This window comes from Mauremys reevesii, linkage group 24, assembly GCF_016161935.1.
Source record: "Mauremys reevesii isolate NIE-2019 linkage group 24, ASM1616193v1, whole genome shotgun sequence".
Lineage (NCBI taxonomy): Eukaryota > Metazoa > Chordata > Testudines > Geoemydidae > Mauremys > Mauremys reevesii.
Genome location: NC_052646.1, coordinates 20,890,140 through 20,956,323, shown reverse-complemented (window position 1 = coordinate 20,956,323; position 66,184 = coordinate 20,890,140). Strand labels below are relative to the sequence as shown.

At 63.4% G+C, this 66,184-nt stretch overlaps 5 protein-coding genes and 1 pseudogene across 12 annotated transcripts; 2 read left to right on the top strand and 4 right to left on the bottom strand.

The window, feature by feature from the left end:
- Window positions 1-1,148: 1,148 nt before the first annotated feature.
- On the bottom strand, window positions 1,149-12,962 carry LOC120390644 (annotated as a pseudogene).
- A 2,024-nt stretch (window positions 12,963-14,986) lies between these two features.
- Window positions 14,987-18,631, top strand: LOC120390263 (replication initiator 1-like). The gene is made up of 4 exons (XM_039512775.1): window positions 14,987-15,114; window positions 15,831-15,927; window positions 16,747-16,845; window positions 17,163-18,631. The coding sequence occupies exons 2-4, from the start codon at window positions 15,846-15,848 to the stop codon at window positions 17,741-17,743; spliced, it is 762 nt and encodes a 253-aa protein (XP_039368709.1). The 5' UTR covers window positions 14,987-15,114; window positions 15,831-15,845; the 3' UTR covers window positions 17,744-18,631.
- Window positions 18,632-19,839: 1,208 nt separating this feature from the next.
- ZNF576 (zinc finger protein 576) lies at window positions 19,840-24,051 on the bottom strand. Of its 6 annotated transcripts, XM_039512778.1 has the most exons (4): window positions 23,552-23,690; window positions 23,218-23,224; window positions 22,519-22,739; window positions 19,840-22,195 (listed from the first exon to the last, which is right to left on the bottom strand). In XM_039512778.1, exons 3-4 carry the CDS (start codon window positions 22,727-22,729, stop codon window positions 21,678-21,680), a joined length of 729 nt encoding a protein of 242 aa, XP_039368712.1. In that variant the 5' UTR covers window positions 22,730-22,739; window positions 23,218-23,224; window positions 23,552-23,690; the 3' UTR covers window positions 19,840-21,677. The 6 variants fall into 6 exon arrangements, with proteins under 6 accessions (XP_039368712.1, XP_039368717.1, XP_039368713.1 ...); XM_039512783.1 differs by lacking the exons at window positions 23,218-23,224; window positions 23,552-23,690 and adding an exon at window positions 23,904-24,051 and having other exon boundaries at window positions 22,519-22,736; XM_039512779.1 differs by lacking the exons at window positions 23,218-23,224; window positions 23,552-23,690 and adding an exon at window positions 23,712-23,845 and having other exon boundaries at window positions 22,519-22,738.
- A 1,129-nt stretch (window positions 24,052-25,180) lies between these two features.
- Window positions 25,181-33,679, bottom strand: LOC120390261 (interferon-inducible GTPase 5-like). Of its 2 annotated transcripts, none has more exons than XM_039512772.1 (3): window positions 33,546-33,679; window positions 26,977-27,679; window positions 25,181-26,453 (listed from the first exon to the last, which is right to left on the bottom strand). In XM_039512772.1, the coding sequence occupies exons 2-3, from the start codon at window positions 27,669-27,671 to the stop codon at window positions 25,304-25,306; spliced, it is 1,845 nt and encodes a 614-aa protein (XP_039368706.1). In that variant the 5' UTR covers window positions 27,672-27,679; window positions 33,546-33,679; the 3' UTR covers window positions 25,181-25,303. The 2 variants fall into 2 exon arrangements, with proteins under 2 accessions (XP_039368706.1, XP_039368705.1); XM_039512771.1 differs by lacking the exon at window positions 33,546-33,679 and adding an exon at window positions 28,034-28,169.
- LOC120390262 (interferon-inducible GTPase 5-like) lies at window positions 26,025-32,544 on the top strand. 2 transcript variants are annotated; one of them, XM_039512774.1, is made up of 3 exons: window positions 26,025-26,136; window positions 29,657-30,286; window positions 30,831-32,544. In XM_039512774.1, exons 2-3 carry the CDS (start codon window positions 29,664-29,666, stop codon window positions 32,032-32,034), a joined length of 1,827 nt encoding a protein of 608 aa, XP_039368708.1. In that variant the 5' UTR covers window positions 26,025-26,136; window positions 29,657-29,663; the 3' UTR covers window positions 32,035-32,544. The 2 variants fall into 2 exon arrangements, with proteins under 2 accessions (XP_039368708.1, XP_039368707.1); XM_039512773.1 differs by lacking the exon at window positions 26,025-26,136 and adding an exon at window positions 28,130-28,172.
- Window positions 33,680-46,637: 12,958 nt separating the features above from the next.
- LOC120390115 (phospholipase A2 inhibitor and Ly6/PLAUR domain-containing protein-like) lies at window positions 46,638-50,770 on the bottom strand. Its single transcript, XM_039512427.1, has 5 exons — window positions 50,722-50,770; window positions 48,962-49,078; window positions 48,459-48,611; window positions 47,198-47,341; window positions 46,638-46,911 (listed from the first exon to the last, which is right to left on the bottom strand). Exons 1-5 carry the CDS (start codon window positions 50,768-50,770, stop codon window positions 46,760-46,762), a joined length of 615 nt encoding a protein of 204 aa, XP_039368361.1. The 3' UTR covers window positions 46,638-46,759.
- Between the last annotated feature and the right edge of the window lie 15,414 nt (window positions 50,771-66,184).

Sequence of the window (66,184 nt, the reverse complement as noted above, 5' to 3'; positions counted from 1 at the left end):
GAACAGCTGGTGTCCCAAGCGCTCGGCCCCAGAGGCCCACACGAAGGGAGCGTTTATCCCACATCCCCCCCAGCAACAAATGGCTCCAACCTCAAATGTTACTGCCGGGCTGACCCATAGCTGGCACGATCAGCAAAACAGGTTATAGTGTGGTCATTAGGGTTCAGAGTTAACAGACTGTCACTAGAAATGGGGCAGTTCACACCACTCACAGGGCTTTTAGCTCAGGCTCTCTGCACACGGAGGCAGAAAACGCTGCCCAGCAGAGGTCACATCTGGAAGTTTGCTTTGCAGCCACAAGGGCTGGTGGAGCAGGGCTGGATTCTCACTGGCGCGAGGGCTCCTTTACACAGCTCAGGAGGTACAGAGGCTCCGTGTTCTCCTTTCACCCACTTCCAGGCCAAACAGGGCCCCGGGGTTGGTGAGAATCCGGCCCTGAGCTTCTACAAAACCTTCCCAACGTGACCTGAATCCACCTGGTTTGCTGCCTGTGTCTGCTGAGAGCCTGACCCCAGTGTGAGTTGTGTCTTTCATAGCAATGGCGTGTTACCCCTGGGACCTAATGATGCTTCGTTATCTGGGTCACTGACGATCATTTCAGCAGGAACACCCGACCCAGGTGCTTCTTCCCTGTCATTGTGGGAAATGGGGCAGGTCTCGGAGCCTTGAAGGGAGCAGGCGAAACACCACCTGGCCAGCTGGCGACAGCAAGATCACGCCACCCCGCAGGGCCCTGACCAGGTCGGGATTCCACACAGCGAGGGGCTTGGCTCCGTGTCCATTTCCTGACGCCCCTGCCGGTGCCAGCCAATCCCGCTGCTTAAACTGTCCTCCAGCATCTGCGCTGCCAGGACCTCCCTGAGTATTTCACTAATGATCCAGTGAGAACTCTCTGCCCTGACGGGCCCTATCCTGGCTCCCAGCCCCCCTGCTCTAACCACTAGCCCCCACTCCCCTCCCAGAGCTGGGGAGAGAACCCAGGAGTGCTGGCTCCCAGCCGCCCCCCGCAACCACTAGCCAATCTCACAACACTGACCCTTCCTTGACAGCCCAAATTCAGGGCAGCCGGCGCCTGTCCTGCATGTTTCGTAGTTTCAGGGGTCGATTCATGTCACCAGAGAGCAGCAAAAACATGCAGACACGTGAGCGAGGTTCGTGAGGAGGTTTATTTAATCGCAGAGTTTAAAGCCGTCCGGCTGCAAGGCAGAGAGGCATCCTGCTCCCAAGCCAGCTCCCATCCCTCGGCCCGGGGCTGGGGAGGTACCCAGGGCAGAAGGCTGCCTCAGCTCCAGGTGCGGTTGTCTGGTGGCCACCTCACGTGGGTCCTGCCCCACAGATCAGGCAAAGAGCCCCATCCATCCTGGTATCCCTCTCCAACAAGTCCCCTGCATCTTGAGGTAGCACGTGTCTCAGAGTGACCCTCCCTGCAGGGCCCTGTGGGGTGAGATATTCCTCCCTGACCCGGCCAGCGGGGGGGTTGGGAGCCCCTGGCGTTGCAGTCAGAACCACTCAATGCTTTGCTGGACGCTCCTAAGCTGCTCGCCGGCGGAGCGTCCTGTGGCGGGGGGTTCCGCGGGTGAACAGGGCGCTGGGGTGCAGGGGTGAGCGGGACGCTGGGGGCCCCTCAGAACATCCGCCGGACGAGGCTGCTGACCACTCCGGCGGCCTTGCCAGCGAAGCCAGGTAGCACGAAGGGGGCCACGTCGGCCAGAACGTCCAGTGCCGATTGGATCCACGACGGCTTCTGGATCTCCTCGCTCTCCTGCTGCAGGCGCCGGATCTCGCTCTCCAAGCGTCTGGCATCCTCCTGGAACCCCTCCCTCAGCAGGGCCTCCTGCTCCTGGGGGGCACGACAGTGTGAGGGGGATCCCCATCCCCGCCCCATGGGACAGTCTCTGCCCCATGGGCGGCGATACCAGTCAGCTCTGTGTCCTTGGGGAACCAGGGCGCTGTATCCAGCCTGTCTGACTCATGAAGGACCCCCCCCCCCAGCCTCTGCTTGAACCAAAACCCACCGGAGAAAGGCCTTGCAGAGAGCAGTGAAGGGGGGGGGGGGGACGGGACACCTAGACCCTGGGGACAAGGGGACGGGATTAAGGGACCTCCCCAGCCTGATCTGCATCGAAGATGGGACAAGGAGGCATCTCCCTTAGCTACACCCTGGAGAACAGAGACTCCTAGGCAGGAACCGCACTGAACTCTGGGAGCAGAGAGGCAGGGAAGCAGTGCATGATGGGGGATCTCTGTGCCAGACGTCAATGAACCCGCCTGCACCCCCCAGCCCAGCAGTTATCAGACCAGGTCTAGTTATAAATCCTTTATTGGGATCCAAACTAGTGAGGCTGCTTAATTGCACTGTGAGCTCCCTGGCAGGCACATGGCCCATGGCCAGGAATGAGCAGCTGCCACCTCCAGCCTAAAGAACACCCTGGAGTCATCATTGTACTCATCAAAAAATGGATTGGTCTCCCCTGCACCAGTGTATTTTCCCTACAAAAAACTCCTACCCACTCTCCAGGGAGGCTGTGATGCCTGGACCCAAACTCTGCATCAGTTCCACTGGGATTTCATCTTCTGCGGGGGCTCGGCCTGGCTCCCGCACTCAGGACCCTGCGCTACCACCAGCACCTGGGAACCCCGAGCGGCTCGAGCTTCAGGGGGCGGTGAGACCCCAGCGCTCTCTCGCTCTGTTTTCCTTTCTACCTCAGTGTAACCTTCTAACCCGGATTTGTCTGACCACGTAGAGTTTTTGATATACGACTTTTGTAACCTTTAATACTCTGGTCGTTAGGCTGGTTGAGGCTCCGTGTGCAGTTATCGCTGTTATTCAATCCATACCTGCTCTGGTCATGCTGGTGCTTCCCTCTCGCTCTGAACTTTACCCTTTGGGGTTTTTAGCTCCCCCCAGTCACTCTGCAGCAACGCGGCTCTGACCTGCTAACGCTCCCTGCAGCGCCCAGAGCCCTGGGGGGGTCGCTCAGCAAGGGGGTTACGGCCAGTGCAATCGTGACGCGAAAGTGGGGCCAGGGACGTGCTGAACCTGGGGCACACGAGGGTGGCTTGACCCAGACTACTGAGTCCCGGGGCATAGAAGGGGTCAGCTTGGGAGTGCGGATTGACCTGGTCCGCTCAGGCTGTGTGCGTGTGTGTGTGTGTGTGTGTGTCTGTGTGTGTGTGCGTGTGTGTGTGCGCGTGTGCATGTGTGTGCGCGTGCGTGTGTGTGCGTGTGTGTGCGTGCGTCTGTGTGTCTGTGTGTGTGCGTGTGCATGTGTGTGTGCGCATGTGTGCGTGTGTGCGTGTGTGTGCGCGTGTGCGTGTGTGTGCGCGTGTGTGTGTGCGCGTGCGTGTCTATGTGTGTGCGCGTGTGTGTGTGCGTGTGCGTGTGTGTGTGCGCGTGTGTGTGTGCGTGTGTGCGTGTGCTTTTTCATCCGGTTGTGGGGCTGGAGGAAGGCAGCCAGAGGAGTAACTCTAATCAATGGGGGTATCCCAAAGTAACGGGGAAATCTGCTAACGGGGGTGGGGTGGGGGAGGGGGGCTGTGCCCATCCTGTCCCCCCAGTGCCAAGCACCCGCGGCCCCCCCCAGTACCTTGAGTTTCTGATCCATCATCTTGCCCTGCTCCTCCAGCAGCTTCTTCCTCTCGTCCTCCAGCTGCTCCTTCAGCTGCCGCAGGTTCTCCTGGAAGCTGCGTTCCTGGTCCTCCAGCTTCTGCTGCAGCTCAGCCTCCTTCTGCTGCACGACCTGCTGCTCCCGCTCAGCCGCCTCGGCCCGGGCTCGCTGGGCTGGCACGGGGAGAGAGCTGGGTCAGCACGGGGAGTGACTCTGCCTGCCAGGCTGCAGCCCAGGCACCCTCTCCCCTGCCCCAGCGATGCGACGTCCCCCCGGTGGTACCTGCCATCTCCTTCTCCTTCTCCGTCAGGGCCTCGTCCGTCTGCAGGATGGACTGGGCCACGGCCTCCTTGGCCTGGAGGAACTCCTGCAGCACCTCCTCGGCCTGGGGGTGGAGAGTGGGAGCCATCGGGTCAGGGGGGTTTGTCACGCGGGGCCGGATCCGGGTCGGGATTCAGGATCACAGCACCGGAGGGGAACTGGCTGGCTAGGCAGGCGGGGGCGGGGAGACAGGATCTTTCCCCTCTAGGGGTTGCTGCCCGTGATCCAGTCCCAGGGCAGGGGACTGGCTGGCTCGGGGGGGGGTGGAATGGGGGCCTGGGGCCTTTCCCCTCCAGGGGGCGCCAGCCCCAGACTCAGCATTCGGTTCCCACTCGACACCCTCGGCGCCGGCTCCGGATGAGCTGGGGGCTGAACCCGGTTTGTAACAGGACAAACGGCCTCATCGCCCAGGCACTAACCGCCCCCCCCCAGCAGCCCCAGCAGCGCGGCCGAGGGTGGAGGGGCCGCGGGAACCTGGCCCCACAGAGCAGGCTGGCAGCGGGCAGGGCTGTGTGGGGGTGGGGGGGTAGACGCCTTCTGGTGCTGCCCCTGATGCTGCAGAACGAGGACACGCACAGACAGCCAGAGCCGGGCTCCAGCCCTCTCCTACCTTCACCCCCTTCCCCGGCACCTGCCAGTATCTCTCCACCACATGCCGCTGGTCGTCCAGGAAGCGCTGGTAGCCCCCGGGCACCGAATAGACCCCCTGGCCGATCCGCTCCTCCAGCTCGTTCGACAGCTCCAGCAGGGCGGCCCAGCAGCGTTCCGAGGACGCCAGCTCATTGCGCTGGCAGAGCTCCTGCTTCCGCTCCTCCAGGCGGCGCTGCCAGGTTGGGCACAGACAGGGCAGGCGTGAGCCGGGAGGGGGTTACAGACGGGGCGGGCGTGAGCCGGGGGGGGTGCAGACGGGGCGGGCGTGGGCCGGGGGGGGTGCAGATGGGGCGGGCGTGGGCCGGGGTGGGGGGTTACAGACAGGGCAGACAATGAGCCAGGAGAGGGCCCAAATGGGGCAGGGATGTGACCCCATCCACATGCACCCGGGGCTGGAGATTGGGCTGGGTCCCCTTGGCCTGGCATCTCGGGTCTCCAGCTAAGCAGGGACCAGGCTTGGGACGTACCCAGGGAAGGGGATCAGGCGAGCCCCCCCTCCCCCATCCCGCAGGGGGGCAGCTGTCCCATAACCCCGGGGCCGCACGAGGGGCCGTACCATGAGCTCCCCTTGGAAGCGGCGCTCGTCGTCCTTGAAGGCGCGCGCCATGAACGCCCGCAGCGCCTCCCGCTCGCACTGGGCGTGCAGCTCCAGCAGCTCCTGCACGCTCTCCGTGGGCAGCGCCCGCCGCCCCAGCTGCTCCTCGTAGGCAGCCACGGCCTCCCACCCGCCGTTCTCCATCTGCGCCAGGCCAGGGCCAGCACCGCGCTCTCCATGCAGGGCACCGCACCGCTGCGGATGGCGTCCACGTAGGTCACCGCCAGGTTCCCCAGCACTGCCGGAGGGGCAGGGTCAGCGCCCGGGGGGCCCGGCGCGGCCGGAGGGGCAGGGTCAGCGCCAGGGGGCCCAGCGTGGCCGGAGGGGCAGGGTCAGCGCCAGGTTCCCCAGAGCGGCCGGAGGGGCAGGGTCAGCGCCAGGGGGCCCAGCGCGGCCGGAGGGGCAGGGTCAGCGCCAGGGGGCCCAGCGCGGCCGGAGGGGCAGGGTCAGCGCCGGGGGGCCCGGCACGGCCGGAGGGGCAGGGTCAGCGCCCGGGGGGTCCAGCATGGCCGGAGGGGCAGGGTCAGCGCCGGGGTGGCCAAAGGGGAGCAGGAGTAGGGTCCTGACCCAGCCCCTCCCACACTGCCCACGACTCCACCTGCTCCCTGCACGACAGACATGGAGCCTGGGATGTGCCCCCCCCCCGCCCCGGACGCAGCCTAATCCCCCCTCTCCATGAGCCGTTGGTGCCTCGTTTCTCGTGGGATGCGCCCGGCTGCACCCCCAGGCGCGGGGCCCTGCAGAGAAATGGCTCAGGGCCCTACCGAATTCACAGCCCGTTATGGGCAATTTCCCAGCCACAGGATTTGAAAATTGGCAAATTGCCCCTTTTCAGATGATTAAATCTGGAATTTCATTGTAACCGGGGGGTCCTGACCCAAACCAGGCCAGTGCGGGGCTCAGGGCTGGACTCTGGAGGCAGCAGCCGCAGGGGGTTCCTGGAGGTGGACGTGGGTCTGATCTCCCCCTCCTCCCCCCCGCCAGCAGCTGTGCAGATGCACAAGTCCTGTCCCCCTGCCCAGCCGGGCTCGGGGCCCCTTTGCTGGGTGCTCCTGGGCACAAGGGGACGGCAGATTTCACGGGGAAGGGCAGATTTCACCGTCTGGGACACATTTTTCACGGTTGGGCAATTGGTAGGGCCCTACCATTGGCCCCTTGGGACCCAGGCATCCCTCCCCGGGGAAACACACCCACCCTGCTCCCCATCTCCCCTGGGATCCACTGACCAGATCTGCTCTGTTGGGCTCCCCCAACCTGGCCCGTTTCTGCGGCTTTGTTCCACCCCTCGACAATTTTCCAGCGGCCCTTCTAACCGCGCACCCCAGAGCTGGGCGCAGGCTGCAGCGCTGGCCACAGGGGACCCCTCCCAGCTCGGTTCACCCGCCCAGCACCCCACGAGCCCCGTTTGCCCCAGTGTCCCCCGGCCCAAGGGCTCCCGACACTCACTGGCCCCGGTCACCACGTGGCCGCCTGGGATGGTCTTGGGCTTCGACGTCTCCCAGACGTGGTGGCAGAACCGGGCCACCTGCTCCCGGAACTCGGGCTCCAGCTCGGCCTCCCGCAGCTCCTCCAGCTGGGGCAGGTCCCTCCTGCCGGCCGGCTGGACGAAGACGAAGCATTTCCGGGCCGGGAAGAACTGGCGGATGCACTCGCGGGGCAGGTTGTAGAGCTGGGCTCGCTGGCTGCTGCCTGGGGAGGAGACGGGAGCTGGGCAGCAGCCCTGTGCCGACATGCGGCTGCTTCTGGGGGGCAGCACGGCGGCTGTTGGACAGATTCCCCTGGGGGAAGAGACCCCGATATCCACAGGGGATTGAGGGGAGCCAGGGAACTGTCCAAGCTGGAACGTGTCCGGGACAGCAAACACCCCAACTCCCAGGGACCAGTAACCCCCGCGAGGTGTCAATGGCTGGGGTCTGTGTCTCGAGCAAAAGTCACCCCCTCTGCAAGCACAGCGCCCCCTAGTGCCACCCAGGGGTCAGCCCTGACAGCCAGGGGAGAGCCCCACCCCCAGCAGCACAGCGCCCCCTAGTGCCACCCTGGGGCCAGCCCTGACAGCCAGGGGAGAGCCCTCCCTCCCCCCCAGCAGCACAGCACCCCCTAGTGCCACCCTGGGGCCAGCCCTGACAGTGAGGGGAGAGCCCTCCGCCCCAGCAGCACAGCGTCCCCTAGTGCCACCCTGGGGCCAGCCCTGACAGCCAGGGGAGAGTCCCCCACCCACACCCCCTGCATCCCAGTGCCCCTTAGAGCTGCACCGGGCCGGCACCGCTCCCCTACCTGGCTTTAGTTTCAGGGCGTTCTCCAGGTACTCGTCCTCGGTGATCTCCCGCCCGTCCAGCTCCAGCTGCAGCGTGAAATCCCGCACGGCCCACACGAAGGCCGGGAAGAACCGCACGAACTCGGCCGAATCCTCCCCCTCCTGCTGGCCGCCCTCGCCTGCCGCCTTCACCTTGATGCGCTCCGTCAGCTCCGTCACGTAGCTGGGGGCCGGCTAAGGAACCGGAGATGTGGTGCCCCCTGCAAGGGGGGTCCTGATCCCTCAGAGCCCCCCCACCCACCTGCAACGGGGGCTCAGAAGGGACCAGGGGAAGGGAAGGATATTCCATTACAACCCTCAGAAGCAGGGATCGAACCCACCACTCCCAGGGTCCAGAGCAGCCCCCTGCAGCACTGGAGCTGAAGCTGTGACTCTGCCAGCTGGTGGCAGTAGTGGGTTGTTACCCACCATGCAGAGCGGCCACTAGAGGGGGCCATGCTGCACACCCTGCGCCGGGGGTCACAATTTTGCTGGGGGTGATGAATTTGGATGGAACCGTGGGACCCTTCTCCGGGGAGATGGGGCCCCCCAAGCCCCCAGACTCGGCCCCCAGCTCCCATGCAAGGATACTGCAGCTGGTCCATGGCCTGCTGGTTGATGGTGCCCAGGCTGTTACAGACCAGGGTGCTGCTGAGCAGCACGGCCAGCGCGAAGATCCACGTGTCGTTCTTCCCGTCACCCTGGAACGACACCCACGGTCACCATCCTGAGTGCGTCCCAGCCGCAGAGCTCACAGAGCACGGCGGGATCGCCAGCCCCATGGCACAGATGGGGAAACTGAGGCATGGGGGAGGGATGGCCAGTAGAACAGCCCCCAGCTCTCCAGAGTCCCAGTCCAGGCCACAATGAATTCCCACTCTTGGAGCCAGCAGAGTCACTATTTGGGGCTGGCGTATTCCCCTCCCCTCCCCTTTTAAATCTCCAGCTCCCGGAGGCCCGGGATGGGACGGAAGCTCCCATTGCCCTTATTTTACTGAAGTAAGTTTCTAACCCACGTGGCTCCATTTAAACTTTGGGAAGGCGACAACCTCCCGCCCGCCCCTGCCTCATGGGGTCCAGCTGCTCTCAGGCATTTTTCTGGTCTCAACATTTTTTTTTGATCCCTGGTGGCTGGCGATGCCGGCTCTTCCCTCCACCTACAGCTGAGCGATGCCAACATATGGGCAAGGCTGCCTGCGGGATCCTTCTCAAAGGATCCATCTTATCGGCCGTGTCTGAGCCCCTCTCCAGAGTGAATGTATTTATCGTCACCCCCCCCTCTGGCAGGCGGGGTGGGGAAACTGAGTCCAAGCTCACACCGGGGGTCTGTGGAGCAGAGATTTGAAGCTGGGTCCCCCAATTCCCAGGCCTGCCTTCCACCACTAGAGTGGGGCACGAAATTGTCACCGAAGAACATTGAATTGTTGATCCCAAAATCACTGGTGAAACAGGGTCGGTTAAGGTGAATTTCCCGACTTGAAAAATTATTAGGGAAAAAGTTTCAGAATTGCGGAAACAGCCCAACTGGCCGTTTGTCTGACCGGAAACTTGCTGTTTTTCAAGGCAAAGCGACGTCTCGTTGCCAAGGATTTTGTAAATTTAAACCCAGTTAAGAAAGAAAATAAAAAGGCGGAAAATCCAAATGAAATAGTTGAAAACGACCCACGTTTTTTGCGTGACCCGGACCCAGGGCACGTTTCTGATTTTCAGGCCCTGGCACTTTCCCCCCATTTTGACTTTTCATCATGATTTGGGATGGGAAACGTTTTCGATATCTCAACAGGTCTCCCCGGGCAGAACAAACGTTTCCAGCCACACCCCTGAGCCTCCCTTCCCAGCCCCACCACCGCATCCCCAGCCCTCCCGGCGTTGGCACTGCCCCCTTCAGAGGGCGTCACCCCACATCAGACAGCCCCTCCTTCCCCTACATGGGGCTCGCTGAGTCTGGCCCTTAGCAGCGGGAGCTCCTTAAATACCCCATCCCCTTTCCCAGCATGCCTTGCCCTGAACTACAACTCCCAGAAGCCCCTGGGAACTGCAAGGGGCGTTCCATCCTGCTCTGCAAATTGGCTGATTCTCACACACTGCCCCCCCGCCCCCACTCACCTTCTCCACATCGCCCAGCCCCTCGGTGTCCAGCAGCACCAGGGTGTGGCCGGCCCGGCGGGGGTGGGGCAGGCACCACATCCAGATGCCCTTGGTGTGCGACTGGATGGTGGAGCCCAGCGAGAACCCTGGGGAGAGAGGGGCGGAGCTGGGACAGACGCAGAGCGAGGGGACCCAGGAGTCCTGGCTCCCAGCCTCCCCTGCTCTAACCATGAGACCCCACTCCCCTCCCAGAGCCGGGGAGAGAACCCAGGAGTCCTGCCCCCCCGACCACTAGGCCCCACTCCCCTCCCAGCACCAGGGAGAGAACCCAGGAGTCCTGGCACCCGGGGGCCGGGCTCACGTCTCTCACCCGTTCTCTTGCCGGCCAGTTGGTTCATGAGGTAGGACTTGCCGGTGCGGTACAGCCCGGCGATGGCCACCACCACCACGGGCTGGGAGATCTCCGCCAGCACCTGCAGCGCCTCCTGCTGCACCCGCAGCTCCCCCGCCGGGCTGTTCTCCACCAGGCAGATGGGGGCCGGCATGGGGATCTCCATCGCGCTGGGGGGGTGGCCTGCGGGACACAGAGCGGGGAGGGTCAGCGCGGGGGGGGAATGAGACACAGAGCCAGGCCCCCCAATCTGCAAGAGACCCTTCCCCCGCCCCTTCTTCCAGCCGAAAATCATCGGTGACCCCGGGACCCTGCACCCCGTGTCCTCACCGCGATATGAGGGATATGCCATACAGGGTTATGGCATAATCCTGATGCGTTTTCCACAAGTCATGTGAGGGGTCATTGGACAAGTGATGTTTGCTGAAGAGGATTATCCTAGATGTGTGCGTGTAACATTTTGGTATCTGAAGTTATAAATATCGACTGTGTATCTGTACATCAACGGTGGTCACACCTGGGGAACACCCACTAGGCAAGATGGTGGGTGGGGACGGGCCTATTCAGGGCCATTAGGAAATGACACTGGGCATTAGGAGAAGCTTATCTCCCACCTGGGGGGCCTTCCTGAGAACACCCCCCCCCCACAGCCTGCGAGTGACCTGCAATGGCTCTACATGGACATGTGATGAGACCACATGACTCCGGACTCCATCTTGGGGTGTCAGTATTTTCCCACAACCCAGGCTGGGAACCAAGCTTGGGAACAAAAGTTCCCGCCAGGCGCTAGTGCTGGGTAAGGCCGGAGAGTGACGCCATCCGGGGTTCTTCACTTCCCACCCAAAGAGACTCCTGGAAACACCCGAGGAACAAAGCATGACGGGGGGAGGTGCTGGACCCAGGCTAAGGGGTTTCTGGCTTGGGTATGGAACACCTGGGGGCAGCTTTCCCCTTACGAATCTGCCGCCCACCTGCACCATCCATCAGGGTGAGAATCTGCTAGTTCATATCCTGTCTTTCTAGTATCTTAAACTTAGTTTGCGGTTTTGTCTATTTGCTAGGTAGATTCATAGACTCTAGGACTGGAAGGGACCTCGAGAGGTCGTCGAGTCCAGTCCCCTGCCCTCATGGCGGGATCAAATACTGTCTCGACCAGGGGTCGGTAACCTTTCAGAAGTGCTGTGCCGAGTCTGCATTTATTCACTCTAATGTCAGGTTTCACGTGCCAGTCAGACATTTTAACGTTTTTAGAAGGTCTCTTTCTATAAGTCTATAATATATTAACTAAACTAGTGTTGCATGTAAAGTAAATAAGGTTTTTAAAATGTTTAAGGAGCTTCATTTAATATTAAATTAAAATGCAGAGCCCCCCGGACCGGTGGCCAGGACCCGGGCAGTGTGAGTGCCACTGAAAATCAGCTCGCATGCCGCCTTCGGTGCCTGTGCCATAGGTTGCCGACCCCTGGACTAGACCATCCCGGATAGACATTTCTCTAACCTGCTCTTAAATATCTCCAGAGATGGAGATTCCACAACCTCCCTGGGCAGTTTATTCCAGTGTTTAACCACCCTGACAGTTAGGAACTTTTTCCTAATGTCCAACCTAAACCTCCCTTGCTGCAGTTTAAGCCCATTGCTTCTTGTTCTATCCTTAGAGGCGAAGGTGAACAAGTTTTCTCCCTCCTCCTGATGACACCCTTTTAGACACCTGAAAACTGCTCTCGTGTCCCCTCTCAGTCTTCTCTTTTCCAGACTAAACAAACCCAATTCTCTCAGCCTCCTTCGTAGGTCATGTTCTCAAGACCTTTCATCATTCCTGTTGCTCTGCTTTGGTCTGTTTGCTATCCCTTGTCATCACTTAAAATCTATCATTTGTAGTTAAACGTAGGTTCTGTTTTAATCCAAACCCGTGAGCTCTGCCTGCGGTGCTGGGGGAAGATCTCAGCTCGGTTCGCACAAGTGTGCGTTGTTCTCCTCACACGGAGGGAGAGGCGGACGGGGAGTTAAACCCACACACTGGCCAGCTTTGACCAGGGCAGGAGGGTGCTGCTCTGGGGCCCAGGCTGGGAGGCTGGGGGTCAGAGAGCCTGCGGGTAACTGCAGCGGCGTGTGGCCCGACCCGGGTGATGCTGGTGGAAGTGCAGCTGGAGGGTTTTGCAGCTGGTTGCAGCAGCACAGGATGAGAGGGAGCCCAGGCTGGTGGGTCAGGGGGCTCTGTGGTACCCCACTTCCAGGGGGAACCCATCACAACCCCAGTGGCAGAGGAAGGGCTATGGGGTAAGGGGTAGAGTTATGGGGTTAGGGCTATGGGGTGGGGGTAGTTATGGGGTTATGGCTATGGGGTGGGGGATAGAGTTATGGGGTGGGGGTAGTTATGGTAAGGGCTATGGGGTGGAGGTAGTTATGGGGTTAGGGCTATGGGGTGGGGGATAGAGATATGGGGTGGGGGGAAGGGAAGGGGGCTCGGTGAGTGTCAGGGATTAGGGTTGAGGTCTTAGGGCCGGGGCAGACCCTGCTCTCCACCCCTCCCCCGGTGCCGGCCCCCCCAGCCGGGATCACCCTTGGCCCCAGCCCCCCATTAGCAGCCGCTCCCCTCGCTCTCGGCTCCACACCCAGGGGATGCCCCGCGCCCTGACCCCAGTTGCTCTGAGCCCGGGGCGGGGGGAGCACCCGGGACCCACCTGCCCGGGGTCAGGGCGCCCGGCCGGCTCGGTGTCCGCTCGGGGTCCCTCCTGCGCCGCGTGTCTGCCCGGCCGGCTCGGAGCTGCGCTTTTCCCGCACCTGGTCCAGAAAACAGGGGATGAGTCAGGTGGAAACTGAAAGTGGAGCCTGGCGCTGGTTTAACTGCTTCACAATCAGGGACCCTGTGATCCAGTCTGACCCCCTGCACGGCGCAGCCCCCAGCCCCTCGCCCAGCCCCGACCTCGGGCCGAGCCGCTGCCGGCCCCGAATCGTGGGCTACAGACTCCAAGTGAGAGACTCCACCACGGACACGAGTTCAACCTGCAAGTGCCCTGGGCCTCCTGCCGCAGAGGAAGGCAACTCCCCCGCCCAGGCCCCACTGGGTTTCCCGGAATCAGCCCCGGGCTGCGAAAGGCTCCGGCTGCTTTTGGTTTCCACCTGCCTGAGGCGCTCAGGGACTGGAGCTGCCAGACCCGGCTCGTCCCCGGGACCCGGGATGGGTCGGTACCGTGGACAGTTCTCTGATAGATGCGGTGTCTGGGGAGGGGGAGGGGAGTGGGGATAGATAGATAGATAGTGGATGGGGATGGATAGATAGATAGAGAGAGGTGGGGTCTGGGGATAGATAGACAGACGGAGTCGGTGTTGGGGACGGACAGACAGACAGACAGACAGCGGCTGTGGACAGGGTTAGCTCTGGGGATGGTCGCCCACCAGCCAGCGCACATTGGTCGCAGGTTGGACAGACCCCTGTCCCGGCCGTTCTCGGTTCCTGGCCCTGCCTCCGCGCCAGGGGCTGCACGTGACGAGCCCGCGAGGTCCCTTCCAGCCCCACGTTCCCCTGGCTCGATAACAGACTCACGCGAGCCGCTGGGAGCGGGGGGATTTCCCGGCCGGCTCGGGGGGGAGGTGAAGCAGGCCTCACCCGTTCTCCTGCCAGCCAGCTGGTTCAGGAGGTAGGACTTGCCGGTGCGGTACAGCCCGGCCACGGCCACCACCACCACGGGCTGATCCACGCCGCGCAGGGCCTCCAGCGCCTCCTCCGTCACCTCCAGCTCCCCGTCGGCCGGGTTGGCGACGAGGCACACGGGCTGCTCCATCGCCCACCTGCGGAACAGCAGGCGCAGAGCTGGAGCCGGGGGGAGAGTGGGGGGAGGGCGGCTCCGGCGTTTCCCTCCACCCCAAACCCCTGTTCTCAGGCCGCTCCGCAGGGGCCGCAGCCCCCAGCGTGAGAGTCACTGTCAGACACACGACCGCTGCCTCGCCACCCTGCCAAGAGCGCCGCCACCAAGGCACAGCAGGGAGAGAACCCAGGAGTCCTGACTCCCCACCCAGATCCCACTCCTCTCCTAAAGCAGGGATAGAACCCAGGAGTCCTGGCTCTCAGCCCCCCCTGCTCTAACCACCAGCCCGCACTCCCCTCCCAGAGCCGGGGAGAGAACCCTGGAGTCCTGGCTCCCAGCCCCCCCTGCTCCAACCACCAGCCCCCACTCCCCTCCCAGAGCTGGGGAGAGAACCCAGGAGTCCTGGCTCCCAGCCCCCCTGCTCTAACCCACCAGACCCTGCTCCCCTCCTAGGACAGGACTGGACCATTGCACCAGCCCTGCCCCCAGTGTACAGACCGGACTACTGCACCCCCATGCATTGCACCAGCGCTCCCCCAGTGTACGGACCAGACCATTGCACCACTGTGCATTGCACCAGCCCCACCCCCAGTGTACAGACCAGACCATTGCACCACTGTGCATTGCACCAGCCACACCCCCAGTGTACAGACCAGACTGCTGCACCCCCCCCGTGCATTGCACCAGCCCCACCCACAGTGTACAGACCAGACTGCTGCACCCCGTGCATTGCACCAGCCCCACCCCAGTGTACAGACCAGACTGCTGCACCCCCGTGCATTGCACCAGCCCCACCCCAGTGTACAGACCAGACTGCTGCACCCCGTGCATTGCACCAGCCCCACCCCAGTGTACAGACCAGACTGCTGCACCCCCGTGCATTGCACCAGTACCCCCACAGTGTACAGACCGGACTGTTGCACCCCCGTGCATTGCACCAGTACCCCCCCAGTGTACGGACCGGACCATTGCACTCCACGTGCATTGCACCAGCTTCCCCTAGTTTATGGACCGGTCCTTTGCAGCCCCAGCGGTGCATTGCACGAGACTCCAGATCTAGACCATACCAATGGGAATAATGAAAACAGGGAGCATTATTCCCCCCATAGCAACAGCAAAGATGGCATTCTCCTTCGCACATGCGCAGAACCCTCCAAAGCCGCGAAGTTCATCCCTTCATCACTGCGCATGCGCAACGCCTTGCGACCAGGGCGCAGACGTGAATGGGAGGCCCGCGCACGCGCAAAGATTCACGTCGGAGGCGCTGCCGGGGCCCCGCCCCCGCCTCGCTCCCACTGCGCCTGCGCAGCTCGGTCCTGCCGCGGCGGCCAGAGGGGACCGGGTCAGGCCCGGAGGAGCCGGTGAGCGGCGGGCGGCGCGGTGCATGGCGGGATAGGGCGGGTCTTCCGTCCCTCCCCGGGGCATAGCGCCCCGGTGCATTGTGGGGTCGGACCCCTCGACCCCTGGGCCATATAGCCCCAGCCCAGTGCATTGTGGGATGGGACCCCCTCCCCCCGGTCCATATAGCCCCAGCCCCGTGCATTGTGGGATGGGACCCCCTCCGCCCGGTCCATATAGCCCCAGCCTGGTGCATTGTGGGGTTGGACCCCTCAACCCCCCTGGGTCATATAGCCCCAGCCCAGTACATTGTGGGATGGAACCCCCTCCCCCGGGCCATATAGCCCCAGCCCGGTGTATTGTGGGGTCGGACCCTCCTCCCCCTGGGCCATATAGCCCCAGCCCAGTGTGTTGTGGGATGGGACCCTCCTCCCCTGGTCCATATAGCCCCAGCCCGGTGCATTGTGGGATGGGACCCTCCTCCTCCCCCCGGTCCATATTGCCCCTGCCCGGTGCATTTTGGGATGGAACCCCCTCCCCTTGGTCCATATAATCCCAGCCCACTGTGGGAGTGTCCCCTGCCCCTTGGTCCATATAGCTCCAGGGCAAGGTAGGTTTGGAGCCTTACATTTCTCCTAATGTGTATAGCCCTGGTGCATTGTGGGATTGTGGCACCCTGTGGGGTTGGCTCCCCTGTGACAGAGCAGGGACCCATGAGCAAGGCTCTCGCCCCAGCCAGGCTGATCGCCGAGGGATGATGTCTGAAACACACAAGCACACGGACGTGGGGGGGAGCGAGGACGTGATCTTCGAGGAGGAGGATGGGACCTCGACCGGTGAGGGCAGGGCAAGGCAGTGGCTGGTGGGGTGGCTTAGTGGGGAGGGGCACTGGGGGGTTGGGATTCCCTCTCGGTCCTTATAACATCAGGCCAGTGCATTGTGGGATTGGAATTTCTCCTTGCTCTGGTCTGTAAAATACGAGGCCTAGTGCATTATGGGCCTGGAATTCCCCATCTCCTGGTCAATATAATGCCAGTCTTAAAGCATGATGAGATTGGAATTCCCCCTTCCCATGATCCTGAGCTGCTGGGAGGCGGTGGCACACAGGAGACAGGCCCAGTGTGCTGCGATTGGACTAGATCTCATGCTAAACAGGGTCAGGCCTGGTCATGACTGGGATGGGAAATCTGCCGTTAAACTCAAGGCGATGCCGGATATGTCTCTGTGTGTGTTGGGCTTCAGTCCTTTGTTTTCGGTCCTAAATTACTGTGCTGTGTGGCGGTTAAACACCCACCGTGTCCCACCCCAGAAGGGCCGCATCTCCGCACTAGGTGAACTCAGTGCACTTTAATAGGCGTTTGTCTCCACCCCTTTCCCCAGCTCTCTTTTGATTGGTCCCTATGCTGGAAGGGGTGGAGCTTGGTGTGTGTAGCTCTCTGGTGCCGTTAACCGTTTGTGCTCCCTGAGGCCGTGGGGAGAAGGGGGATTAGCTGCATCCTACCTGTGCATACTTTCGTGTGTGCCAGAACAAGGGGCACTGGGGGGCACCGGCAGAGCTGTGGGGAGCCCGGGGCTGTGGGTTGGAGTTGAGGGACACCCCCAGTGGGTTGGGTGGGTGGGAAAAGGCCTCCTCTCACCTGCAGTGGATGTTGCAGGCGTCTCCACGGTGCAGGAGGAAGAGGATGAATCAGAAGCAACCTCAGTGTCATCTGGAGAGAGCCGGCCCTCCACGCCCTCTGCCAACGGGTACCCAGGTAGGTGGGCGGCTCTGCCTAGGGCCGGGCATCTCGCTCTGTGGAGCTGGGAGTCCGTCAGGATCCTGGATTCTCTGTGAGGGGAGTGGGGTCTGGTGGTTGGAGCAAGTGGAGCTGGGAGCCGGGACTCGTGGGTTCTCCTCCGACAGAGATTCAGCCGAGTATTGCTACTAGCCAGACCCCTGCCCGTGCAGTCAGCCCCTTCCCTGTGGTTGGGGGGGTGCTGGGGTGTGCGTGTTCTCGGGCTGCCCGAAGACTGTGGCCCCTGTGGGTCAGGGACAGTTTGCTGACAGCCCCCCAACCCCGTCTCTCTGTAGGTCCCAGGAGCAAGGAGCTGAGGTCGGCAGTATCGGAGCCCCAGCAGGAGGTGGTGGCCGAGGAGGGGGATGCCGGCCAGGGGCGCTTGGGCTCCCCGCAGGCCCCCAGCCCCGAGTGGCATGAATGCCCTGAGTGCGGGCGCGGCTTCGGCACCTCACGGGCCCTGAAGGTGCATCGCAGCTACCACGTGGGCCGGAAGCGGCCGCACACCTCCTCCTCCAAGCCACCGCCGCCACCCCGGCAGGCCCCACCCTCTGCCGGGGACCCAGAGGGCCGCGACGCCAGGCCTGTGCCCCCCTCGCCCCGAGCTGGAGCCTTCCACTACATCTGCGCTGAATGTGGCCTGGGCTTCGCCTCGCCTGCCTCCCTGGAGGCTCACCGCTGTGAACATGGCTGGCGCCGCAGCCCCCCGGCCCCGCCCCGCAACAAGGGGCCCCCCGCCCCACCCCGCGAGGCCAATGGCGCCCGGGATGCTGAGGGAGCAGACGGACCTTACCACTGTACCGAGTGCCCGGGCGAGTTCGGCTTGGTAGCGGATCTGCATGAGCACTACATGCTGCATGCCCGAGGGGAGCTGTAGCCCCCTACCTTGCTGTGGGGCTGGGGGGTGGGGAAGGTGGGAGTGAGATGGATGGTGACAGTGGTGTGACGTGTGGGTTGGACGGCGGCGGTGGCAGTGGGTTCCACAGGCTGGGGGTTGGTGTGTGCGGTGGGATTTGTGGGTTGGATGGGGATCTGTGGGAGGATATGAGGGAGCCAGAATGGTGGGTGAAGTGGGATCCACAGATGAGGATTGGTGGCTGCAGTAGTGGGAGAGAGGACGGTGGATGCCGTGGGATCCGTGGGTTGGGTGATGTTCACAGTGGTTTCTGCAGGCTGGGGCTTGGTGGCAGTGATGGGATCTGGAGTCCTGAGCCCCTGAGACAGAAATGGGGGCTGGGGACCCCCCCTTTTATTCTAGTTGATTTGTAGATTCAAGTGACTCAGACCAGGGCCCCAGCCAGCCTGGCCCTATCTTTGCCTGCCCCCCGAGCAGGGCCTGTTATCATCCTTCCCAACCTGCCCCCCAGACCTCAGAGAGGGGAGCCCCATTGGGGGCTCAGACCTGGCAATCTCCACTCACCCTTGGGGCTGCAAGATTGTGGAGCTGGAGGGGCCCAGCCCCCCGTTCCCCACTGCTGCCCTTGAGGCAGGGGAGAAGGCCCCATCACTCATTTCCTGCCCCTCTGCCCCACGCAGATTAGGCCGGCAGCCACTAAGGTGCCCCTTCCACTAGGCCCGAGCGTGTTTGGAACCCAGTGCCCCCAGGGTTTCGAGTGGGGCAGATCCTGCCCACGCATCCTGTCTGCTTCGCCTTGGAGGGAGGGGGTTGTGGGCGGGCCAGCCAGCAGCAGAACGATGAATATTAACGAGTTCATTGAAATAGTTGGGGGTGGGGACCTTGTTTAATAATAAAAGTGATTCTGTATCTCTGCTCTACTCTGTCCCCTGCGCCGGTGTCTGCGGGTCTGGGTGGGTGGGGAAGGTGTGGGGACACCTGGCATCAGTGGCAGGGCTGGGGCAGGAGCTTGGGGGGGAGGGGGACTGGCTCCCAGGATGATCGGGGCAAGGAGCCGGCCTGGGCCGTGATATCGTCATGGCGTCACCCTGCTGATGGGTGACATCGCCACGTAGTTGGGTGACGGCGGCGGGGATGCTGCTCATGGCCGCCCCCCTGCCAAGCTGGGTGTCAGGTGGGTGACGACAGCGTGCAGGCCTGCGCTGCGGCGATGGTGCCATGCCCGTGACAGCAGCAGCGTCGCCTGTTGCATTTTACTGGGCTGGGGGGGCCCGGGGCCCTTCCCAGCACGTGGCCTGGTGTCCTGCGGTTTCAGAGTGAAGACTTAACAGCTGTGGTGCCTGGCTTCACTGAGAACTACAACTCCCAGCATGCACCTCGCCGGGGTATTGGTCTAGGCTGAGAACTACAACTCCCAGCATGCACCTCACTGGGGTAGTGTTCTAGGCTGAGAACTACAACTCCCAGCTTACCTAGCTTTTGCTTCGCCGCAAGAACTTCAACTCCCAGAATGCATTTGGTTCAGTCATTTCTCCACTAACTACAGTATGCATGTGGTCAGGGCTTTGTGCCTGAGAATGACAGCTGGGGGGGGGGGGGGCGAGGAATACCTGCCCCAGGGGCTCCTGCTGCACCAGCTCGAGGTGCAAGACAGAGGGGCCAGAGAACGGGGCAGGCTCCTTTCCCCATCTGGGACCCCATAGGGTGTGTCCAATTCATCTCTCCCCTCCCCCCTGCCCAATCCCAGGACTCCAGCCAGCCCCCCCTCTGCTGGACGAGCCCCTGGCCCAGGATCTGCCCCGGGAGACAGCGGCTGGGGGTGGCCCTGGGTGAGCCGCTCTGCGGGGGGGAGGCTGGATGGGACTGTGGGGCAAGACATGGGGCCAAGGCCACACATCTGGGGCAGAGCATCCAGCGACTGAGGCACCCACTGCTGCCCCTCGCAGGGTGTCACTGTTCCCCTGGCTGCCTGCCCCATGGCCAAGGCACCCTCTGGGCTGCCCCATACCCCCAAAGGGAGGAGGAGGGACTGAGGGGGCTGGGGCCTAGGGCTTGTCGCTCTGTGGGGCTCAGTCAGGGCTATGGACCCAGTGCAAGGGCAGGGGCTGTGGGTGCAGCAGCGGGACCGGGTGCAGTGACCAAGCCATGAAACCCTCCCTCATGGTTACGGAGGGGCCCAGGGCCTGTCCACACATGGTCTGGGAGCACCAGAGCCCTGGGGCTGCAGCTCCAGCGACATGCGGGGTGGGAGAAGCTGGAGTCGCAGCCCACAGGTCCCCCGGATTGGGGGGGACAGTTTCAGCCCCATGGGCCGGGCAGCGCAGCAGAGGCAATGAGACCAAACCTGGGATTGGTACAAAGTCAAGAACGGAAAACAAACCACCCCGAGATTTTTTGGGGGGGCTAAAGGTGGGTCAATTGGAGGGGCACTGGCTGAGCTGGCTGTGGGTTGGGAATGAGGGGCATCCACAGGGGTGGGGGGCAAGGCTGGGCCTGATGGAACATTTTGATTAGCTGCAGTTGAGATGGCGGGGGGGGGGGCAGGGAGCAGATTGCAACAGGAAGTGGAGCTGGGTCCTGGACCACCCCCCATCCCTCAGCAGCTGAGGCCATTGTCCCACCACCACTGATCAGCTGAATGGGGTCCTGGTGCCCGTGTCACAACCGCCTCACTGTGGGGCAGAGCTCACAGCTAACTAGAGGCCTCAAGTTCTCGCTGCAGCCCAGCCCCCCACCCTGCAGCCAGTGCCCCCTGGCCCATTCCCCTTCCTCTGATTGTGAAATCAGGCTTTGTAGGTCCCACACATCCCTGGCAGCTGAAGGCAGAGCCTTTCCAATCCCCCCAGCCCTGGGGCTACATGCCCATGGCTCCTTGTAGCCTTCCCCTGCCCAGCGGCCAGCCCACCCCAGGAGACAGACAACCCGTCCTGTGCTCAGCTTCCAACTCTTTATTGTTTCCATATGAAAAATAGGACCGACTCCTGCTCCCAGTGTCCTGGCACGGCCCCGCAGCCTGTATGGGAGCCCAGCTGCCTCACCATCCCACATCTCCCCCTTCCGCTCCGAACTGCCCCCAAAAGCTTCCTGCCCATGGCTGCCCAGCTCTGCCCCGAAGCAGTGAAGCCAACCCCCACCCTGGGATCGGGTCTGTGACCCCTGCAGCACTGGGCAGTTGTACCCGTTTATGGTGGCTCAGTGCCCATCCTGCAGGGGCAGACTGGTACAAGAGCCCTTCGTACTGGAGTAAGTGCCTCCGTGCCAGGCGCTGCACTGGGATAACTCTAGCCCCCGCGCTGACACGGCTTTACTGGGCCCAGCTACGCTCGGGGGAAGTCAGAGATCAGGCCACGCTGCAGGGACCGGACACACGGGCTCTGGAAAGCTCCCCCCTGCCCCAAACAAACAGAGGACGTGTTCAGGTTAGGTCCTCTCCCGCCGGGACTCCAGTGCGGGGCACTGCAGCCCCCACCCCGACTAGGGGGTGACGGCCGGTGCTGTGGAGCACTCGGTGCTTGGCTGCAGGGGAGGCGCAAGGTGGTTTATGGGAGGAAGAGCAGGGTGTGGAGAGAGATGCTGGGGGGGTGCGTGACGGACACAGGGGGATTGGGGGGTTTCAGATGGCAGCCCCCTGAGCCAGCCAATCCCCCGCCTTGGGGCCGGAGAGGAGCCCGCGCGCCCTAGAGGGGACAGGCCCCTGCCCCATTCCCCAACCTCCCGAGCCAGCCAGTCCCCCGCCTTGGGGCCGGAGAGGAGCTGGTGCCCTCTAGTCCCGTCAATGTCCTTCCAGTCCCATTCTAGCTCGACTTCCTGCCAGGTGGCGCCTGCTGTCCCAGTGCCCGGAGCTGACGGGAGAGGGCTCGGTGGCAGAAGAGGGGGGCATTCTGCTGCAGCTCCAGCTCTCCCCACGGGGGCCGGAGAGCTCCTGGGGCGGTGCCAGAGCCCCCAGGCCGCGGCGCTAGAGCTCGCCGCGGGCGTGCCGGATGTAGTGTTCGTGCAGGCCGGCCTCCTGGGCAAAGCTCTCGCCGCACTCAGTGCAGGAGTAGGGGCGGGAGGGCAGCAGCTCCAGGGGGCGCTGGTGGGAGGCCTGGTGGCGGCGGAGGTTGGAGAGCTGGCGGAAGCTCTTGCCGCAGTCGGGGCACTGGTGGGGCAGGCTGCGGCCGGCGGCGTGACCCAGCCGGTGGCGCTGGTAGTTGGCCAGCTGGCCGAAGCGGCGGCCGCAGTCGGGGCACTCGTAGGCGGGGCGCAGGCAGTCGGGGCAGTCGGGGGGCGGGGCGGGGGCATGCCCGCGCTGGTGGCAGATGAGGGCGCGGGAGCTCTCGAAGGGCTTGCTGCAGATGAAGCAGACGAAGAGGGCATCGCGCAGATTCTCCTGCACAAAGTCCTCGGGGTGCTCCCGCTTCATGTGCCGCTCCTTGAACTTCTCGTCCGGGAAGGTGATCAGGCAGTGGAAGCACTGGTTGGAACCCAGGCGATCTGGGGGAAAAGGGGCGGAGGGAGAGCTCAAGGCTCCAGCCTGGGCTGACCCCCACCCCCAACTCCCTGCCCAGCCTGGGCTCCCCACACCACCTGCCTCCCCCCACTGCCGGGATCCCTAACTCCTGAGCTGCATACCCCGGTGGTGGGGAGGGGGAACGGGGCTGCCCTCCCCGAGAGAAGGGCTGGGAGTCCTGGCACTGGGGGGATCTGGAAGCCGGGGTGCAGTTCCCCAAGGGAAGGGCCGGGAGCCCCAGTGCTGTGGCATTTAAAGCCCTAGAGAGCAGACACAGGGAACAGCCGTGACCACCCCTGGTACTTACAGACGGGGCTGTTGCTGGAAGAGGCCTTAACCTTCCCCTCGGGGCTGGGCCGGGCGGGTTCGTCCTCAATGCAGATGGGCTCTGGGTCAGAGCTGGGGCACCGTGTCCGGGCCGGGGCAGCCTCCTGCTTGGCAGGGAGCGCAGGCCGCACTGGGATCTCCTGCGGGAGCGGCTCAGCCAGGGGACGCTTCTCTGCTGTGACTTCAGACATCTTGTCTCTGCCAGGCGAGGGGCGAGTTGTGTCAGAGCACCCGGCTCAGCCAGCTCCCGGCTCAGCCAGCCCCATATCCCACCCCCCTCCAGCTCAGACCCACGGGCCCATCTAGGCCCCTATCCAGCCCCATCCCTGCCGCCCCAGACCAGCCACGGCTTCTTCCACTCTAGGTTTCTTTGCCCCTCACCATGAAGCACCTCAGCTTCCCATAGGGCTCATCATGCAGAGTCTCGGCCCCGCACTCCACCCGCCCCATTTCCTCCCATCGCTCCCCCCCCCAAGGAGCCCCCTCTTGTCCAACCCTCTCTCCATGCAGCCACCAGCTGTCCCCCCATGCAGGCTCCACCACTCCCCACATACCCCAACAGCTCCCCATATAAAGCCACTACTGCCTGTGGACTCCTCCCCCCAAGCTCACCCTCCCCATGGAGGCCCCCCAACTTCTCCCCCCCCTACAGATCCTTCTCCCCCCTCCCATGGAGTCTTCTCTCTCTAAATCCTTCCCCTCTCATGGAGCCCTTCGCCACCTTCAGATAGATCCCCCAACCTCTCCCCCTCCCCCCACAACACAAAGCTGCCTCTCCCCATGGCCCCTTTCCCCCGACCCTCATATGCAGCCTCCCAACCCCTCCCAAAGTCAGAACCCCATAGACCCCTCCCAGCCACCCCTCCCCCAGGGACCCTTCCCAGCCACCCCCATGGAGACCCCCTCAGCCACCCCTCCCCATGGACCCTTCCCAGACACCCCCATGGAGACCCCCTCAGCCACCCCTCCCCATGGAGACCCTTCCCAGCCACCCCTCCCCACGGACCCCTCACCTCTCTCTCTCTCTCTCTCTCCTCCCTCGCCTGCTTCGCCTTCCTGTTTCCGATGCCCACCCAGCCAGGACCCCCCTGTATCCGGTGGGGCTGCCCCTGCCCGCGCCTGACCTAAACTACCGGCCCCCGGGCCTGCTCCCTTCCCTTCCCCTCTTACCCCCTTCTGGGCTCCCTCCCCCCAGCCCCGCCCCCGGAGAGGAGTAGTTTTGATCAGGCATCCATCAGGGCACCCAAAAGACGGGGGGACGCGGGGTCCTTCTGTCCCCAGCGTCGCGCTACTGCGGCAGGCGCATGCGCGTTGGGAAAGGCGCGTGGCGAAGTGGACTGCGCATGCGCGACATACACCGTGTACCTCAGGGTCCGACGGTGCGCATGCGTATAGATTCCGCTCAATGCGTCGCGGCAACGATCCTACGACGAAAGGTCTGCGCATGCGTAATAGTTGAGAGGGGGCGGCCGCTAGAATGATGCGCATGCGCAGACCGCGGGAGAGCTTCCCCAATGTGGTGGGGGGGGGTGACAATTCAGGGGCGGGAGCAAGTTGCGGGCTCCTGCGGGAGGCGACCCACCATGATATCCCAGGGTGCACCGGGGCAGGGAGAGGCCTCGTTCCCAGCGAGCACAGCGGCACCCACCGCCCCAAATTCCCATGATGCACCGGGGCGTGGAGAGCCCCATTTTCCCAGCATGCACTGGGGCCGGGAGAGCCCTAAGTTCCCAGAATGCACTGGGGCATGGAGACCCCCCCAACTTCCCAGGGATGAGTGCGGTGTCCAGCACCTGAAATCCCCACGGTGCACCGGGGAGTGGAGCACCCCAAATTCCCAGCATGCACTGGGGTCTGGAGAGCCCAAAGTTCCCAGCATGCACTGGGGTGTTCAGAGCCCCAAATTCCCAGCATGCACTGGGGCCGGGAGAGCCCCAAGTTCCCAGAATGCACTGGGGCATGGAGAGCCCCAACTTCACAGGGATGAGTGGGGTGTCCACCACCTGAAATCCCCATGATGCACCGGGGCATGGAGAGCCCCATATTCCCAGCATGCACTGGGGTCTGGAGAGCCCAAAGTTCCCAGCATGCACTGGGGTGTTCAGAGCCCCAAATTCTCAGGGGGGCACCAGGGGGTTCAGAGCCCCAATTCCCAGGGGGCAATGGGGTATCCAGTGCCGTGCTGCAGGGTGGAGGTCAGCAAGGGCGCCCCCTTTCCTCTCCCAGGCTGGGCTGGCCCCCGGGGGGCGCTGCGCTGCCAGCTGTACCCCAGCCAGCAGCCGCGCTTTCATCGTCAGAGTTTTCCATCAACACACAGCCAAGGTCCTGTCCGGGTCTCCATTTTATTTCTGATTGAAGGAAAACAGACAAGAAAGAACTAATACAAAGTCTGCGCTGCGGAGGGCCCAGTGTGAGTGACTCTGGCAATAACATCAGCCCCCTGGAGCTCAGTAGGTCACCCCCTAGACGGGCAGGTGGCACCTTATTCTCCCAAGTGCAGTACAAGGAAAGAGCCATGCAATGCCCTAGCTGTATAACCACACTCCTCTAATGCAGCAGCAACCCCTGTGCCACACAGCCTCCCTGGCTGTATCTCAGCGCCGGGGGAGGGATCCCTGTATAAACAGCCCCCGCACAGCAACCCAGAGGTGGCTGAATCTCAGCGCTGGGGGAGGGATCCCTGTACAAACAGCCCTGTGCTCCACCCCAAAGGTGGCTGCATCTCAGCGCTGGGGGAGGACACACTCTACAAACAGCCCCTCCCCCTACTCCTTGGCATAGGCTCGGCGCAGCATCCGCTCTGCGTCCTCCGTCATCTCTGCCAGGGCCTGCGTCAGCACCCTGTAGGTGGCCTCCAGGGAGATCTCGGGCTGCCCCTCGGCCCCGCGGCCCCAGTAGGGCACCAAGCTCCACATTCGGGAGGAGAAGGGCACTGGCTTCGTGATCTGCTTCAGCACCTGCTCCGGGTCTGGCCGCTTGACCCAGGGGCTCTGGATCTCGGCCTGGAGCAGCCCGGCCGGCTTCCCTGTGGCTTTGGCCACCTGGGCCAAGGACTCCTCGTCCAGGCCCAGCTGGATGGAGAAAGCCGAGACTGTGTCGATGAGGCTGGTGGCCACATCCGGGCCAGGTTTCTCTGCCCAGTACAGGCAGCTCTCCAGGGTCTTGCCCCAGACGTCCTTCATCAGCGCCTTGCTCGTCCTCCTCACCAGGCGGCCCAAGGCCACGGGGATGGCCTTCTCCAGGGCCTCCCTCTTCAAAGCTGGGGCGTCGCTCTCCAGGGCCGCCCGGAGGGCTGGCAGGTCGTAGTCCTCGCGGAGAAGGCTGGAGACGAGGAAGACCCTTGGGGAGCCCACGCCGTCCTTCTGGAGGGCATCCACGCAGCTGCTCCGGATCTCCTCCACGGGGCCGGGCTCGGGGCCGGGCTGGGCATCCACGTCCACCTTGGTCCTGACGAAGAAGAACCGCTTCCCGGCCGCGCTGACGGCCCGGGCGAGCCGGCTCTGGGCGTGGCGGTAGCGCTCCGAGGCCGTCAGCAGGAAGAAGTCGTAACGGGACAGATCCAGCCGCCCCATGTCCTCCTCCGTCAACCCCACTCCCGGCAAGTCCCACAGATACAGGCCAGGCACGGTAGGGTGGGCGTAAGCCGTGGCTTTCCGGGTGGTGGCCGTCACCCCCGTGGGTGCTGCCTCTGGCTCCCCGCAGCCCACCCCCCTCAGAGCGTTCACCAGCGCCGACTTGCCCGAGCCGGCCTCCCCCAGCACCGCCACGTCCAGCCGGATCTGCGAGGGCTCCTCCAGTGCCGAGCGGATGATGGCAGGCACCTCTGCCAGCCCCCCCATGGCGCAGGCCTGGTACAGCTCCTGGATCTTCCTCGGGCTCACGGCCCTCAGGTCCTCCAGCTCCCCGTCGTGGGCCCTGCACAGAGAGGACGGGATGGGGGGGGGTTGGAGCCCCTCTGCTGTGCTTTGGGTAGAGAGGAAGCTTGTACCTGGTGTTACTGGAACCCAGGACACTGGGGGTCTGGTCCCAGCTCAGCCACAGACTCCCTGTGAGTCACTGCCTCTCTCTGGGCCTCAGTTTCCCCACCTGTATAATGTGGGAGAAGGAGCTTTCTTTTGTCTATGCAGAATGGAAGCTCCACCCCTTAGAGGATGTGGGGCAGGGACTGGGGCTTGGGCAGCACCCCACAACGGAGCCCCTGATCTCGGGCGGGGGCTATGCAGCGCCCGGCACAATGCAGCCCCTCAATACCCAGTGTGGAAGTTTTACTGCAGTTTCTGTTAAAAAGCTGATTTTTCAAAGTGCTGTAAAATTTCCCCCACTCCCCTCCCAGAGCCAGAACCCAGGAGTCCTGGCTCCCACCCTCCCTGCTCTGACTCCCCTCCCAGAGCTGGGGAGAGAACCCAGGAGTCCTGGCTCCTAGCCCCGCCCCGCTCACCTCTTCAGCTGGATGAGCTCCTCCTCCAGCTTGTCCTGGAACTGGTTGAACTGGTGCCTGTCCGTCTCCAGGGCTGAGACCAGGAAAACCCTGGTGGTGTCCAGCCCGTTCCGGGCCAGCGCCTCGGCCACCCCGTTCCGGGCCAGCGCCAGCGCCTCGGCCGAGCTGTAGCGGGCCCGGAACCGCCGCTTGGCCGTATGCAAGTCCAGGTCCACCTTGGTGCGCACCACGTAGTAGGGCTTCCGCTTCTGCTGGAAGGCCTTGAGGAGCCGCAGGAGGGGATCTGCCGGGCTTCCCTCGGCCACCACCAGCACCAGGCAGCCGAACCTGCCCAGGTCCCCCAGCCGCTTGGTGTAGTCGCCCGGCTTCTCCGGCTCCTGGAAGCCCGGGAGATCCCACAGCGCCAGGTTGGGGAAGCTGGGGTGGGGGTAGCCGGCCGGCTGCCCCGGGGGCTCCGGCGCCTGCTGGAAGAAGGCCTGGGGGTCGTCCAGGCCGGGGCGTTCTCCCAGCAGGGCGTGGATCAGCGTGGTGACCCCGGCGCCCCGGCGGCCCACCACAGCCACGTCGGCCTTCAGGGCGTTGACCGAGTCCACCAGGGCCTGGAGGCGGGTGGCGGCCGTGCCGGGGTCCTGGGCTTCGTAGCGGGTCCGCAGCTCCCGGAGGAAAGCGTCGTCCAAGCTCGCCGGGGCGGCCATGGCCACAGCTGCGAGGGGAAGAAAGCTGGAGTCAGGACCCCTGGGTTCTCTCACAGCTCTGGGAGGGGAGTGGGGTCTAGTGGTTAGAGTGGGGGGGGCTGGGAGCCAGGACTCCTGGGTTCTCTCCCCAGCTCTGGGAGGGGAGTGGGGTCTAGTGGTTACAGTGGGGGTGCTGGGAGCCAGGACTCCTGGATTCTGGGGGAGCAGGGAGCCAGGATGCCTGGGTTCTCTGGGGGGGCTGGTGGTTGGGGGGGCTAGGAGCCAGGACGCCTGGGTTCTCGGAGGGGGCTGGTGGTTGGGAAGGGGGGGCTGGGTTCTCTGGGGAGCCAGGACGCCTGGGTTCTCGCGGGGGCACCGCTCACCCGCAGTGTTTCTTTCCCTGCCGGCCGCTGGCTCCAGGCCGAGTGACAGCGGGGCTGGGAAACAGAAACCGACGCGGCGGCTCCTCCCCGCGGGGGCCGGGCCGGAGGGGGAGGAACCGGGAGAGACGCCGGCGGAGCCGTGAGTGCGGGAGGGAGCGTTCGTGTGACCCCCCCCCCGATCCGCCTTATGATCCCCCCGATCCATCCCGCTGCACCCCCACCGCCCCGTTCCCTGCACCCCCCAATCCATCCCGCTGCACCCCTCTGTGCGCCCCTGCACCCCGATCCATCCCCTGCACCCTCTCTGTGCGCCCCGGCAACCCCCGTTCCATCCAGCTGCACCCCCACCGCCCCGTTCCTGCACCCCCGATCCATCCCGCTGCACCCCCTCTGTGTGCCCCGTGCACCCCGATCCATCCCCTGCACCCCCTCTGTGCGCCCCTGCACCTCCCGATCCATCCCGCTGCACCCAAACCGCCCGTTCCCTGCACCCCCATCTTCCCCTGCCCCGTGCACCCCGATCCATCCCGCTGCCCCCCCACCGCCCCGTTCCCGGCACCCCCGATCCATCCCGCTGCACCCCCTAGGGGCGCCCCTGCACCCCCGATCCATCCTGCTGCACCCCCTCTGTGCGCCCCTGCACCCCGATCCATCCCGCTGCACCCCCACCGCCCTGTTCCCTGCACCCCGGTTCCAGCCCGCTGCACCCCACCGCCCGTTCCCTGCACCCCGATCAAGCCCGCTTCACCCCTCTGTGCGCCCCTGCACCCCGATCCATCCCGCTGCACCCCACCGCCCGTTCCCTGCACCCCCGATCCATCCCGCTGCACCCCTCTGTGCGCCCCTGCACCCCGATCCATCCCGCTGCACCCCACCGCCCCGTTCCTGCACCCCGATCCATCCCGCTGCACCCCTCTGGGCGCCCCTGCACCCCGATCCATCCCGCTGCACCCCAACCGCCCGTTCCCTGCACCCCATCTTCCCCTGCCCCGTACACCCCGATCCATCCCGCTGCACCCCTCTGTGTGCCCGTGCAACCCCTTCCCCTACACCCCCATCCTCCACCTGCCACGTGCACCCCGATCCGCCCCTGGGCCCCTCTGTCCACCCATCCTCTGGACCCCTTCCGTCTGCCTTGTGCATCCCGTGGTCTGTCCCCTGCATCCCAAGCCCCCTGCACCCCTTGTATCCGCACCGTGCACCCCGCTCCCACCCCCTCCATTCCCTGCTCCACCCCCTGCACCCTCCTCTGTCCGCATGCACCCCCCCTCTGTCCCCCTGCCCCAATCCATCCCTTTGCACCCCCTGTACCCCCTTCTTTCTGCCCCCTGCACCTCCGATCCATCCCCTGTAACCCCCTCTCTTCACTCTGTGCACCCCCAATCCATCCCCCTGCACTCTCTCTTTCTTTCTGTCCCCGTGCACCCCCCCGCGGTTTGTCCGTCCCTGTGCACACCTCTCCATGTGGTTCAAGAGGGGGGCTGGGGTTTTGGGGTGGGGTGGGGCAGGGGCAGGAGGGGGTGGGATATCAGTGGTTGGGGGTAGGCTCAGGGGGTGTCGGGGGAGGGGACAGACCCCCGGAGCCGCCCCCCGAGACAATCACGTCTCCTTCTGCCTCCGCAGCACCCAGATGAACGACGCCCCAGGCCCCGAAATGCCCCTGCAGCCCCCGGCGGACGCCTCGCCGGGCTCCCCGGACCGGGGCGACGTCTCGGTCGTGGTCGTGGGGGCGCCGGGCTGCGGCAAGTCGGCCCTGCTCAACGCCGCGCGGGGCCTGGCGGAGGGTGACGCCCGCGCGGCCCCGCTGGGGGCTCCGGCCAGCTCCGGGGGGCCTGTGCTGTACCCCGATCCGGCCCGGCCCAACCTGCTGCTCTGGGAGCTGGCCCTGACGGCGGGCGAGGGGCCGGCGCGCTGGCTGGCCGAGGGGGACGTGGTGCTCCTGGCCACCGACGGGCTATTCGGTGCCAGCCACGCCTGCCTGGCCCAGGAGGCCCGCGGCGCCGGCAAGACGGTGCATTTCGCCCGCACCAAGGCCGACCTGGACCTGCACACCCTCCGGCGGCTCCTGGGCGAGCGCTACGACCGGGCCCGGGCCCTCGACGCCCTCCGGGCCGCCTGCGTCCAGTCCCTGGCGGCCCATGGCCTTGGGGAGCCCCCGCCCGTCGTCTTCCTCGTCTCCGGCCACGAGCCCCAGGAGCTGGACGGGCCCCTGCTGCGCCAGGCTCTGGTGGGAGACGTCAGGGTGTACGAGAGGTGCGGCTTGTTTATTGTAGGGTCTCTTGGGTGGGCCGCTGTTGTGGGGATGCTCGGGAGAGGGAGGGCTGGTTTGTTATTGTAGGGTCTCTTGGGGAGACGACGGGGGTTGTTGCGGGGGGAAGGGCCTCAGGTGGGGTGATATTGTAGGTCTCTTTGGAGGGCTGCATGCGGTGCTTTGTTATTGTAGGGTCTCTTGGTGGGTTCTTTTTATAGGGTCTCAGGTAGTTTGTTATTTTAGGGTCTCCCAGAGCCCCCAACACCCAGCCAGTCGCCCCCCCATGTCTCCCCCTCACCGGTCCCCCCCGCTCCTCATCCCGTGTCTCCCCTGCTCTGCGTCCCCCCCACTCCAGCCCCCTGGCCCATACTCCCTGGTCCGTACTCTGTTCAGTCCCCACCTTCCAGTGCCCCCCAGCATTTCATGCCCCGTCTATTCTCCCCCCCCGAGTCCTCCCCATTGTCTTATGCCCCCGGTGCCCCCCTGGCGCCCTCTGGCACCTCCCGCCCCCGTGCCCCCATTGTCTCACGCCCCCTGTGCCCGCAGGGTGCTGCGCCCGGCGCTCTCCGGCTTTGAGCAGATCAGCGAGCGGGAGGTGGCCGAGATCCAGGAGGCCTATGAGCTGGGCGGCCTGGCGGAGGTGGTGACCCGGGTCCAGTGCAGCCTGGAGACCCTCTGGAACGCCCGGCTGGATGTGGCCGTCACCGGGGAGTCGGGGGCCGGCAAGTCCACCTTCGTCAACGCCCTGCGAGGCCTGAGCGACGAGGCCGAGGGGGCGGCCCAGACCGGCGTGACCGAGACCACGGCCCAGCCCACGGCCTACCCCTACCCCGGCTACCCCAACGTGACGCTGTGGGACCTGCCGGGCATCGGCACGCCCAGCTTCCGGGCCGACCGCTACCTCGAGGCCGTGGATTTCACTCGCTACGACTTCTTCATCATCCTGGCCTCGGAGCGGTTCAAGGAGAACCACGTCCGCCTGGCCCGGGCCATCGTGGAGCAAGGGAAACGCTTCTACTTCGTGCGCGCCAAGGTGGACAACGACCTGGAGGCCACGCGGAGGAGGAAGGACCCGCCCGAGGAAGAGGAGGTGCTGGAGGAGATCAGGAGGGACTGCCGGGAACGGCTGGGCCAGGCCGGGCTGGGCGACACCAAGGTCTTCCTCCTCAGCAGCTTCGAGATCGAGAAATACGACTTCCAGGCCTTCGAGGAGACCTTGGAGCGAGAGCTGCCGGGGCACAAGCGTCACGCCTTCCTCCTCTCCCTGCCCAACCTCTCGCGGGCCATCGTCGAGAAGAAGCGGCAGCTGCTGCACCAGGAGGTCTGGAAGGTGGCCTTGGTCTCCAGCCTGGTGGCTGCCGTGCCCTTGCCGGGTCTGGCCTTCACCTGCGACGTCTCCATCCTGCTGAGGAAGCTGGCCGCCTACCGGCAGGATTTCGGCCTGGACGCGGCCTCCCTGGCCCGGCTGGCGGAGAGGGCCGGGAAGCCGCTGGAGGCGCTGCGGGCCGAGGTGCGCAGCGTGCTCGGGCGCAGCATCAACAAGGAGGTGGTGATCGGGCTGCTGGGGAAGGCCACCGGCGGGGGCTTGGTGGTGGTCAACTTCTTCTTCCACCGGATCCCCATCTACGGGGCGCTGGCCTCCGGGGGCATCTCCTTCCACACCACCTACTCCATGCTCAGCCAGTGCCTGGAGGAGCTGGCGGCCGACTCCCAGCGGGTTCTCGTCAAGGCCTTCGACAGCGAGGTCTGAGGGGGCTTCCAGCCACGCGAGGGGATCCCCTCCCGCAGCGAAGGCAGAACAGCTGTTATTGTAGGGTCTCCCGGGCGGGTGGGGGCCGCGTGCATTGCTTGGTTATTGTAGGGTCTCCTGAAAGGGGCCTGCACTCCCTGTCCTCTCCCGAAATCTCTGCCCCCCCACCCCGTATTCCCATGGCTACCGTCTCAGCACAGCCACCCTTATAGCAACCCCCCTGCGGGGGCAATCGGGCACAGCTCCACTGCAGTCGATGGGGGCAGATCCCCAGCCGGCCCCGATGCCCCAGCGCGGCGCTAGGGGGCGCTGCTCTGCAGGGGGCAGGATGGGGGCTCTCCCTGGCAGTCAGTGCCGGCCCCGATGCCCCAGCGCGGCGCTAGGGGGCGCTGCGCTGCAGGGGGCAGGATGGGGGCTCTCCCTGGCAGTCAGTGCCGGCCCCGATGCCCCAGCGCGGCGCTAGGGGCGCTGCGCTGCAGGGGCAGGATGGGGGCTCTCCCTGGCAGTCAGTGCCGGCCCCGATGCCCCAGCGCGGCGCTAGGGGGCGCTGCGCTGCAGGGGGCAGGATGGGGGCTCTCCCTGGCAGTCAGTGCCGGCCCCGATGCCCCAGCGCGGCGCTAGGGGGCGCTGCGCTGCAGGGGGCAGGATGGGGGCTCTCCCTGGCAGTCAGTGCCGGCCCCGATGCCCCAGCGCGGTGCTAGGGGGCGCTGCGCTGCAGGGGGCAGGATGGGGGCTCTCCCTGGCAGTCAGTGCCGGCCCCGATGCCCCAGCACGGTGCTAGGGGGTGCTGCGCTGCAGGGGGCAGGATGGGGGCTCTCCCTGGCAGTCAGTGCCGGCCCCGATGCCCCAGCGCGGCGCTAGGGGGCGCTGCGCTGCAGGGGGCAGCGTTGGGGGGCAATTCTCCTTGCAGTTCTCCCCCCACAGCCCCCGAAATCCCCGAGGTCGCTAACACAGACCCTGTCCTGCCCCTGCCCCACGGCGGCTCCGGCTCATGCAGGGATCTTGGCGTGACGCAGGCCCACGGATGAGGCCTCTCTCATTCCGCGGGTGGGTCTGAGCTGGCTTGTGGGGCTTGGGTCCAGCCCTGTTCCCTGGCTTTTGGGGGGCAGCACTGAAATGCAGGGAGGCCCTGATGGTCCTCGAAGGGGGGGGGGGTCCTTCCACAGCTCTGCTAAGAACGCCCGTATGGGTTTGTACAGCACCTAGCGCTACCGTAACGCACCTAATAAATAGCAATCGTGATGTACCACACCCAGTGCTACCGTAATGCACCTAATACAGTGATTTTCAAACTTTTTTTCTGGCGACCCAGTTGAAGAAAACTGTTGATGCCTGCGACCCAACAGAGCTGGAGTTGGGGGTTTGGGGGGTGGGAGACGCTCAGGGCTGGGGCAGGGGGTTGGGGTGCAGATGTGAGGGCTGCGGGGTGGGGGCAGGAATGAGGGGCTTGGGGTGCAGGAAGGGGTTGGGGGGGCTCAGGGCTGGGGCAGGGGGTTGGGGCACGGGCTTACCTCGGGCGGCTCCCGGTCAGCGGCACAACTGGGGTGCAGAGGCAGCTTCCTGCCTGTCCTGGCAGCACGATCTGCGCTGCTCCTCGGAAGTGGCCAGCGGCAGCCCGGCTCCTAGGCGGAGGCACACAAGCAGCTCGGCGCGGCTCTCGCCCACAGGCACCGCCCCCCCTCCCCCTGCTCCCATTGGCTGGGAGTGCGGAGCCGGTGCTCGGGGTGGGGGCAGCGCATGGAGCCCCGTGGCGCCCACCCCCCGCCTAGGAGCTGGACCCGCTGCCGGCTGCTCCCGGGGCGCAGCGCGGTGTCAGGACAGGTAGGGACTTGCCTGCCTTGGCCGGGACTTTTAACGGCCCCGTCTGCGGTGCTGACCAGAGCCGCCGCGGCCCAGGGCTGGGTCACAAGCTGCGGTTTGAAAGCCACTGACCTAATAAATAGCCACTGTGATGTACCGCACCCAGCACTACCGTAATGCACCTAATAAATAGCGACTGTGATGTACCGCACCTAGTGCTACCGTAATGCACCTAATAAATAGCGACTGTGATGTACCGCACCCAGCACTACCGTAATGCACCTAATAAATAGCCACTGTGATGTACCGCACCTAGTGCTACCGTAATGCACCTAATAAATAGCAATCGTGATGTACCGCACCTAGTGCTACCGTAATGCACTTAATAAATAGCAATCGTGATGTACCGCACCTAGTGCTACCGTAATGCACCTAATAAATAGCAATCGTGATGTACCGTACCCAGCACTACCATAATGCACCTAATAAATAGCAATCGTGATGTACCGCACCCAGCCCTACCATAATGCACCTAATAAATAGCAATCGTGATGTACCGCACCTAGTGCTACCGTAATACACCTAATAAATAGCGACTGTGATGTACCACACCCAGCACTACCATAATGCACCTAATAAATAGCAATCGTGATGTACCACACCCAGCACTACCATAATGTACGTAATAAATAGCAATCGTGATGTACTGCAGCTAGTGCTACCGTAATGCACCTAATAAATAGATGCTGTACATCACAATTGCTAGCTCAATGGGTCCTGCCTGGGCCTGGACTGGCGCTGCTGGGTGCTACTGTAATGCACCTAATAGGTAGCTATGGTAATGCGTGCCCTCTGCCTGCGTAGGGGCTGGATCCTCAGCTCCAGACACACAGTCTAGTGCCTGGTACCTGTGTGTAAGATAAAGGTCACATCACGGAGAATCCCCCCTACCCCCGTATCTCAGCCTGATTCTTCAGCCAGGACTCCTGGGTTCTCTCTGAGCGAGGCGCGGAGGCTGGTGGTTAGAGCAGGGGGGCTGGGAGCCAGGACTCCTGGGTTCTCTCCCCGGCTCGGGGAGGGGATGGAGGAGGAGGAGGAAACAGTCACTTGCAATAAAGAGCCACATAATTGTGCCTCAATAAACTGACCTTCCCTGAGACTCAGGCTATTTTTAGGCTGCTCTTTCCTGCGGGGGGGGAGGGGAGTGGTTCCCACACATCTGCCTGCCAAATTACACTCTGCCCCACATCACCTTCCCTGCCCCACTGAGCCACCCCCCCAGTGCCCCCTAGCACTGGTCCTGAAGGCCAGGGGAGAGCCCCCCACTCTGCTCCCTGCAGCACAGCACCCCTGAGGGGATTGAAATCAAGGCCCCGATCCTGCTCTGGTTCCTGCTGGACCAGTCTGCCCAGATTCTTGGCATCACCTGCTGCGGTGCCCCGGGCCCTTCTCGCCTGGCACCACCGGGACGCTGCTGCGGGTTTGACGTGGCACGAGGGGTCGGGGACAGTGCGTCCCAGCAGCAACCTCCTGCCTCTGGGTGCTCAGCCAGGCCCTGTTCCCCAGCCAAGCCCCCCTGCTCTAACCACTGGCCCCCACTCCCCTCCCAGAGCCAAGGAGAGAACCCAGGAGTCCTGGCTCCCAGCCCCCCCTGCTCTAACCACTAGCCCCCACTCCCCTCCCAGAGCAGGGGGATGGAACTCTCCATGGCATTGGCCCAGGCTGCCAGCAGCTCCCCAACAGGGGCAGTTATGGGCCTCACCTAAGGTACAGTAGGGAAAGGGTTAAACACGCCTAGGACCCAGGTTCTGTAGCTGCCTGATATAGGATCTGGGTATAGTGGTTAGGGAGGGGGCTGGGAGCCAGGACTCCTGGGTTCGCTCCCCAGCTCAGGGAGGGGGAGTAATGGGTTGGAGTTGGAGGACTGGATGGCCAGGCCTGGAGAATGACTGGGGGCACCGAGCTGTGGGACGGGGGAGGGCTGGAATCCTGGGGGCTGCGGGTCGGGACTGAGGGGCACCGGCGGGGGCTGTGCTAATTCCTGTGGTACAGGCCCATCGCCCTGGGCTTCAGGCCTCTTAATCTGCGGCTTCTGGATGACGCAGTCACTGCCTGTGGAACAAATCAGCCACGCAGCGAGGGGCAGCTGGTATGTCTCCGTTCACACCCAGCGCCACCGCCCAGCCCCCTGCTCTAACCACTAGACCCACTCCCCTCCCAGAGCCGGGGAGAGAACCCAGGAGTCCTGGCTCCCAGCCCCCCCACCAGACCCCAAGACCCCACTCCTCCAGTGATCTTCCCTACAGAAATACCCCAAGTGCTGCGAGCTTCCCCCCAGCAGTGCCGTCTACCTCCCGGGCCTGTGGCGGTCGGGTTCGATAGGGGACATTCCTGTGGTGGGGCCGGGAGATTGAATTGCACAGAGAGGGGGTGGGGGGGTGGAACAGGTAGAGCCGGTGCCCGGGAGTTTTCCAGCCAAGCCCAGCCCAGCCCGGGGCCGCCCCTGGGTCCGCCGGCCCGGCCCAGCCTATAACAGCCCCGGGAGGCGGCCCCGGCCCCACAGCCGGCCTGAGCCTACGAGACAGGATGGGGGAGCTGCTGCGCCTGTGCGTGCTGGCTGCGCTGCTGGGCACAGGTGAGGGGGGCGCACACCCCAGGGCACCCGGTCCCCAGCCCCACCGACACCCCGTCACCTGCCCCCAAGAACCCCTGTCCCCAGCCCCCAGGGCACCCGGTCCCCTGTCCCCAGCCCCAGGGACACCCCTGTAACCTGCCCCCAAGAACCTCTGTCCCCAGCCCCCAGGGCACCTGGTCCCCATCCCCCAAGAACCCCTGTAACCTGCCCCCAAGAACCCCTGTCCCCAGCCCCCAGGGCACCCGGTCCCCATCCCCACAGAACCCCTGTAACCTGCCCCCAAGAACCCCTGTCCCCAGCCCCCAGGGCACCCGGTCCCCTGTCCCCAGCCCCACGGACACCCCTGTAACCTGCCCCCAAGAACCTCTGTCCCCAGCCCCAGGGACACCCCTGTAACCTGCCCCCAAGAACCCCTGTCCCCAGCCCCCAGGGCACCTGGTCCCCTGTCCCCAGCCCCAGGGGCACCCCTGTAACCTGCCCCCAAGAACCTCTGTCCCCAGCCCCAGGGACACCCCTGTAACCTGCCCCCAAGAACCCCTGTCCCCAGCCCCAGGGACACCCCTGTAATCTGCCCCCAAGAACCCCTGTCCCCAGCCCCAGGGACACCCCGGGCCCCAGCCCCACGGACACCCCTGTACCCAGCCCCCAAGAACCCCTGTCCCCAGCCCCCAGCCCCCGGGACCTGCTGTTCCCAGCCCCAGGGACATCCCAACCCCCCCCGCTACTCAGTCCGTGCACCCCAGGGCACCCCTGTACCCAGTCAGATCACCATAGACACTCACTATCCCCATACACACAATCTGTCTAGCCCCACAGATACCTCCTCTGGCTACCTACTGCGGGGGGGGGGGGGGGGGATGGAGCCTGTTGTCACTTCACCCAGGGAATTTTGGTTATTTAATGTCTAGGCCAGGGGTTGGCCACCTATGGCGCGGGGGCCGAAGGCGGCACGCGAGCTGATTGTCAGGGGCACTCGCACTGCCTGGGGCCTGGCCACCGGGCCGGGGGGCTCCGCATTTTAATTTAAATTTAAATGAAGCTTCTCAAACATTTTAAAAATCTTATTTACTTTACAGACACCACTAGTTTAGTTCTGCGTTACAGCCGTATAGAAAGAGCCCTTCCAAAGCCGCTCACGGGTCGGACCAGCCGCGACACCTTAAATTAGAGTGAATAACTGAAGACTCGGCCCAGCACTTCCGAAAGGCTGCCGACCCCTGGGCTAATAGATCCCCGGCTCTGGGAGGGGAGCAGGGTCTGGTGGTTAGTGCAGGGGGGGCTGGGAGCCAGGACTCCTGGGTTCTCTCCCCGGCTCTGGGAGGAGAGTGGCGGCTGGTGGTAAGAGCAGGGAGGGCTGGGAGCCAGGACTCCTGGGTTCTCTCCCCGGCTCTGGGAGGGGTGTGGGGGCTAGTGGTAAGAGCAGGGAGGCTGGGAGCCCGGACTCCTGGGTTCATCTGGGGCCATGGGCCGGGGAGAAGGTATGCAGCGATACAGGCTGAGCGAGTGATTTGTTCCCCTGGCTGCAGGGCCACTGTGTCTCCACGGTGGGGGGTAGGATGGAATTTCCCGCACACAGGCGGGTTGCTGGGCCCGTGGGGCTGGTCGGGGGGGCAGGAGACGGGATGCCGGGTGAGATGGGCCTGTTGGAGGGGCTCTGACTGCGCTTCCCTCCCCTGTGCCCAGGGGGCGCCATCTCCTGCTATAACTGCACCAGCTCGGAGGGCTACAACTGCACCACGAACCAGGCCACCTGCACCAGCGCCGTCAACAGCTGCATCACCATCGCCCGCGACGAGGAGCAGGGTAGGGCCTGTGGGGCTGGGGGAGTGGGGCCAACAGTGCTGCGAGCTTCCCCTGTGAGCAGTGCCCTGACGCTGCGAGCTTCCCCCCAGCAGTGCCCCGACGCTGCGAGCTTCCCCTGTGAGCAGTGCCCCGATGCTGCGAGCTTCCCCCCAGCAGTGCCCCGAAGCTGCGAACTTCCCCCCAGCAGTGCCCCGACGCTGCGAGCTTCCCCTTCAGCAGTGCCCCGACGCTGCGACCTTCCCGTCAGCAGTGCCCCGACGCTGCGAGCTTCCCCCCAGCAGTGCCCCGACGCTGCGAGCTTCCCCTGTCAGCAGTGCCCCGACGCTGCGAGCTTCCCCCCAGCAGTGCCCCCTGGAGCTGCGAGCTTCCCCTTCAGCAGTGCCCCGACGCTGCGAGCTTCCCCTTCAGCAGTGCCCCAATGTTGCGAGCTTCCCCTGTGAGCAGTGCCCCGACACTGCGAGCTTCCCGTGAGCAGTGCCCTGATGCTGTGAGCTTCCTCCCAGCAGTGCCCCCTGGAGCTGCAGGCCTCCCCTGTGAGCAGTGCCCTGATGCTGCGAGCTTCCCATCAGCAGTGCCCCGATGCTGCGAGCTTCCCCTGTCAGCAGTGCCCTGATGCTGCGAGCTTCCCATCAGCAGTGCCCCGATGCTGCGAGCTTCCCCTGTGAGCAGTGCCCTGACGCTGCGAGCTTCCCCCCAGCAGTGCCCCCTGGAGCTGTGAGCTTCCCCTTCAGCAGTGCCCCAATGTTACGAGCTTCCGCCCAGCAGTGCCCCCACCCCAAAGCCACAGGTAGACTGAGGGGGGTGCGGGTACAAACCCCACGTGTGTCCTAGGCTCTTGACTGCTCCATCCCAGGGGGATTCTCCCCACAAATCAAGGCTTGCACCAGCCCTGTACGTACCCCGTGTCTCACCCCCGGTGCCGCCGTGTCCTTCCAGGGGACGAGGACAAGGAGAAGACGGTGTACGAGAAGAAATGCAACTCGGACGACCGGCTCTGCAACCAGTTCTATGGGCTGACGGCCGGCGCCTACCGTCTGCGCTGGAACTCAACGTGCTGCCGGGCGGACAGCTGCAACGTGCCCGAGATCACCCGTAGGGACCCTCCTGGGCGGCGCCAGGACGCCTGGGTTCTCGCCCCGGCTCTGGGAGGGGAGGGGAGTCTAGTGGTTAGAGCTGGGGGGGCTGGGAGCCGGGACTCCTGGGTTCTCGCCCCGGCTCTGGGAGGGGAGTGGGGTCTAGTGGTTAGAGCAGGGGTGGGGGCTGGGAACCAGGATGCCTGGGTTCTCTCTGTGGCTCTGGGAGCGGAGTGGGGTCTAGTGGTTAGAGCAGGGGGGCTGGGAGCCAGGACTCCTGGGTTCTCTCCCTGGCTCTGGGAGGGGAGTGTGGTCTAGTGGTTAGAGCAGGGGGGCTGGGAGCCAGGACTCCTGGGTTCTCTCCCCAGCTCAGGGAGGGGAGTGGGGTCTGGTGGTTAGAGCAGGGGGGCTGGGACCTAGGACTCCTGGGTTCTCTCCGTGGGGGCTGGGAGCCAGGACTCCTGGGTTCTCTCCCTGGCTCTGGGAGGGGAGTGTGGTCTAGTGGTTAGAGCAGGGGGGCTGGGAGCCAGGACTCCTGGGTTCTCTCCCTGGCTCAGGGAGGGGAGTGGGGTCTGGTGGTTAGAGCAGGGGGGGCTGGGACCTAGGACTCCTGGGTTCTCTCCGTGGGGGCTGGGAGCCAGGACTCCTGGGTTCTCTCCCCGGCTCAGGGAGGGGAGTGGGGTCTGGTGGTTAGAGCAGGGGGGCTGGGACCTAGGACTCCTGGGTTCTCTCCGTGGGGGCTGGGAGCCAGGACTCCTGGGTTCTCTCCCTGGCTCTGGGAGGGGAGTGTGGTCTAGTGGTTAGAGCAGGGGGGCTGGGAGCCAGACTCCTGGGTTCTCTCCTGGCTCAGGAGGAGTGGGGTCTGGTGGTTAGAGCAGGGGACCCAGGACTCCTGGGTCTCTCCGTGGGGCTGGGAGCCAGACTCAGCACCAGGACTCCTGCTCTCTCCGTGGGGCTGGGAGCCAGGACTCACCCCTTGTTGTGTCTCCCCGGAGCCCATGCCTATGAGGGTCATGCTGTGGGCCTGGTCCCATGGGGCAGAGGGGGCTGGTGCCCATGGGGCGGTTGGGGGGCTGCGTGGGGGGCTGGTCCCCATGGGGTGGTTGGGGCTGCGTGGGGGCTGGTGCCCATGGGGCGGTTGGGGGCTGGTCCCCATGGGGTGGTTGGGGGGCTGCATGGGGGGCTGGTGCCCATGGGGCAGAGGGGGCTGCGAGGGGGCTGGACCCCATGGGGCGGGGGGGGGGCTGCGTGGGGGGCTGGTGCCCATGGGGCGGTTGGGGGCTGCGTGGGGCTGGTGCCCATGGGGCATTAGGGGGCTGCGTGGGGCTGGTCCCCATGGGGTGGTTGGGGGCTGGTCCCCATGGGGCGGTTGGGGGCTGCGTGGGGGCTGGTGCCCATGGGGCAGAGGGGCTGCGTGGGGCTGGTGCCCATGGGGCGGTTGGGGGCTGGTCCCCATGGGGCGGTTGGGGGCTGCGTGGGGCTGGTGCCCATGGGGCATTAGGGGCTGCGTGGGGGCTGGTCCCCATGGGGTGGTTGGGGGCTGGTGCCCATGGGGTGGTTGGGGGCTGCGTGGGGGCTGCGTGGGGGTCTCTTGCCCCCCTAACCCTCTCCCCTCCCCCCAGGGTTCGAGAGTCTCCGCGTGGCCTTCATGGGCTGCGCCACCCGCAGCCTGTGCGACGTGGGCGCCGTGGCCCTGTTCGCCGGCCAGCCCCAGGCCGTGCTCCAGACCAGCCTGTGCAGCGGGCGGGCGGCCCGGGGCTGCCGCTCCTCAGCCTGGGGGGGCTGCTCCTCTGGGCGCTGCGGCCCTGAGCGCATCGCCCCCCCTGCAGCGCCCCCCTGTGGCGGGGCCGCCCCCCATCGCGCCTTCCCCCATAGGGCTGGGAACTGCCCCCAGCCCGGCACTGCCCCATCACCCCACAGCTGGGCGCTGCCCCTGACATGCCACCGGCTCTGCCCCCACCTGCCCCCGGCATGGTACTTCCCACGGCCCAATTCCTTGGCCTCTTCCCTGGGCTGGATGGGACCCGGCGCCCCCCAGAGGGGACAGGCCCCTGCCCCATTCCCCACCCCCCCGAGCCAGCCAGTCCCTGGGGCAGGTGGGAGCTGGTGCCCCCCAGAGGGGACAGGCCCCTGCCCCATTCCCCACCCCCCCGAGCCAGCCAGTCCCTGGGGCAGGTGGAAGCCGGCGCCCCCCAGAGGGGACAGGCCCCTGCCCCATTCCCTGCCCCCCCGAGCCAGCCAGTCCCTGGGGCAGGTGGGAGCTGGTGCACCCCAGAGGGGACAGGCCCCTGCCCCATTCCCCACCCCCCCGAGGCAGCCAGTCCCTGGGGCCGGGTGGGAGCTGGCGCCCCCTAGAGGGGACAGGCCCCTGCCCCATTCCACCCCCCCCACCCCGAGGCAGCCAGTCCCTGGGGCAGGTGGGAGCCGGCGCCCCCTAGGGGGAGGCCCGGGCCTGTTCGCTGGCAGTGATTCCCAAACCCAGGGCTCGCTGGAGTTTCTTTCCCAGCCGGGATCCGGGTTGATTTTCCGGTTTCAGTCGCTTCTCACCAAGCAGCTCCCGCGCCGGGAACGGCCGCTTGGCTCAGAAATGCGGGTGCCGAGTTTTATAGAATAAAGTTGCAAATACGCACAAGTCTGTGTTTATACGGGGACCCCCCGCCCCCCGGCACTGGGACGCGGCTGCTCTGGGGTGGGGCGCAGGGGCTGGGTATAGGGGGACCCCTCCCCCGGCACGGGGACGCGGCCGCTCTGGGGTGGGGCGCAGGGGCTGGGTATAGGGGGACCCCTCCCCGGCACTGGGACGCGGCCGCTCTGGGGTGGGGCGCAGGGGCTGGGTATAGGGGGACCCCTCCCCCGGCACTGGGATGCGGCCGCTCTGGGGTGGGGAGCCGGGGCTGGGTATAGGGGGACCCCTCCCCGGCACTGGGACGTGGCCTCTCTGGAGTGGGGAGCCGGGGCTGGTTATAGGGGGACCCCTCCCCCGGCACGGGGACGCGGCCGCTCTGGGGTGGGGCGCAGGGGCTGGGTATAGGGGGACCCCTCCCCCGGCACTGGGACGTGGCCGCTCTGGGGTGGGGTGCAGGGGCTGGGTATAGGGGGACCCCTCCCCCGGCACTGGGACGCGGCTGCTCTGGGGTGGGGAGCAGGGGCTGCTTATAGGGGGACCCCTCCCCCGGCACTGGGACGCGGCCGCTCTGGGGTGGGGCGCAGGGGCTGGGTATAGGGGGACCCCTCCCCCGGCACGGGGACGTGGCCTCTCTGGGGTGGGGAGCCGGGGCTGGGTATAGGGGGACCCCTCCCCCGGCACGGGGACGCGGCCGCTCTGGGGTGGGGCGCAGGGGCTGGGTATAGGGGGACCCCTCCCCGGCATGGGGACGTGGCCGCTCTGGGGTGGGGAGCAGGGGCTGCTTATAGGGGGACCCCTCCCCCGGCACTGGGACGCGGCCGCTCTGGGGTGGGGCGCAGGGGCTGGGTATAGGGGGACCCCTCCCCCGGCACGGGGACGTGGCCGCTCTGGGGTGGGGAGCAGGGGCTGGGTATAGGGGGACCCCTCCCCCGGCACTGGGACGCGGCTGCTCTGGGGTGGGGAGCAGGAGCTGGGTATGGGGACCCTCCCGGCACGGGGACGTGGCCTCTGGGGGGTGGGGTGCAGGGGCTGGGTATAGGGGGACCCCCCCCCGGCATGGGGACGCGGCCGCTCTGGGGTGGGGAGCAGGGGCTGGGTATAGGGGGACCCCTCCCCGGCACTGGGACGTGGCCGCTCTGGGGTGGGGCGCAGGGGCTGGGTATAGGGGGACCCCTCCCCCGGCACTGGGACGTGGCCTCTCTGGGGTGGGGCGCAGGGGCTGGGTATAGGGGGACCCCTCCCCCGGCACTGGGACGCGGCCGCTCTGGGGTGGGGCGCAGGGGCTGGTTCTACAGGGATCCCTTACTTGGCACTGGGGTGCAGCCACCTCCGGGGTGGGGCGCAGGGACCCCTTACTTGGCACTGGGGTGGGGGGTGGGGGCTGTTCATAGAGGCTCCCCCCACTGAGTCCCCTGCCCCCCCCATTTCAGCTGGGAATGGGGGAGAGGCGGCAGCCGAGATCTGGGCTGGGACCAGAACCAGCCATGCTGGACCGGCCGGGGGCAGCGCCCCCTCATGGCAGCTCTGACCCCCTCACCCCGGAGGCGCCTGCCACTCACCCCCCAGGCTGCAGCCCCTCTGGCCGAGCCCCGGGCCGGCCGATGTTGCCATGACGCCGCCACTGATGGGCACGGGAAGGAGAAGAATTTAAGGAACAAAAGGATGAAAGTGGGAACATTTCTGGGGCTGGTTGGTTCCTCCAGGGCCTTCCGCCCAGCCCCCGTTTTCTGCACTCCCAGAGTCCTCCAGGCACTCAGCCCACTGCCAGGCCCCTGCTCTAACCACCAGACCCCACTCCCCTCCCAGAGCTGGGAGAGAACCCAGGAGTCCTGGCTCCCAGCCCCCCCTGCTCTAACCACCAGCCCCCACTCCCCTCCCAGAGCCGGGGAGTGAACCCAGGAGTCCTGGCTCCCAGCCCCCCCTGCTCTAACCACCAGCCCCCACTCCCCTCCCAGAGCCAGGGAGTGAACCCAGGAGTCCTGGCTCCCAGCCCCCCCTGCTCTAACCACCAGACCCCACTCCCCTCCCAGAGCTGGGGAGTGAACCCAGGAGTCCTGGCTCCCAGCCCCCCCTGCTCTAACCACCAGACCCCACTCCCCTCCCAGGGCTGGGGAGAGAACCCAGGAGTCCTGGCTCCCAGCCCCCCTGCTCTCACCACCAGACCCCACTCCCCTCCCAGAGCTGGGCGTGAACCCCGGAGTCCTGGCTCCCAGCCCCCCCTGCTCGAACCACCAGCCCCCCCTGCCCTCCCCGGGCTGGGGAGAGAACCCAGGAGTCCTGGCTCCCAGCCCCCCCTGCTCTAACCACCAGCCCCCACTCCCCTCCCAGAGCCGGGGAGTGAACCCAGGAGTCCTGGCTCCCAGCCCCCCTGCTCTGAGCACCAGCCCCCCCGCCCCTCCCAGAGCTGGGGCGTGAACCCAGGAGGCCTGGCTCCCAGCCCCTGCTCTAACCACCAGACCCCACTCCCCTCCCAGAGCTGGGGAGTGAACCCAGGAGTCCTGGCTCCCAGCCCCCCCTGCTCTAACCACCAGACCCCACTCCCCTCCCAGGGCTGGGGAGAGAACCCAGGAGTCCTGGCTCCCAGCCCCCCCTGCTCTAACCACCAGACCCCACTCCCCTCCCAGAGCTGGGGAGTGAACCCAGGAGTCCGGGCGCCCAGCCCCCCCTGCTCTAACCACCAGACCCCACTCCCCTCCCAGGGCTGGGGAGAGAACCCAGGAGTCCTGGCTCCCAGCCCCCCCTGCTCTAACCACCAGCCCCCACTCCCCTCCCAGAGCCGGGGAGTGAACCCAGGAGTCCTGGCTCCCAGCCCCCCTGCTCTGAGCACCAGCCCCCACTCCCCTCCCAGAGCTGGGGAGTGAACCCAGGAGTCCTGGCTCCCAGCCCCCCCTGGGCTCGCTGCCTGTTCCCCAGTGACTGGAATTCCTTGGCCTTGGTTGTGTAACCTGCCCCCAGTGTCACCTCTCTGCTGCGGGTGCTGAAGTCACGGCACCGGCCTTACGCAAGGGCTGTCGTGTTTGTGCTCCGGGGCTGGGCTGGCCACGGCGCTGCTGACGGGGGCGGGGCAGTAGTCTGGGGGGGCAGGACGACCCCCCATGTGTGTGGACACCGGGCAGGACAATGGGGTGGGGGGTGGGGTGGTTTGCCGTTTAGATGTTCTAGATCAATTATTCCCAATTGATTTTTTGCAGTTTAAGATTCATTGAATCTATATTAATTATTAATTATTATTGTTCCAGTTTGAATGTATTGAGTTTATATTAATTATTAAATGTTAATTATTCTCTCCGAAGCTGCTCTTTTATTGAACGTATGTTAATTCTGAATGATTAAATATTAATTAGGTTTTGCAATTTCTATTTTATCGGGTTTGTATTAATTACTAATTAGTACATATTTATTGGGAGGCTTTTTTTGCAGGTTATATTTGAGTGGGTTTATATTAATAAACCCAGTACCCAAGGAGGGGTATTTCTGCCCAAGAAAAAGCCTGACGGGAAGTTTTATTTGAACAGTCCGAGAAGGGAAACTGAGGCAGGCTTTGTCAAGCTGCTCTGCTGGGCTGTTCACAGCGGCATTGGGTGGCCACCCAGCCGGTCAGGGTCGCCCAGAGGATTCCGGGGGCCTGGGGGCTTCGCCGAAGTGGGACCCACTGCCGAAGTGCAGCCGGGTCTTTGGCGGTAATTCGGCGGCAGGTCCCGGAACGGAAGGACCCCCCGCCTCCGAATTACCGCCGAAGACCGGGCTGCACTTTGGCGGTGGGTCCCACTTCGGTGGTAATTTGGCGGCGGGGGGTCCTTCTGTCCCGGAGCAGAAGGACCCCCCGCTGCCGAAGACCCGGAGCGGAAGAAGCTCCGGGGACCCAGGCCCCGTGAGAGTTTTCCGGGGCCTCCGGAGTGAGTGAAGGACCCTGCTCCAGTGGCCCCGAAAAACTCTCCTGGGGGCCTGGGGCAAATTGCCCCACTTCACCCCCCCCGGGAGGAGTGGGGTCTAGTGGTTAGAGTCGGGGGGGCTTGGGAGCCAGGACTCCTGGGTTCTCTTCCTGGCTCTGGGAGGGGAGTGGGGTCTAGTGGTTAGAGTCGGGGGGGCTTGGGAGCCAGGACTCCTGGGTTCTCTTCCTGGCTCTGGGAAGGGAGTGGGGTCTAGTGGTTAGAGTTGGGGGGCTTGGGAGCCAGGACTCCTGGGTTCTCTTCCTGGCTCTCGGAGGGGAGTGGGGTAGGGTTGCCAACTTTTTACTCGCACAAAACTGAACACCCAACGCCCCCCGCCCCTTCTCTGATGCCCCAGCCCCCGCTCACCATCCCCCTCCCTCTGTCACTTGCTCATTTTCACCGCGCTGGCTCAGGGGGGGTTGAATGGGGGAGGGGGGGAGGGCTCCGGCTGGGGGTGCAGGCTCTGGGGTGGGGCCAGAGATGAGGGGGTTTGGGTGCAGGAGGAGGCTTCGGCCTGGGGGGTGGAGCTGAGGGGTTCGGAGTATGGGAGGGAGGCAGATGGTTGGGGTGTGGGAGGGGGCAGAGGCTCTGGGCTGGGGGTGCAGGCTCTGGGGTGGGGCCAGTGATGAGGGGGTTTGGGTGCAGGACTCAGTCAGGACTCCTGGGTTCCCTTCCTGCCAGTATCTCTGGTGCACAGAACAGAGGCCGGCTCCTTACCCCACCACTCGCTTTATTCAGCCAATGCACAAAAGGGACCCGCAATCCCCCCCAAAGAGAAGCAGCAGCAGCCGGTGCCCCGGGGGAGGCGCACTGCAGCCCCCACGTGCAGGGCAAGGGGAGGGGGCCCGGCCAGGGCTCACAGCTCCCCGCCGGCCCAGGGAGCCGGGTAGCACTCGCCCCGGCTCAGCACGTCCACCACGCCCTGGGCGTATTTCTTCACCCCCACTCTCTTGACGCAGGCGCCAGGGGAGCCGCATCCAGCCGCAGCCTTCGTCAGGGTGACGCTACCTGGACGGGGGGAGAGAGACGTGATCGGGGGCTCCCGCATCCTGACCCCCCAGGAGGCTTCTCACCCACTCCCCTCCCAGCAGGACTGCACCCACCTCTGGGTAGGGAGGAGGGGTCTAAGTGGTTAGAGCAGGGAAGGTGGGAATCAGGACTCCTGGGTTCACGCCCCGGCTCTGGGAGGGGAGTGGGGTCTAGTGGCTAGAGCAGAGGTCTCTGGAGCCAGGACTCCTGGGTTCTAGCTGGCTGATGCTGCCTTCCACACCCCATCCCGATCTGCAGGAATTACCCAGCGTTAATGTCCCAGCGATGTCAACACAATGGTCCTCGGCGCCGGTGCAGGCCAAGGGCTCCATGTCCCGGCAGCGATCTGCCCCCGCGGCGAAGCACGACGGGCACTGCCGGCCGTTGGGGACGGGGCTCACGGGTGGCACTGAGAAAAGTCAGACACACCCAGTCAGCCGGGGGTGGGGAGTCACCGCACACTGGGCTCGATCCCTGCTCGGGGAAGGCAGTGGGGACTAGTGATTAGAGCGCGGGGGGGCCTGAGAACCAGGATTCCTGGGTTCTCTCCTCAGCTCTGTGAGGGGAGTGATGTCTAATGGTTAGTAGAACAGGGGGGTTGGGCTGGGAGCCAGGACTCCTGGGTTCTCTCCAGGCGGGTGTGGACAGAGCAGGGCTTTAGGTTTGCAGCAGACACATGTGACGAAGTGGGGGATTTTCTTGGGTGTTCTGTGTTTTCCAGGGGGCTGCATGCAGGGGGGTGGGACTCAGTGTCCCCAGGTGTCACTGGTTAACGAGGGGAGGGGAGAGGGAGTTTGTTGGGACACAGGACCAGAGAGGGACTCGGGACCCCGGCCCGGCCTGGAGGATGGAGACCCCAGCGACTGGTGACCTGGTGACCCGGAGACCCAGCTCAGGAGTCGCAGCTGGTTCTGGGCAGTGGGGGACAATGGGCTGCGGGGAGAGGACCCCGGTGACCTGACCAGCCAGCTCCAGCCAGAGGGGCCAGAGGGGGGCTGAGAGGAGACCCAGGCCCTGGTTTATGACCCTGTGTCCCTGGAGAGAAGCCAATGCACAGAGGGGGCCTGGGGCTGGGGGTGTCGGAGGCCCAGCTGGGAGCAGGGGGGCTCGGGGCTGGAGGGGGGAGCAGGCAGAGCCCCCCTGGCTGCAGGGGGACTGGGATGTGCTGGGCTGAGGGAGGCCAGGCCTGAGGCCGGAGAGTTTCCTGTGCTGGGTTCAACCCTCAATAACCCTCCTGTGTTACGCTGGGGGAGAGTCGCTCCGGGCTAGAGAACGGGGGGGGGGGGGGGATCATCCCCGTCGGGGGTGAGGAGGCCCCGGGGCCCAGAGCGAGGGGACTCCCTGGGGGGCCCACGGCAGAGACAGACGTGCTGAGGCTCAGAGAGGTGCGGCTCCAGGAGGTGGGGGGGCCTGACCCCAAGAGAGAGCGGCTCCCCGAGAGGGGCTGTCGCACTGGAAGGGCCCCCCCCCCACGGACTGCACGGGGCCACGCGTGGGAACGACCTGGGAGTCCGTGACACACACACCTGGGATGGCCCCGGCGTTGCAGCCGTCGGTGTCACAGCAGGCGATGTTCGCTCGCACGGTGATATTGCGGGTGAAGGTCAGCGTGAAGGGGCCGGGCTCACAGCTCTCGGGCTCCAGGCACGACTTAGCCGCGTAGGAGAAGGAGTTTGCCTCTGTGGGAGGGAAACAGAGAATCACCTCTTAGCCCCCCAGTGCCCCCACAGCTGCTCCAGCCTCCCCTTTTGTATCCATCCACCCCACATCTTATCCATCTCCCTCCCACCCCCCAGCACAATCCTCTCTTCTATCCGATCCCGTCCCACAGCCGCCCCCGAGACAGAGTCTGCAGCCCCCAGGAGCCACGGAGCACAGGCTGAAAACCGAAGGAGCCCCCGTGCCAGGAGAGAAGTGGGGTCTAGTGCGTAAAGCGGGGGTGCAGGCTGGGAGCCCGGTCTCCTGGGTTCTCCCCTGGCTCCAGGAGGACCATGGTGTCTGCACTTCGTAGGAATCTTGGTTCACTCACCGAGGTTGAACTCTGCCACAGCAGCGACGCAGGTTCCTTCCGAGGGGCCGCAGGGCTGCAGGGGGCCGGAGCACGATCCCGCTTTGGACTGACACACCTCGCACTGCAGGGCGCTCCCTGGAGCATGGAGAAATCCCTGCTCAGTGCAAACCCCGGCTCCCCACCCCTCCCCGGGCAGTGCCCGGGGGACAAATACCAGCTGGAACCAAGAGGTGGCGCTGGGTAGTTATTACCACCGACGCCTCCTCACCCAACGTGTGGGCAGGTAGATCCTGGAGCAATTCCAGCTGCTTTGGCCGGAGTTCTGCCCAGTTCCCGTGACCGCGCTGTGGGGGGAAAGGCATCCTGCCCGCTGCTCATTGGCATCCTCCGCCAAGCCCTAGACAAGTCTGTTTGCTGCCTGAGTGTCTGGGGCTAGAATAACTGTTCAGCTGCAGAGCTGGCGAGCCGGTAAAACGCGTGTGTGTGAACAAACCCCACCCGTCTGCACAGAATGACACTTCTCGAGGGAGTGGTTTGTGCCTGGCTTTGGGGGGAGCCTGTCACACCCCCACCCACCCCCACTTGCTGTTTGAGGACTCTGCCTCTCAGAGTAACATTAGCTCAGCCATAACCAACTTCCTGGGTCACTTTTTGTCTGGGGCCCTGTCAGCTGTCGTCTTCCTCATTTCATGGGTGCTGGTTAACCCTTTCCATTGATGGCTTCACACCTCTATCCTGCAGGCAGAGAAATCCGGGCTGGCTGAAGAGCTCCCATGATCGTTAACTCTTTCCTGGGCGAGCTTGGGGGAGTTTCATTTCATTAAGTGAACATAATATTTTAATTGAAGAAAGAAAGAAAGAAAATTAATTGGTCCACTCTGGGGCTTTTTCAGAGCTTTCATCTGGAAACATCACTTCAGCCTCCGAACGCCTTCCCCTGCCTTTGCCAGGGCCCCAGGTGGTAGGAAGGGAAAATTATCCCCATCTTATAAACAGGGAAACTGAGGCACAAAGAGGCGGTGTCAGACTCAGAGCCACGAATACAACCAGGGAGTCCTAGTTGCTGCTGACTTCCAGCCCATTCTACAGCCACCCACTTCCCTGACCTGGGGACAGAACCCAGGAGTCCTGGCTCCCAGACATCACATTAGACCATGTGAGTCAGTGTGATGGTGCAGCAGTGCCCCCTCCTGGCCAGGCAGGGCGTGGTCCTGGCTCATCCAGCCCAGCGCAGCCCTCGCTCGAGTCCCTGTGCCCAGGAATCTGCAAAACCCCCTCTGCTGCCCAGCCCTTTTCTCCCTTCACTCGCTGGGCTGGCCTGGGGCACCTACACCCCATAAGAGACCCCCCACTCCCCTCCCAGAGCCGGGGAATGAACCCAGGAGTCCTGGCAGGAATCTCAGCGCTGGGGGGCAGGGGAACATTTCCAAGCAGGATTGCAAGGGGCCGGGGGGCGGTTTTCCTGGTTTCCTGCTCCTCGTCGGGGAGCCCCATTGGAGCTGGAGGAGGACCGGGGAAAAAGACGCACAGACGGACTCAGACCCCGACCCATCACCCCAGCCTGACCCGCAGCCGCCGGCCAGTCCCCTCGCGTGGGCTCCAATCCCTGCTCTCCCCGAGTCAGCCGGGGGACGTGGCGCCGGGTTTTCCTCTCGCTGGTTTTACCCACTAATTCCATCCTGACCCCAGAATCCACCATCGACAGCGGCACGTTCCCCGGGTGAATTCCCCCCCCCCCAGTGCCCGGCTCCCCGTGCCCGGGGACGGACGGGACTCACCGGTGGCCAGGAGAGCAGACAGCAGGCAGAGAGGCAGGGGTGCCCACATGGTGCTGCAGTGACCGGAGCAGCAATGGGAGCAGCTGCTGTGCTTATGTCAGGCAGGTTTGTAGAAATTTTGATGGTGCCTAGAACCTGCCCCCACCCAACTCCACTCACTCTAAACTCCGCCCCCCCCACCTGCCTAAGGCTCTGGGAGGGGGTTGGGTGGGGGAGGAGGTCTGGGGTGCAGGTCCTGGGCTGGGGATTTGTGTGCAGGTGGGGTGTAGGGTTCAGGCTCTAGGACGGAGTTTGGGTGCTGGGTGCAGGCTCCGGGCCGGGGCAGGGGGTGGGTGTGGAGGAGGGGTGTAGGGTGCAGGCTCTAGGATGGAGTTTGGGGTGGGAGGTGGTACAAAGGGAGGGGGTGCAGGCTTTGGGAGGGAGCTTGAGGGCAGGAGGGGGTGTGTGGGAAGGGGGAGGGAGTTTGGGGATAGGAGGGGTGCAGGGGTGAGGGCTGTGGGGCTGAGGATGAGGGGTTCATGCTGCGGGGGCGCTCAGGGCTGGGGCAGAGGATTAGGGTGCAGGGGGATGAGGGCTCTGGCTGGGGATGAAGGTTTGGGGCGTTGGGGAGGCTCAGGGCGGAAGGGCAGGGTAAGGGCAGGGTAAGGGCAGCCTGCCCTGCCATTAGTGGATAGGGGGCACTAGAACCTGGGGGGGGGCAGGGACGCGGGGGAGGGAGACCCGTGTGGGGGACGCACGGGAGGGGGGTGGCAGATGGAGGCCGGGGCCCGCTCCAGGCAGGGATGCGGCGGGGTGCAGGGTGGGGGTTGGACAAGGGGGTTGGAGGGGGGCAGTCAGGGGCAGGACATGGGTGGGGGTCGGATGGGGGGGGGATGTACTCACCAGTTGGTTCCCTACCAGGTCTTCAGCGGCAGGTGCTGCAGTGCCGCGGAAGACCCGGAGCGCTGCCAGGTGAGTCATCTCTGCCGGGGCCCTGCCAAATCGGGCCCCGCACGTCCTAAAGCCGGTCCCATGACATCCTGGAGGAGCCGGAGATGGGAGATTTCACAGCCCAAGCGTGACGCTGGCTGATCAGGTGATGCCCACGTGTACTGAGGCCAGTTCACTTGTGCATTAGTGGAGATCGATGGTTCCGTGTACCCCGGGGCAGGCACAGCTCTTCCAGCGGGTACATCAGCTCATCTGGATATTTGCCTCGTTTTACAACAGGCTAAATAAAAAGCACTCACGAAGTCAGTACAAGCTCAAATTTCAATCCCTTGTTTATGCTGCTCTATAGCCTATACACAGAAATGAAAGTACAATCTTTATATTCCAGTTTGGGCTGTCGATTAATCACAGTTAACTCACGTGATTAACTAAAAAAATCAATCGCAACTAACAAAATTAATCGCCGCTTTAATTGCACTGTTAAATAACAGAATACCAACTGAAATGAATTAAATATTTTGGATGTTTTTCTACATTTTCAAATATATTGATTTCAATTACAACAGAGAATACCAAGTGTACTGTTGCGTTGCATGCGGGCCGGATAAAGCACAACAACCAATATGATTGCAAGCTGAATCATTTATTGTGTACAATGCCTCATATTATATAGGCTTCTCCATATTAGCAAACGTCAGACACACCAACATCACATTGCTGCTGATTGGTTCTTAGTCCGATACACACGCTTTTCACATGCATGGCCCTTTGCTTGCTGGTTTCCCATTTCCCATGCAACTTATCTGATTCCAATTAGGCCACCTGGCATTTGCCTCGCTCTGGCAGTTCCCTACTTTCTCATAACAACTTTATCTAACTCCTCTATTCTTGTTGTCCTGCTGCTGTAACTTTCCACCAAGGCAGCATAGGGATGATGTAACCCGACATCTCCCCCTCTTTTCTTAAAAAAAAACAAAAAACATCCAATAAACCTCTTCAAACTTCATTGCAAAGGGCGTACAAAACAGGGAAATCACTTCATCAATTAAATCATTTACAGTAATACAATTGCATCCTAGCTTACTTCTAAATTCAAAGCTATACACAGCTTAAGGGTTCTTACTATTAACTTCTACTTTTAAACACTAAAAAAAAATCACCACTTATATGCCCTTAGCCTAATACAATTACAATTACATAGCACTATATACATTCTTCAGCTAATGCAACAAAATTATTCATAGCCAAACAATTACAAACTAATTTCTTTGCCTACATGTATTTACAAAAATTTCAAAACACCAAAAACTTTTCTCTCTCAGCATTTTTACAAAATTCAGCTATTATTCCCTTTAGCAACCACAGAGTTAACTTTTTACTCTGCCTAACATCACTTGCTTGTATTTCAACAACCACCTGTCTCAACTAAATCACCATTCCAAGTATCCCCCTGAATATTTGAAATTCCCAAGCTTGTGTCTGTAGCCTGGCCGCCTGGGCCCGATCCTTTTTTCCTCTTCCTAAACCGTTCCTTACATGAACACCAACTTATTTCACTATCAATTTAGCTAGGAGGGTGTACTTCTTAACTAGCCCCCACCCTTCTAATCTCTACTGCGAGCAATTATCTATACTTTCCCACCGTGGGGGCTACATTTTCATGCATAACTTTAATTACAACATCTGCTTTCAACCTATCTATTATAATATAGGCTACATCTAGTATCAAGCAATCTACAACAACCAATAATCAGCACATAACACAAAATTAACAAAATCTAATAAGGCTAACAAAAGCACTTTACATAAAGGTACTTTGGGTCACATAAATTCAAAGCCATTCTCCCAAATTACCTAAATTTATGCCTAATAACACCATAAACTCCCCCCCCCCCCTTGAGAATACTCAACAAACCTTTTGGCTGAGTTTTCTCAAACTTTAAAAACAAAAAACAATCAAACTCTAAAAAACCGGGGTTAGTAATGGGGGGGTAATATCATTACAATCCAATTAGGGAGGGCAATATATGCTAAAAATTTTATCCAAAACACAGGGCGCAGCCTGTAAAATAAAACCCCAAAATCCAATCAATACCACATTGTTCAGCAGGAGTCCCAAATTTCTTCCTGCCAGTGTACAATTCTTCGTTTCTTCACCAGGGTCAGTTCTCAATGTCCTTTTAGTCAGGAATTTCTGGACTTTGGCAATATCAACAACGTGAGTGTTTTTTCTTCTTTTCCACCACCGTCGTGGTTCAGCTTCTACGGGGGAAATAATCAGGACGTGGGGGCTGCAGCGGACAAGGGAGAGATTAGCCAGCACGTTACCTTGTCCGTTTTTCCTGCTATTTAAAAGCACAATGGAACTAAAAAATAATTAGGCCAATCATCAGTAAAAAAAATTCTCCTGATGTGAAGGGGTCTTTGCAATAAAATCATGGGTCCAGGCAATCAGTCTCCTGGTTGCAAAAATGGCAGGGCTGCTAGGATCTTTGGGCAGCTCTTCCATACCTGTGAAAGGAGACAGCTAACACAGTCCGTTAGTGCCTGGCAGGATTTTGCAGCTCTCATTAGCTTTTTTGGGCCCAGTCAAGCTCTCTTTAGTCTGGGCTGTTCGCCAAGTCTTAGCTGTCCTTGACTGGGGCGAGAAAAAAATGAGCTTTTCTTCGATTAAATCATTTTATTCTCTCTCCTTCCCTGCTTGGCTTCTTTTAATCTGTGCAGCCTGTGTCAGAACACCCAGCTGTTGCTGCTCATACCGGAGAAGCATAACGGTTTTCCCGGCACTGTCCCCGGCTCAGACCAGCCAGTGTGGGACGCCTTCTCCGGGCTGCTGCCAAAACAACTTACTTGCTTGTAGGTCCGAGCGACCGCCGGGGCCACGGCATGAGCCTCTGCCTGCGCCGTGCACTCCAACGTCTTCCCGTCCAGGGCTCGCTTCCAGCGGAGCACCTCCTCGTCCTGTGCCCGAAGGCCGGTCAGGAGGAGCCTCCCCAACTCCCCCTCTCTTCTTAATAAGTGAATCAGTGCAGCAGGGGAAATCTTTTCCCCCTGTCGGTTCATAATGTGCAAATAAAGCTTCTGTGTTATCTTTTCTTCAGCTGATACAGTGGTACTCACGTTAGCTGCTCTGCCCTTCTCCACCGCGGCTTATAGCCGCCGCTTTCCTCCGCGACTTATAGCTGCCGCTCGACACTGAACTCAGGTGCGCCTCCTTTTCTTCCTGCCTCTGGGCTCAGGGCTTCTCCGCCTGGGTCAGGCCACTGACACTTTCATTCGATACGAATCACGTCGGGGTCACCATTTGTTGCGTTGCAGGCGGGCCGGATAAAGCACAACAACCAATATGATTGCAAGCTGAATCATTTATTGTGTACAATGCATCATATTATATAGGCTTCTCCATATTAGCAAACGTCAGACACACCAACATCACATTGCTGCTGATTGGTTCTTAGTCCGATACACACACTTTTCACATGCATGGCCCTTTGCTTACTGGTTTCCCATTTCCCATGCAACTTATCTGATTCCAATTAGGCCACCTGGCATTTGCCTCGCTCTGGCAGTTCCCTACTTTCTCATAACAACTTTATCTAACTCCTCTATTCTTGTTGTCCTGCTGCTGTAACTTTCCACCAAGGCAGCATAGGGATGATGTAACCCGACAGTGTACAGAGCTCATTTTATAATATTTTTATTACAAATGTTTGCACTGTAAAAATGAGAAACAAAGGAAATAGCATTTTTCAGTTCTCCCCATCCAAGTACTGTAGTGCAATCTCTTTGTCATGAAAGTACAACTTAGAAATGGCGATTTTTTTTGTTACCCAACTGTACTAAAAAACAAAGCAATGTAAAACTTTAGAGCCTACAAGTCCACTCAGTCCTACTTCTCGTTCAACCAATCGCTAAAACAAATCAGTTTATTTACATTTACGGGAGATAATGTTGCCTGCTTCTTATTTACAATATCACCAGAAAGTGAGAACAGGCGTTCACAGCGCACTTTTGTAACCGGCTTTGCAAGGTATTTACGTGCCAGGTGTGCTAAACATTCATGCTTCGGCCACCGTTCCAGAGGACAGGCTTCCATGCTGATGACGCTTGTTTAAAAAATATGTGTTAATTAAATTTGTGACTGAACTCCTTTGGGGAGAATCGTATGGCTCCTCTTCTGTTTTACCCACATTCTGCCATATATTTCATGTGATAGCCGTCTCGGATGATGACCCAGCACGTGTTGTTCGTTTTAAGAACACTTTCCCTGCAGATCTGATAAAGCACAAAGAAGGTACCAGTGTGAGATTTCTAAAGACAGCTACAGCACTCGGCCCAAGGTTTCCAAAATCTGAGAGGGCCGAGGTGTGGCACATGCTTGCAGAAGTCTTAAAAAAGCAACACGCTGATGTGGAAACTCCAGACCTCGAACCACCAAATAAGAAAATCAACCTTCTGCTGATGGCATCTGACTCAGATGATGAAAATGACCCTGGGTCGGTCCGCTCTGCTTTGGATCGTTATCAAGCAGAACCCGTCATCAGCATAGACGCACGTCCTCTGCAATGGTGGTTGAAGCACTAAGGATTCATATGTCCCTTCATGCATCTGGCACGTAAATATCTTGCGACAGCAGTGCCATGCGAACGTCTGTTCTCAGCGTGATGCTACAGGCAGCTCACTGGTCTCAGTACGTGGGCTGGATTCCCCCCCAGCCTGGGACCAGTCTCCCTGGGTCGAAGTCCTTGTCTTCCAGCCCATCGTCCCTGCGCTGAGACGGGGGAGGGGGGAGACCAAGTGGTGATGTCGCCGGCCCTGTTATAACTTCCCTCCAGTGCCAGAAAGATCCTCGCTGTGACCTGGGAGCCAGCCCCCCACCCCACCCCCCCAGCGTACATGCCCTCTCCGAGGAGCCTCTGGGAGGGTGGATTGTCCTTGATGGGCCTGCCTGGCCCGTGATGGTTGCTCCTTTCTCACTACTGGAAGGCCGTCTGCGGCGTCTCCCCGCGTATTTCAGTGACACAGCCCGCAAGACTTCAGCCCTTCGGAAACCCACAACCCACCAGCACGGGAACGCTCAGCAGATCGAGACTTTTTAAATGACCCCTCGCCAGGCAGACGTTGTACGGATCATATCACAACCACACCAAAGCGGTGAATAGGGGCTTTCCACCCTGCAGAGTGTCCCACCCACCCAACCCCGCTCCCCTCTCAAAGCCAGGAATAGAACCCAGGAGTCCTAGCTCCCAGCAGCCCCCCACTCTCCTCCCAGAGCTAGGGAAAGGAACAGAGGAGTTCTGGCTCTTAGCCCAGCCCCCAATCTAACTCACCCAACCCTGGTCCCCTCCCAGAAGTGGGGATAGAACCCAGGAGTCCGGGCTGTACCCCTCCCCCCAAGGCGAGGCCCCGGAGGCTGGGGGAAAGGTGTGGGCTGGCTGAGCTCCCCTGGGGAAGGAAGGCTGTGGGTACCTGAGGCCGAAGCTCACCCAGCTTGGGAACAGGCTGCAGGGGAGACATCTGCCTCGGGGGTTGATTTTGCAGCACTCGGGACTCTGAAATGTCCCATCTCCAGGCCCACCAGGATGTCATGGGACAGCCCCAGCTGACCCCCCGGGGAAGGTATTTGCCAACCTGCCCGACATAAGCACAGCAGCTGCTCCCATTGCTGCTCCGGTCACTGCAGCACCATGTGGGCACCCCTGCCTCTCTGCCTGCTGTCCGCACTCCTGGCCACCGGTGAGTCCCGTCCGTCCCCGGGCACGGGGAGCCGGGCACTGGGGGGGGGATTCACCCGGGGAACGTGCCGCTGTCGATGGCGGATTCTGGGGTCGGGATGGAATTGGTGGGTAAAACCAGCGAGAGGAAAACCCGGCGCCACGTCCCCCGGCTGACTCGGGGAGAGCAGGGATTGGAGCCCACGCGAGGGGCCTGGCCGGCGGCTGCGGGTCAGGCTGGGGTGACGGGTCGGGGTCTGAGTCCGTCTGTGCGTCTTTTTCCCCGGTCCTCCTCCAGCTCCAATGGGGAGCCCCGACGAGGAGCAGGAAACCAGGAAAACCGCCCCCCGGCCCCTTGCAATCCTGCTTGGAAATGTTCCCCTGCCCCCCAGCGCTGAGATGCCTGCCAGGACTCCTGGGTTCATTCCCCGGCTCTGGGAAGGGAGTGGGGGGTCTCTTATGGGGTGTAGGTGCCCCAGGCCAGCCCAGCGAGTGCAGGGAGAAAAGGGCTGGGCAGCAGAGGGGTTTTGCAGATTCCTGGGCACAGGGACTCGAGCGAGGGCCGCGCTGGGCTGGGTGAGCCGGGACCACGCCCTGCCTGGCCAGGAGGGGGCACTGCTGCACCATCACACTGACTCACATGGTCTAATGTGATGTCTGGGAGCCAGGACTCCTGGGTTCTGTCCCCAGGTCAGGGAAGCGGGTGGCTGTAGAATGGGCTGGAAGTCGGCAGCAACTAGGACTCCCTGGTTGTATTCGTGGCTCTGAGTCTGACACCGCCTCTTTGTGCCTCAGTTTCCCTGTTTATAAGATGGGGATAATTTTCCCTTCCTACCACCTGGGACCCTGGCAAAGGCAGGGGAAGGCGTTCGGAGGCTGAAGTGATGTTTCCAGATGAAAGCTCTGAAAAAACCCCAGAGTGGACCAATTAATTTTCTTTCTTTCTTTCTTCAATTAAAATATTATGTTCACTTAATGAAATGAAACTCCCCCAAGCTCGCCCAGGAAAGAGTTAACGATCATGGGAGCTCGTCAGCCAGCCCGGATTTCTCTGCATGCAGGATAGAGGTGTGAAGCCATCAGTGGAAAGGGTTAACCAGCACCCATGAAATGAGGAAGACGACAGCTGACAGGGCCCCAGACAAAAAGTGACCCAGGAAGTTGGTTATGGCTGAGCTAGTTACCCTGAGAGGCAGAGTCCTCAAACAGCAAGTGGGGGTGGGTGGGGGTGGGACAGGCTCCCCCCAAAGCCAGGCACAAACCACTCCCTCGAGAAGTGTCATTCTGTGCAGACGGGTGGGGTTTGTTCACACACGCGCGTTTTACCGGCTCGCCAGCTCTGCAGCTGAACAGTTATTCTAGCCCCAGACACTCAGGCAGCAAACAGACTTGTCTAGGGCTTGGCTGAGGATGCCAATGAGCAGCGGGCAGGATGCCTTTCCCCCCACAGCGCGTTCACGGGAACTGGGCAGAACTCCGGCCAAAGCAGCTGGAATTTCTCCAGGATCTACCTGCCCACACGTTCGGTGAGGAGGCGTCGGTGGTAATAACTACCCAGCGCCACCTCTTGGTTCCAGCTGGTATTTGTCCCCCGGGCACTGCCCGGGGAGGGGTGGGGAGCCGGGGTTTGCACTGAGCAGGGATTTCTCCATGCTCCAGGGAGCGCCCTGCAGTGCGAGGTGTGTCAGTCCAAAGCGGGATCGTGCTCCGGCCCCCTGCAGCCCTGCGGCCCCTCGGAAGGGACCTGCGTCGCTGCTGTGGCAGAGTTCAACCTCGGTGAGTGAACCAAGATTCCTACGAAGTGCAGACACCATGGTCCTCCTGGAGCCAGGGGAGAACCCAGGAGACCGGGCTCCCAGCCTGCACCCCCACTTTACGCACTAGACCCCACTTCTCTCCTGGCATGGGAGCTCCTTCGGTTTTCAGCCTGTGATCCATGGCCCCTGGGGGCTGCAGACTCTGTCTCAGATGAGATGGGGCATTGCAGTGGGTGGCTGTGGGATGGGATCGGATAGAAGAGAGGATTGTGCTGGGGGGGTGAGGGGAAGATGGATAAGATGTGGGGTGGATGGATACAAAAGGGGAGGCTGGAGCAGCTGTGGGGGCACTGGGGGACTAAAAGGTGATTCTCTGTTTCCCTCCCACAGAGGCAAACTCCTTCTCCTACGCGGCTAAGTCGTGCCTGGAGCCCGAGAGCTGTGAGCCCGGCCCCATCACGCTGACCTTCACCCGCAATATCACCATTCGAGCGAACATCGCCTGCTGCGACACCGACGGCTGCAACGCCGGGGCCATCCCAGGTGTGTGTCTGCTGCAAACCTAGAGCCCTGCTCCCAGTGCAACCCCCCCTCTTCTCTAACCATTAGACCCCACTCCCCTCGCAGAGCTGAGGAGAGAACCCAGGAGTCCTGGCGCCCAGCCCCCCCCCCAGCTCTAACCCCCCAGCCCCCACTCCCCTCCCAGAGCTGGGAAGAGAACCCAGGAATCCTGGTTCTCAGGCCCCCCCGTGCTCTAATCACTAGTCCCCACTGCCTTCCCCGAGCAGGGATTGAGCCCAGTGTGCGGTGACTCCCCACCCCCGGCTGACTGGGTGTGTCTGACTTTTCTCAGTGCCACCCGTGAGCCCCGTCCCCAACGGCCGGCAGTGCCCGTCGTGCTTCGCCGCGGGGGCAGATCGCTGCCAGGCCATGGAGCCCTTGGCCTGCCCCGGCGCCGAGGACCATTGTGTTGACATCGCTGGGACATTAACGCTGGGTAATTCCTCCAGATGGGGGCGGGGTCTGGAACAGAGTCTCAATGAGTCCTGGCCCCCTGCCCCCTAGACTCCCCTCCCCGAGTCACGGAGAGAACCCAGGAGTCCTACTTGCCGAGATGCTAAAGGGAGACTCAAGGAGGATACGGCCACTGCAGGGACACTAAACGACTCCTTTGCACGGGTCTCCACGGCTGAGGATTCCCACCCGGGGCCGTGTCAGTAGTGGAGGTTGATACAAAACTACTCAAGATCGTTCAGTGCAAACCAGACGGGGAAGAGCTACAAAGGGGTCTCAGAAAACGGGGTGACTGGGCAACAAGCCGTCCTGCTGGGAGGGGAGTGGGAGAGAAGCCTCCTGGGGGGGGGATGCGGGAGCCCCCGATCACACCTCTCTCCCCCCGTCCAGGTAACGAGACCCTGACGCAGGCTGCGGCTGGATGCGGCTCCCCTGGCGCCTGCGTCAAGAGAGTGGGGGTGAAGAAATACGCCCAGGGCGTGGTGGACGCGCTGAGCCGGGCCGAGTGCTACCCGGCTCCCTGGGCCAGCGGGGAGCTGTGAGCCCCGGCCGGGCCCCCTCCCCTTGCCCTGCGCGTGGGGGCTGCAGTGCGCCTCCCCCGGGGCACCGGCTGCTGCTGCTTCTCGTTGGGGGGGATTGCGGGTCCCTTTTGTGCATTGGCTGAATAAAGCGAGTGGTGGGGTAAGGAGCCGGCCTCTGTTCTGTGCACCAGAGATACTGGCAGGAAGGGAACCCAGGAGTCCTGACACCCAGCCCCACCCTCCACACACTCTAACCCACTCTTCTCTGAAAGCCAGGGATGGAACCCAGGAGTCCTGGCCCTGCCCCCCTTTAACCCAGCAGATCCCACAGTCAGTCTGGGAGTCCCTGGAGACCAAGGGCTGGGGTGAGCCTCTCGGCTTCTCCCCCTCCTGGGACCAAACCTCAGAGCCCCCTTGAGCCCCTCAGAGCATCCCCCTGGTTGGACACCGGTGGGAGACGTAGACCCAAGCGGAGTCGTGCACCCCCCTCTCAGTCTGGAGGGACCCTCCACCAGCGGGGGTCAGACAGGAGGGTTTGGCTGGTGTCTGGAACATGGCCTAGAACGGCCTTAGGGCAGCAGAGAGAACAGAAAGTTACAGCAAAGTCCATCAGCCCGGGGGGCCTCTCCTGTCACCCCCCAGAACCCCAGTCCGGAAGCTTGTATGTGCTTCAACGCCGCCTGGCCCTGCCTCAGTTCTTCCTGCTTCTTCCCGGACCACCAGAGTCACCTGGGCTCCTCCTCGGGCTGCTCCCCCTGGCCAAACCTGCCTGGCTTCCTACTGGGCCGGGGTCGGCAGCTGCGAGGTAACAAATCGCCAGGCCGTCGTCTGGGCTCCGGCCCCACCTGGATCTCTGGATTGTTGTGCAAAGAAACCCCCTTTCCCTGCCCCTAGTTAATCATGCCGCACGCAGGGGAAACTGAGGCACGCACCATCTTCATACAAAATATCCGGAACAAATCCCACTTGGTCACAGGGTCGGGGAATGTAAAAAGGTTGAAAACCACCGGCCCAGCCATAGAGAGGGGATGGGATGAGATGTGGAATTGCAGCGGGTGGGGGGACTGGAAGTTCTCCTGCCGGCACAGCGCTTGCACACCAGTGCCTATGTCGGTGTTAAGTCGTTTGGGGGGGGGGGGGGAAATAGTCACACCCCTCCCCCCCGAGTGAGGTAAGTTTTGCTGACACAGATGAGGCCTAAGACGGGATCCCAGTCTGGGAAGCAAGGACAGACCCGTTCCCTGGAGCCAAAACCCAGCCCACGCCCCAGCCAGGGGTCCAGGAAATCAAGCAGCCCCAGACCTGATTAGGGGCCCAGGGTGTGGACAAAACCCCGCGAACAGACTTTCCCGGCCCGCGAACCCCGGCGGGAGACGGCTCTTGCACAGGAGAGGGGGCTAGAAGAGGAGAAAACGACCCCCCCAAATCTCTTCCTCCCTCTCTCCCTGCTAAGGGTGCCGGGGACCCGGGGTTTTGACCAGAAAGTTGACCCGCACCAGCACCTGCTCAACTGGGGCCGCCGCCTCCCTGCATGGCCCGTGGGCAGCCGGCCCCATCGGGCTGCAGCCCCGGGAGCAGCGGGAGCCCAGCTGAGGCGGGAGGGATGGGGGAGGATCCAGTTATGCGGAACGGGGAGGGGAGAAAGCAGCGAGCGATGGGGGGGATTAGGGGAGAGAAGAGTGAGAAGGGGCGGGGCCTGGAGGAAGAGGCGGGGCAGGGGGTGGGGCAAAGGGGGCCGGTTGTCAGCAATTAGAAAGTTGGGAGCCTGCTCACCGCCCATGGCACCGACCCCTGAGGGGCGCGGAAAGGAGCATTGGCCTGGGGTCAGGCCGGGCTTCATTCCTTTTACATTCAGAACTGATGCAGCGAGTCCAGAGGTGCCGGGGCTCTGAACCGCCGGGGCCCCGAACCGCCAGGCCCGGGGGCGCCGGGGCTCCGATCTGCCGGGCCCCCGAGCTGGGGGCGCCGAGGCTCCGAACCGCCGGGGCCCGGGGGCGCCGAACCGCCGGGCCCCGGGGCTCACCCTGGCAAGCCCAGGCACAAATGATGCCCTGTGGGGACTGGGAGGGGTCCTGGTTGCCCGGCCCCCACCCAGCCAGCCTGCGAAGGGCAGCGGGGAGGGGAACCTTTGCTTTGAAGTGGCTTCGCTTGTGCAGGGGGGCGTCGCTCGCCTTTGACCTTCGATGGCTTCGTACCTGTCTTGGGGCGTCCGCACCTGTGGCGGGGCGACGGCTCCCCGGCGCGGCGCCTCCTGCTGGTCGTCCAGGGAATTAGCTTTTTCCTTCCCAGACCCCGGTGCCCCTTGCCCAGAGGTTCTGCCCACTGCAGCACCCCACAGTCTGGGTCTCCCCTCCCAGGGGAACCCCCACCCCCATCCCCACGTCAGGGGCTACTGCCAGTCACCATCTAGCCCCCACTCCCTGGGCCCACAGCTGACTGGAACCCACTCCCCATCGGCAAGGCGGTTAGGGCCAGCTGCCCCCTACAGCCCCAGTGCCCTTTGTGGGCCTTTAACTCGGCCTGCAGCCTGGGGCTTTGCTAGGCTGGAGCTCCCAGCTCCCGCTGCCCTGCTCCCCCCAGGTACCCGCCTCGGCTCCCAGCCAGCCGGGTCCTTCTCTCCCTGAAAGCTAGAGAGAGTCTGTCTCTGTCTCTGGCCCTCAGCCCTCTTATAGGGCCAGCCGTGGCCTGATTGGGGCCTGGCCCCACCGGTGGCTGCTTTCCCCCAATCAGCCCAGCTTTCCCCCTGCCCCAGGGCTGCCCCAGGGCTGCTTTAAACCCTTCAGGGCAGGAGCGGGGTGACTCCCCTGCCCCAGCACCCCGGGGGGTCCCGGAGACCGAAGGGTTAACTCGGGCCCAGGCTGGGAGGAATAAAGGGGCCGGGAGCCGTGGGGCAGAGCGGCTGCCGGAGGGGGGGAGCGGCTGGCTGCGAGCCCCCACAGGTGCAGGGACGCAGAGCCCCGGGGCAAGGCAGGGGAGCGCTCGGGGCTCTGGCGGGTGGGACCCCGTGTGTTTCGCTGGAGGGCCCTGAGCCGGAAGCCAGAGGAGCGGGCAGGCCTGGGATCCCCCCTGGGCTGCGTGAGCCGGGGCTGTGCCGCATCTGGCCAGAGGGAGGCGCCGTCACCCCCCCACCCTGACCAGCTCTGCCCTTTATGGCCTGTGATCGCTCAGCACCCGGTGCCCAGGCTCGGCCTCGTGTGCGAGCTAGAGCAGGGGGTGGCTGGGACCTTCCCCTGGGCTGGCAGGCTCCGGGCGCCTCCTTTTCTGGGAATCGGCCACAGACGTTCCAGGAGGGGGGCCTGGCCGGGAGGGTGGGGGGGTTCCCAGCTGTCTGGGCCGGGGGGTTCGCTGGTGTCGCTCTGCAGTGTGAGTCGCGGGGGGCTGGCTGCAGTGTAACCGGGAGTGAGTCCCACCCTTGAAATACCGACGGCCGCCGAAATGTTAGCACCTTAGACGGCTGCCTAATGGGCTGCGCCAGCCCTGCGAGGGCCACAACTGGGTGTGGAAATTGTGTGACGGGCCACGAAATTGGGTGAGGGGCTGAGGGCTCCGGCTGGGGACGAGGGGTTGGGGCTGCAGGGGGGGCTCAGGGCTGGGACCGAGGGGTTCAGAGGAGGAGGAGGGAGGGGGGGCTCTGGGCTGGGACCGAGGGGTTCAGAGGAGGGAGGGAGGAGGGGGGCTCTGGGCTGGGACCGAGGGGTTCAGAGGGAGGAGGGGGCTCTGGGCTGGGACCGAGGGGTTCAGAGGAGGGAGGGGGGGCTCTGGGCTGGGGCCGAGGGGTTCAGAGGGGAGGGAGGGAGCTCTGGGCTGGGGCCGAGGGGTTCAGACGGAGGGAGGGAAGGAGGGAGGGGGCTCAGGGCTGGGACCGAGGGGTTCAGACGGAGGGAGGGAAGGAGGGGGCTCTGGGCTGGGACCGAGGGGTTCAGAGGGAGGAGGAGGGAGGGGGCTCTGGGCTGGGACCGAGGGGTTCAGAGGAGGGAGGGAAGCAGGGAGGGGGCTCTGGGCTGGGACCGAGGGGTTCAGAGGAGGGAGGGAGGGAGGGGGGCTCTGGGCTGGGACCGAGGGGTTCAGAGGAGGGAGGGAAGGAGGGAGGGGCTCAGGGCTGGGACCGAGGGGTTCAGAGGGAGGAGGGAGGGGGCTCTGGGCTGGGACCGAGGGGTTCAGAGGGAGGGAGGGAAGGAGGGAGGGGGCTCAGGGCTGGGACCGAGGGGTTCAGACGGAGGGAGGGAAGGAGGGGGGGGCTCTGGGCTGGGGCCGAGGGGTGCAGAGGGGGGGAGGGAGGGAAGGAGGAGGGGCTCTGGGCTGGGGCCGAGGGGTTCAGAGGAGGGAGGGAGGGAGGGGCTCTGGGCTGGGACCGAGGGGTTCAGAGGGAGGGAAGGAGGGAGGGGGCTCTGGGCTGGGGCCGAGGGGTTCAGAGGGAGGGAGGGAGGGAAGCAGGAGGGGGCTCTGGGCTTGGGCCGAGGGGTTCAGAGGAGGGAGGGAGGGAAGCAGGGAGGGGGCTCTGGGCTGGGGCGGAGGGGTTCAGAGGGAGGGGGCTCTGGGCTGGGGCCGAGGGGTTCAGAGGGAGGGAGGGAGGGAAGCAGGGAGGGGGCTCTGGGCTGGGGCCGAGGGGTTCAGAGGGAGGGAAGGAGGGGGATCTGGGCTGGGACCGAGGGGTTCAGAGGGAGGTAGGGGGGATCAGGGCTGCGGCAGGGGGTTGGGGCGCAGGAAGGGTTCTGGGGTGCAGGCTCTGGGTGGCGCTTACCTCAAGCAGCTCCAAGAAGCAGCGGCAAGTCCCCCCTCCGGCTTCTCCGTGGAGGTGGGGCAAATCCCCCCCCCGGCTGGAGCGCCGGAGCAGGGCAGCCCCCCCCCCACTCCCCGGCTGGAGCTCGAGGGCCGGATTAAAACATCTGGCGGGCCAGGTGCGGCCCCTGGGTGGTGGTTTGCCCGGCCCTGGGGTGGAGGCCGGGTGTGAGCAGCAGGGGAGCGGTGGCTCTCACCGTGACTCTCCCCAGGCTGAGGGGGACGTGGCGGGTACGCTGGGGGAGGGCCCAGCCGGGACCCCCTTTGCACTGGCGGATAAAGAGGATAAAGAACAAAGGGGACCCCTTCCCCGGCCCCACCTGGGATATTGTCCCCGGACGCCTGGGTCCAGCACAGGTCGGGGCTGTAATGGGGCAACATGTCCAAACAAACACACGCACTCTGGGGAAATTAAGTTTAGGATCCGGCTTTATTTAGTGCCTTGACTTCTGGAAATACATCGTCTTAAATCAGGGAGTGCCGGGTGTCAGGGCTCCTGGCTTCTGTCCCTGGCTCTGGGAAGGGAGTGGTGTGTAGTGGTTAGAGCGGGGCGCGGGTTGGGAGCCAGGACTCCTGGGTTCTCTCCCCAGCTCTGGGAGGGGAGTGGTGTGTTGTGGTTTGCGGGGGGGGGGGGGGCTTGGAGCCAGGACTCCTGGGTTCTCTCCCCGGCTCTGGGAGGGGAGTGGTGTGTAGTGGTTAGAGCGGGGGGGGGGGTTGGGAGCCAGGACTCCTGGGTTCTGTCCCCACG

Bases quoted from the DNA above. Each gene is read 5' to 3' on its own strand.
- LOC120390263 (XM_039512775.1), top strand. From the start codon at position 15,846: ATGATGTCTGAAACACACAAGCACACGGACGTGGGGGGGAGCGAGGAC. The intron at 15,928-16,746 runs GTGAGGGCAGGG...TGGATGTTGCAG, and splicing joins GGAGGATGGGACCTCGACCG to GCGTCTCCACGGTGCAGGAG. The intron at 16,846-17,162 runs GTAGGTGGGCGG...GTCTCTCTGTAG, and splicing joins CTCTGCCAACGGGTACCCAG to GTCCCAGGAGCAAGGAGCTG.
- ZNF576 (XM_039512783.1), bottom strand. From the start codon at position 22,729: ATGTCTGAAGTCACAGCAGAGAAGCGTCCCCTGGCTGAGCCGCTCCCG. The intron at 22,196-22,518 runs GTAAGTACCAGG...CTTTTCCCCCAG, and splicing joins TTCCAGCAACAGCCCCGTCT to ATCGCCTGGGTTCCAACCAG.
- LOC120390261 (XM_039512772.1), bottom strand. From the start codon at position 27,671: ATGGCCGCCCCGGCGAGCTTGGACGACGCTTTCCTCCGGGAGCTGCGG. The intron at 26,454-26,976 runs GTGAGCGGGGCG...CTCTCTGTGCAG, and splicing joins GAGCTCATCCAGCTGAAGAG to GGCCCACGACGGGGAGCTGG.
- LOC120390115 (XM_039512427.1), bottom strand. From the start codon at position 50,770: ATGTGGGCACCCCTGCCTCTCTGCCTGCTGTCTGCTCTCCTGGCCACC. The intron at 48,612-48,961 runs GTGAGTGAACCA...TCCCTCCCACAG, and splicing joins TGTGGCAGAGTTCAACCTCG to AGGCAAACTCCTTCTCCTAC. The intron at 46,912-47,197 runs GTAATTCCTGCA...CCCCCCGTCCAG, and splicing joins CGCTGGGACATTAACGCTGG to GTAGCGTCACCCTGACGAAG.
- LOC120390262 (XM_039512774.1), top strand. From the start codon at position 29,664: ATGAACGACGCCCCAGGCCCCGAAATGCCCCTGCAGCCCCCGGCGGAC. The intron at 30,287-30,830 runs GTGCGGCTTGTT...CTGTGCCCGCAG, and splicing joins GACGTCAGGGTGTACGAGAG to GGTGCTGCGCCCGGCGCTCT.